Source organism: Synchiropus splendidus, chromosome 15 (genome assembly GCF_027744825.2).
Source record: "Synchiropus splendidus isolate RoL2022-P1 chromosome 15, RoL_Sspl_1.0, whole genome shotgun sequence".
Classification (NCBI taxonomy): Eukaryota; Metazoa; Chordata; class Actinopteri; order Syngnathiformes; family Callionymidae; genus Synchiropus; species Synchiropus splendidus.
Window position 1 is genome coordinate 12,697,173 of NC_071348.1, and position 58,028 is coordinate 12,755,200.

At 41.7% G+C, this 58,028-nt stretch overlaps 1 protein-coding gene across 1 annotated transcript; it reads left to right on the top strand.

Annotated features, from left to right (window-relative positions):
* The first annotated feature begins 13,658 nt into the window (after positions 1–13,658).
* On the top strand, positions 13,659–30,822 carry nr2f5 (nuclear receptor subfamily 2, group F, member 5). Its single transcript, XM_053887574.1, has 4 exons — positions 13,659–14,564; positions 23,705–23,985; positions 25,669–25,915; positions 29,058–30,822. The coding sequence occupies exons 1-4, from the start codon at positions 14,198–14,200 to the stop codon at positions 29,375–29,377; spliced, it is 1,215 nt and encodes a 404-aa protein (XP_053743549.1). The 5' UTR covers positions 13,659–14,197; the 3' UTR covers positions 29,378–30,822.
* The last annotated feature ends 27,206 nt before the right edge of the window (positions 30,823–58,028 follow it).

The following is a 58,028-nucleotide window of genomic DNA, read 5'->3' on the forward strand; positions in this document are numbered from 1 at the left end:
TTTGCGCTGCCCTAAGCCAAACTACTTTCTCCCTCTCCACCTCCCCCAGGGCTTGTGCCGGTGGATGGCAGGATTTGAGAAGATCCAGCTTCCACTTTTCTTACACAGAGACATACTCATCCACTTTGTTGGGTGAGTTTGGTCCTTGAACCAGTGAAGGCCTGGGCAGCCTACAGTTTACCACTCTATATTCAGGTGTAAACATGTCATTTTTTGGAGCATATCTCAACCTGTATTTCCATAGGCCCTCTCAAAGTACAGTTTTTCTACTGCAGCTTTGTGTGTGGTAATGCAAAATGAGAAGCTGGCAGATACATGCCTTCCCCAGCCTCTCAACCTGAACCTAACCATCCAAAACACATGGCTGACCTTAACCAGGACTCAGTTATTTTGACATTGTCACCCTCAAAACTCTATGTGGACTAACCAAAATGTCGGCACATAGCAATATGATGATGAAAGATTGGTCCACACAAGAATATGAATACATGTACACACATACACATGCACACAGAGACTATGTTTTTATGTTTGGTGAAGAGATTTTATTGACCTTCATGCTATCCCCAGTCTCTCACCTTAAACCTTAAGCACCCAAAGCACGTGGCTAACCTTAACCAGGACTCTGAGCCAAACTTAAACCCCATTATGATGACAATTATTTTGACATTTTCACCTTCAAAACTCTATGTGGACTGACCAAAATGACGGCACATAGATGATGAAAGATTGGTCCGAACAAGAATATTAATACATGTATGCACACACACATGCACACAGAGACTATGATTTTATGTTTGGTGAAGAGATTTTATTGACCTTCATGCTCTCCCCAGTCTCTCACCCTAAACCTAACCAAAACAAATGCCTTACCTTAGGACCTAAACCAAACTTAAATTCATTTATAAGGATGCTGTTTTTTTAGTTTTAATCCTCAAATTAAGGCTTGTGGGGACCAGCAAATGGTCCCTACATTTGCATGTGGTCCTCACAAGCAAGTGTCTTTCCGCACACACTACCTGAGGCTTGTTTATACTTGGACATGCTTGGTCACTCTTCCCAACAAGGCCGCTCGCCACTGCAGCGTCCCAGCAGGATTCGGTGGTGTGAAATGAGGGGCCCCAAAGTTTTAGCAGAGAAGGGGGGAAATGCTCCTCTCTGGTCAACACCTGGTATCACTTTATTAAACCTCAGCAGTATTGACCCCTGAGAGCCAGGGAACAGCAGGCCCAAAGGGGGTGGCGAGGGAGTGAGTGGTGGGGGTGGAGGAAAGCTGCAACAGGAGTATGGACATCATTGCCTTTGAAGATGCAAGCGATGCCCCACATCCGAGCCCCTGCGATGACTTTACCAGTACTGTGACCCCCCTTGACCCTGACACCCCCTTTACCCTTCCAAAAAAACTCCACTCCGCTTTCGTCGCAGCTGCTTGCTCTCATTGGACCGCCGTGAGCCGCCACAGCTCAGAGCTGGACCAGGCGAAGGAGATGGAACGGAGGGAGTATAGAGAGGAGACTGGGGGCCACGCAAAAGGTCAACTGTTGGTCAGAGGTTTTTATTGGGAGCGCAGAAGGGAGGGAGCACGATGGGGAGAATGCGTTAAAGACCACCGTCTGAGATTTTAACAAGAGGGAGGGGAATTTAGCCGTTTTCCACCGCTGCGCACATTAAGAAGATAAACTTTGATGAAGACGATGAGGCAGGCGATGGATCGGTTGAAACAGTGGGTTCTGTTGAACAGCTCCTGATGGAATCTTGAGGATTGTTTCCCCCACAAAGCTTCCTTGGCATGTGTAAATCACATTTGTCTTATTCAAAGTGAGATCAAATTTTGGAGGCTTTTTGACCATCAGTATTTGGGTTATAAAGTTATGTTTGGATGGTGAATACACCTATCTCTTATTAGATTTTTATTATAGTATTGACATTTTTGGTACTTTAATGTTATTGTTGAATTAAACATTGTATAATAACGTATAAAAAAGAATACGTAAATAATTGAAAAACCTTTTTTAAATAACATAATATAAAATAATAAATAAAGTCGGTTTTTTGAAGTGTAATTCTGCGTTGATGGTAAATTTGATTTGTATGTGCATCACACCTTCATATGGTCCAGCTGCCAAATTACTTATTCCATGAAAAATAGCTTACACAAGCAAAATGAGCTTGAAAAACTGCCAATGACCTTGGACCTGTAGCGCTTGAAACCGGTCTAGGTGTCATCCAGGCAGGACCGATCAAGACAAGAGCAGCTGTTCTATTTTTATGATTAATTTTTACATTTTTTTTCTTCATCAAAGTGATGTTCTTCAATCTGTCTCTGGTTTGACAACAGCAAGGGAAGGTGTTGAACACAAAGGACAATTGAAAACATGGATTGACGTCTGTTGAAACAAGACTGTAGTCATTGGAATTTAACTGGCAGGGCTTGTGCCGATGCTATCACTTGTTATTGCTTTTGCCATTGATCAGGTGGTTTTAATAGACAGCTGTGAACAGGAGCAAACATGCCTGAGGTCGACCTGTTAACACTATCTCAACTGGAATCTCAGTATCAAAGCTTCAGCCAAACATGTGGAGTCCCACCAGGCCTTCGTCCATAGACTTTCTTTGTTTGATGCCACTGAGTGATGCGGATTTCATCAACACTGATAACACACAACAGTGTTGACAATTAATATGATGCTCACATCTCAATTCCATGTGAAAACTCTGCATGAAATTATGATTTAAATGCAGCTGAACTCAGAATATTTATATTTCAAGACAACACTGTCCACCTCTAGAAGCTGCTACAGAGTTGCATCAAATGTAGACATTCATTTCTACATCTTCATAAATTATTTTTGTATTTTAAGCAATAAGCAAACAGAAAACATACCTTTTCACCAATTGCTTTTGCTCTCTTTACGCAATGAGAACTGACGTTATGAAACTCAAAGGATCATGGGATTGGCTGCTACTGAATGTGTGTGGACTGCCACCTACGTTCTCCCTTTCATGAGTGAATTAAACTTCAAATGTAAAGGGCACTTTCTACCACCCACGAAACATTAATATCAACAACAGACTAGGTTTTTCGATGGTCATTTTCTCAGGCTTCTGTTTGTTCTACTGTCTGCAGAGATTTTTTACAAGCAATTTTTTGCTGTGGTGACTCTTGCTTTAATAATAATCATAGGCGAGTAGATACATCCCTCTCTCGTCTTTGTGCATGTGCTCAATGTTTCCGTTGTGCTGCATTTCGCATGGCTAGTGATCTCACTAGGAAAGTTAGGAGCGACCAAGCACTTACCCTATTCAAATAAGGCTACATGTGTTGGTATATGTCGAAGTATGGTGCGACAAAATAAAACCTAGCAATTTTCTAAGAGGAACCAGCAACCTATAATGCAACATGCTAAGAAAATAATGCCGCGTGCCAGAGCGATTGAGCACATTCACAAAGATGAGAGTGGGATGTATCAGTTCATCTACGTTCAGGGAACAGCATGTTTCATTCTGGAATAGAGGTGATGTGTTCCTTTGAGGAAGACTCTAAGCTTGAGTCGGGACAATGTTTTCCTTTTTCAACTTTAGCAGTTCCTCAATATTTCCCCTACTTCTTACACATACTTCTTATCTTCGCACATCCCCATCAAGTCAAGTGGATGTAACATGAAGGCTGCTGCGGTTACACCTGATGTGGAAAATGAGGAATGTAAATATTGCAAATTTCACCTAATTTGGTCTTATAATCGTTCTCCTGTCCTCAGTCAGTAGCAATGTTCCCTCTAATTTTTCATGTGTCTGAGCAAACACAAACTCTCTGAGCAGTCACCTGGACCACTGTGAGCGACGTTTTGCTGTCGGCTGTGGTAAGCGCTAAATACATAACACACATTGAGGAATGGAACATGTGTGAAATGTAAAAATAAAAAGGTAGAAATAAAAGTCTTTCAATTGTCTTTAAATTGTATAGATGCTTTACATATTTATTCTACAGAATCATAATGTAATATATTCACAATACATATATCAAAATCGTCCAATACAATAAGTAAACTAACTCTAGTCATTGAAGTCACATTATACCATTGAGGGCGCTGGATATCAAAGAACTTCCAAGAACTTTTACAAATATTTATCCTTTCACAAACGGATTGCTTAGGCTCATGACTCTATCTGTTGTGAGACTGAATTTTGTCCACTTGAGGCCACCATATTCTGTGACTACCTGTCATGGAACCGCAAGCCTGTGTAGATCAGGCTAAAATGAAGAAGGAACAGGTTTCTTTCACTGACTACACAGTTAATTTCCTCACCTGACTAGTGTGTAGTTTCTGTATATTGTAGTCTGAAACCTGTGCTGCAACGATTCTCGCTCCTGTGTGGAACTCCCGCTCCAATTGGTTCAGTGCATACGCACATTTTGAACAAACACAAGCAACTTTAAGAGACATCAGCCCTTAAACATCATCCAACTCCAATAGTTCACTTCAGATAACGGGGTCTTCCAGTTGCTGTCCGTTCCATTGTGTGTATGTGGCGGTGTCACTTGGCGGACGGTGTTCTAAAGCACCGCTGCACCAGAAGAAAGGTGGAAACTTACAGTTAAGGATTCACACGGTTGAACAGCGCAGTGAGCGCTTTATTTTATTGGTTTAATGTTACAAGGTTTTATACAGCAAGAAAGAAGCCCCTTAGTCCGGAAATTGCGGTCACTTCTATTCGATTCTGAATGAATTTTTGTTGCGGCACGTAGATGGTTCTGTGCGCTGAGATCGTATTAGCAGTGCGCAATTGCGCACGCACACAGCTTAGACGGAACATTGGTCAGTAGTCTCAAACTGACCCACAATGGGTGCAGGTTTTTGTTAAGACCAATCATGAGGGCACCCTTTCACCAGCCAGGTGTCATAAGAGTGTAAGTACACTCTTACACCACGCTGGATTGGAACAAAAACTTGCATCCGCTGTGGCCCTTTGAGCACGGGTTTGAGACCCCTGCTCTTCATCAGACCAGGAAGCAGAACGGACTGACACATTGAAAATGACCAGCCAGTGAAGACTGTCTTTTATTGATGTAAGCGCTTTGGATGTGGTGTGAAGTGCCCACAAATCTTTCTATGGAAGTTTTATTCACTCATAGAAAACTCTCATCGTAATTGCAGGATGTGATGTCATCATTCAGCGGCAGCCCAGCTGGAAACTTGAGAGCAATGATGCAACTTTTTGACTGTGGATAACTGTTGTCTTGTCAGATAAAGAAGTGGTAAAGAAGTATATGCCTTTCCTTGAGACCCTGCTATGAAGGTTCTGGGGATGGCACCACTGCAGGAGTCTCACCATGCAATGCTAATGCTAATGCTAAGCTACTCCAAAAGAAAAAGCACAATAGGGACCCTTTAACTAAACTAATGACTTCTTAAAACTGCCTGAAATTATATTACGATAGTAAGTTGTATGCAAATGGACACAAAAACAATGGCGGCCATTGTGATCACATTTTATGAGGTAATCCATTGCTGCGTCATTGACTTAAGTACCGATAAATCATTCGTCTTATCCATTTTTTCTGTGATCCTGTGACATTGTAGATGACTGATTTTAAGACCTTGAAGCTGGAACATTGTCTTCTTCTTCATCGAAATGTGACAAGAGAAAAAAACAAACTCAGTTTTTAATTCCAGAGTACAGCGCATGCATGCATGAGATAAGGATGAGGTCTCCGGACACAAGCCCCAGTAGCCGCAGTAGCGTCCATGACACTGTGTTGCTGGGAGGTGGAAAGGATCACACGGTCGTCTGAGTTGAAGGAGACTTGGCTCCAGATTCTGGTTCTCGACAAGCGACATACTTGGAAAACAAGGTTATCCTCTGACTCATCCCCTGCAGTGCAGCGTCAACATGCTGCCGCTGCTGCGTCCAGTCACAAGGGCTCAGCTTCAGCCCAGGTCCTGGAGTTAACTTATTGTCCGATCTCATGACCACTGAGTGTGGAAAAGGTTAGCTCGGGAAATGAAGGGAAAAAGGCAATAATAATAATAACAATAATAATAATAATAATAATAATAATAACAACAACAACAACAACAACAATAATAATAATAATAATAATAATAACAATAATAATAATAATAATAATAATGTTATTCATCTATTTTTTAATAGTTTTTAATTCATTCATTTTATTGATACATTTAAGTTAGGTTAAGTGCGAGTTCTGTGTGTGTGCATGTGATCTGAGGCAGGTCTGTGTACCTCTGGAGTGTTCTGAGCCCCTTGTCTTATGCAGCAGGGACAACACCCTCTTCAACCAGCAAGGGTAAATAGCTGCACAAAGTAAGTGGATACTTTTTAGTACTTTAAATGCACTTATTTACAAAAATTAATCAAAATATGTGTTTAAAAAGTGCAAGAATCTACAGAAGCACATTGATCAGATGATGCCCACATTGATCAGTCAGGTAGGTAGGTCTTAACCTCCTGTCTTTCTCTCTGCTAGCATCTTTTTATGGAACTGACATTCCTGGAGTGGTAGAAACAGAAGCCCTTGTTTAGAGGCCAAACCCTCCCACCCGCTCCCCTTTTTCATCTTCCTAGTTTTGGAGCCCTGGGTCAAAGGTCAAGACCCCCTCCAGCTTCAGAGACATGTCAGGTCATGCAAGCCACATAGCATTCCCTGTATAGCCCCCCCTCACCCAAGCAAAAGGCCCTGTGTGCCTCTTAAACAGTGACAAACCCCCTTTACACAGGAGGTGTGAGAGTCTGTACGGCTGACTAAGCGTGTGTGTGACATTTGGAGAGTTACTGAGCTCTCACAATCACTTGAGGATTTTTCTGTTCTTCTGGATTCTACTGCGCCATTTTATAGCAGGGAGCTGTTTGAACGACATGATGGATAATCTATAAAGAGCATAAACATGTTTGCAAAATTAATGGTGCTGATGTTTGAAAATGATATTTCATCTCTGAGGCTTAAAAATATCACCCTCCTTAGTCAAAACACTTTCAGCGTCAAACACAAAAATAGGAAATAAACACCCATCAATTCAAGCAGCGCTGAATTCAAACTGTCAGGAAATAATTAAGAAAACACCATCGTTCATCCTAATGGGGGCCAAAGTTGAGCTGATAGCAAAATACGTGTTAAATGAATCTAACTAAATTTGGGAGTATATCGTTGCCAGATGTCAAAGGTCACGAGACTTGCCGGGGCCTTCGCTTGTGTCCATGTCGCTTAGTCAGCAGATGGGCCACCACTGCAGTCCCACTAGAAGCAAGATGAAAAATAGTCTGGAGATGTAAAAACAGGGCTGCAGTTGTACCACTGAAAAATAAGTGACCTTTCAGGGAGCAGATAAACAAATAACTAAATAAATCCTGGGACGCTTGGCGGGGGCAGGGGGGTTGAGGGAAGCTTCCCTGGAGGGGTCAGAGCAGGAACAGATAAATCTCCCTTAAAGACGCAGAGTCTCACCACAGTTAACCTCTTAATCAACCCCAATCGGCCTGAAGGAAACGCCGCTGACTTTCAAAAAATGATGCTTCTGGAAGAAACTCACCAACACGTGCATCTGAAGTGTCAACTTAACTTAAAGAAAACCATGACTGCAAACCTTTCATCTAGTTTCCAAGCTGAGTCATGAACTGCATCTATTCATTCAAAACCATTCTATGACTGAAAAATTGCTGACGCTACAGTTAGACTTCATCTCCATCTTCACACCAGAAAAGTTATTTTAGAAGAAAGCAGTCTTTGTCAGTTGAGACACAGTAGACACAGTAGATAGCAAACTATGGCATGGTGTGTAAATAGTGATAAATTGACATATATTCAGCACTATAAAAACAGGAACTATTTCTCACGACATATGAGTGTTCAATATTTATGTGTGGTGGAGATGTATATTCCCCCATGGTTGAGTGGTCTCTGTGTTGAGTGGATCTCTGGTTTCCTCCCAAACACTGGAAAATACACTTTTTAATAGGTGACTCTATACTGTGCATAGACACGAGTGGCTACCTGTGACAGGCTAGTGACCTGCCCCCCTTCTCTCACCTTGGGTAGCTGTGATAGATTTGACCTTTGATCCCATGATGTCAAATGTGGATAAAAATCACCGTTTTGTCTTGTTCCATGAAACATTTTTTTTCTTTTCCCCCTATAATTATCATCCTTTTTTACATTATTATTTTTAATGTTTTTATTTCTGTTCATTTTCCACCTTGCCCTATCTTGTGTATCCTTCCTTGTCTGTGCTATCCATTTGAAGTCTGGCTTTAATGTGGACGTAATATGGCTTTCACAATTCTATCATTTTGATTTCATATACTTCATTTTAGCATTTCGTCTGCCATGAATGTGCTTTCTGTTTTCTAAATCTGTAAGTCATTGAAAAGTTGTAGCCAAGGCCATCAGTGATTCCTCATGCATATTTTAGAGGGGCTCAGTGATGCTATTCCATGTGTTAGGAGTCGTCTGTTAGCATGAAATAAACATGAACTTAACATGTAATGGGATGAGAAACAACTAAATTCATCCATTTCCAGGTAATTTCATTTTGAAAAGATGCCTGTCCAATACTCTTCTTTCACATACTTTGTTGTCCTACAGATTTTCATTATATAAACTGGACTGAGGGCGTTCTCGGAACCCACTAAAAACTGATGACCCGTGACACTGCGTAAAGCACGTCGGCCATTTCTGTAGTCCTCGTCGCTCATGAACCAGGGATTTCTGATGGTTGGTCCGGCTATTATACTTTTACTACTTTTAAATTTTGATTTTGATGCAAAGATGAGAGACTGACATCGCTGAAGTGCTCATGGACCTCAGTTGTCATAGTAGCTGGTGCTAAACTCAACTGTAATAAAGTAATTATTATTGTAGGGCATTCAATAAAAGTCTGAATTCTGATTTCAAAATGGCAGATAAGTGCTCTGTCCTACCTACTGAATTACCACTAGTCACCTCTAATGCCACTAACTTTTTACTTGTTTGAGAATAATATCTAAAGTAGTGTTAACCAGGGCATGGTATTGACGTGATATCAAATAAGAAATTATAATATATGCTAATATCATGTTTTAAATGTCATGTGTAAACAACTGAATCCAACATCTTTTCATTGTGGATGCAGCACTTGTTTACGCTGTCAAGTCGTCTTTTGGAACCGGCCTCCTAAGTGGGAAAGTTTGGCCTGACTGAATGTGCTTGAAAATGAGTGAGAGCCAATGCACCCCTTAGGTGATTAACCACGTCTTTTAGTCAGGCCATATCACAACATCAGTCAGTTAAGCCATCAATGGACACCGGCAGTCTTCTGCAATAAGTCTCAGTACCACAGATCGGCATTGTGCCTCGCACCAAAGCCAGCGCCGGTCCAGAGTACTGTGCCACTTTGAAACAACAATTGCCTCACTGAGACCTGCAGCAATAGATAGAGATATGTGTCGTAGATTAAGTTTACAGTATCACCAAGAGAGACACTATCGACCTGCATAGCGTTCCACTAGTGAGCGGGAAAGATTGAAGACACGCTGGTTTGCGATCAATGCTGAGCTAAAGTATCTGCTAAAGGAGGTAATACCAGGAACCTGTCCTCCTACCTTTGATGGGGAGATGGGGAAATAGATTTTTAAAGTTCAGTGATGATAGCACCGTAGTTTGTGGTGTTTCCCCTCCCTTGGAAACTTGAGAGAAAACAAAAGTCATGAAGTTAACGATGAATTTGAATGATTGCACCATTGTTATCAATATTGTTGGCGCTATTATCATATGACCCCACAATAATCGTAAAGAGAAATTGTTGACCATCCATAGTTTTAACCATTTTTTTCCTATTATTGTTGTGTCGTGTCATGTTTCAAAGCCTTCAGGCGTAAACAAGAATGACCAGAGTGATGTTATCAGTCAAAAGGTCACACTAAAATTACATAAACCAGCTCAACTGAGAAGTATTTTTCACTCTAAATATCTCTTTACGTTCCATGCTTAAGTTACATGTATTTTTTTTCCAAGTTTACTCCTCTGTTAGGATCATGTTTGGCCTGACAAGTGTCGTGCTCCTGTGTCCTGGGTGCTGGTGTTGTCAGCCTCTACATAAATTAACAAGTAAAGCGGTGGCCTCTGCATTTCCTAGGCCAACCAGTGCGGTCATGTTTACCACCCCTTGCCCTGATCCTGACACCCTCGTGTGTCACGGCCTCCCGCACCAGTTGCTCCACTCATCCATCAAACGCAAGTCAACTCTCCATTTGTCAGAGGTTTTTAACAATTTTTGGAGATAATATTCATTATTTTTCAACACTGGGGAGGTGCCAGTTTGACCCAGAAAGGTTTAGTGATCTAGCAAGAATGATCCTGAAGTGTTGTTTGGCTTAACAAAACTGCAGGAGTGAGTTATATTTGTAAGTGGATGTGGATGCTATGAAAAACAACTCAAGGTGACATTAGTTACCTTGATAAAACACCCACTCGATTCGACATATTTGGGCGTCCGCGACTGCACTAACAAGGACTCCTGAGTTGCACTACTTCACTTACAATGGAATCACATTAAGACCCACATGCGTGTCCTTGGTCAGCATGGAATGAATTCTTCAAGCCTTTGCTGTGCTCCTTTTGTTCCCTGCCTGGGAGTGTGGATTACACTTTATGTTGCTGTCGGATTTTTCTCTCCGCCTTCGGCTTCATCTATGTGACACACGATTATATCATCAGGGAACTAAAACTGTCCCATAATTGAAAGGGTTAATGACATGGTTAAATGCTCTGTGGCTCTTTGAAGTACTTTAATTATTCAGAATTTATTTGCTTAAAATGTTAAAATACATTCAAATTATTACTTACCCTGCCAAAATATATCATTTTTTATTACTTAGACTAAAAAGAAAAATTGCACCAGATAATTTTGGAAAACTCTCTACTATTATTGTGTTCTTTTTTCCGTATGAGAATTTATTTTTTGTTATTGTAACATGCATTTGGGAATCCTATTTATCAAATTCAAGGTACAAAATTAATTCACAATTTGACAAATGTGACAAATTTTAGCTAGTGTAGCAACTATTTGATCCAATATTATTATTAACAATACTAATTCTACATTGAATAAAAATGAAATATAATTGCATAATGGTGAAAATATGAAAGCTCAAAAGTGGCTAAATCAAGTAAGACTCAACTGCCATGACTGCATTACTCCATACGACAAGTATTTGTGTTCACTTGTGTATAAATACTGTATAAAGCTGCTCCAGTACCACCACTAAAAACAACATATGTTTAACTAGTGTTCGTCCACCACGTGTTAGTGGAGACTTTGCCTTTCTTACTGGGATTAATAAGTGGAACTCACCAACACTAAACCTCAGCTTGATCCTTGTCTAATAAGCTGCTTTTCCTGGTCAAATTCATCACGGGCTGCCTCCAGGATAGAATTTCACTTTAATTATTTTGAGTCTTAGAGCCTGAGGTGCTTTTGGTCAGCGGCCTACAGCTTGTGGAATCTCCTAATAGCAAGTCACGGGGCTAATTGGAAGACAGGTAAGGTTACATGTGATAGCAATTTAACCGAGTGCAGGGGCAACTTTGTGGCCTCTGGCTAGTCCAGAGCAGGACCAGGACCCCTAAATGAAGTTTTAGGCTCCTTTTCCCTCTGAGAGGAGGATGGAGGATTACAGTGCGCTTGGTTTTCTATGGCAAAAATAACAACTACTCATTCCGTCATGTGCGCTCAAGTTACAGTATTCAGACAATGTTTTGTATTTAACTTCTTATTTTATTATTATTATATTCACCACTAAGAAAGAGCATAAATACAAGACATGTATGAAGGTTACTACAAACTCAGAGTTCAAGGCTATTAGTTTTCATTCTCAACAAGATTTTGTAGTATACTACAGTGTACTATACTATACTATACTATACTATACTATATCAACTGATACTTCTTTAGCAGGTGTCCCCTAGTGTCTGAAGCATAAATAAAAAGCGATGGCTGGCTTTAGTTAAAATCAATTAACATCTTTCTCTTAACTCATAAAAAAATGTCCATTTCTTTCATTTTTGAAAGTGGCCGGCTCATGTTGCACATCTACAATCTCTGGCTCATGAACGTTGAATTTCAACTCTCCAACTATCCTTCAATCCACAAAAGAATGCCACATCTGTCCCCCTGGCATCGAGATTGATGCTTGAAACTGAGTGTAACTTTTTTTTTTTTTTTTGGTATGTACAAATTATGCCTTTTCCATTGAGAGTGGAATCTTAATGGCGCTAGTAAGCATAGCTCAGAACTGTAATCCATATAGTGCACCATGTCATAGGTTTTAAATAATTGTGCCTCAAATGTGGTACTGTTTGGAACAGATTTGGATTTTTATCAAAAGCAAAGACTCCTATTTATCAATTGCTATCAAAGTACTATAAATGAGTTTTAATTAATTTTATCAATCACACCTCATAAATAAGTATTTATTTGCCAAAATTGTGAGAAATTTGTATCAAGGTTAAGGTTAGGGTTATGTGGAAGTACCACAAAAAAAAAAAAAAAAAAAAACAATATGATAGCAATCCTGCATTTAAATTATATAAAACGTCCGTTATTCCTGTTGTTTTGCCATAACAGTCAGTGATTTCACGTATTAGCCAGATAAATCGGTTTCTATTCGAAGTATCTTCCGAATGAACCAGTCAGACACAGTCTTAAGCTACTGTTTTTGTTGAGACGTCTGCTGTCACTCAGTCAGAATATACTGACTCAGCTTATAAAGAGATCACTGGCTTGTAACCCAAATCTGAACAGGTTTTCACTTGTCAGATGTGGACCAGCGCGCGGAGAGAGGGCGCAGAGGAGCGAGGAGGGGGAGACAAGGATGCCTCTGAAGCAGCAACGATGTTGTCACAGTCACCTTCACATGACGTACCGGGGGTCTATATCTGCTAGAAGAATCAGGACTCACTGGAGAACAGCGCTGTCACTGTCAATTAGCTCAACCGCCTTTTGTGGCGCAACTGACACTTTATTACTCAGCAAAGCGGCAAAACCAACACTTTCTCAAATGGTAAACCAACTAGGGGGTCGTGGTGAGAGATCTGGCGCCTTTCTTAACGTTTTCACCATTAACTTTGAACACATGTCCCAAATTATTGATATGAAATGACACGAGGTAGATGGGGGAAATAGCGGTCGAAACCATATGGGCTTACTAAAAAAAATCTATCTATCTATCTATCTATCTATCTATCTATCTATCTATATATATATATATATATATATATATATATATATATATATATATATATATATATATATATATATATATAGATATAGATAGATAGATAGATATATATATATTTTTTTTATAATAATGAATAATAACGATTATTGGTCAACTGTATTTTCTGTTATTACATCCAGGTAATATTTATTTATTTATTTTGTGTCTCGCAGCCTGGCAAGCGCTCCTGCCTGTCAAATCCGTCTTAATAGGGATTTGTCCAATCAGAGAGCGTTTTGCATTTTAATAGCCCTCACGAACCAATCATACGCATGCGCCTCGCTGCCCGAGGGGCGGAACCGCAGCCAAATTTGGCTTTAATGCCCGTATATGGAGCGACGTCATGGGGGACGTGTGTGAGGGAGGCAGTCTGCCAGTGACACTTTCTTTCCTCTGAACTGAAGCTTTGATTCGAAGATGAGACTCAGTCGAGTGGTGAGTCATCTGCGGAGCGCTGTCTGACTGAAACTGTGATTCAAGTGTCGGACGGGAAGCCGAGGATACGCGCGTGTTTCTGACCGAAGCGCCCACGACTGTAGGAGGAACTACTGGCTCTTCGCCGCGTCCGACCGCTGGATGGGACTTCAGAACGCCGATCGTTGATCGTTGTTACTTCAAGATCGCAGCCTTATATTTGGATGACTTTTAAATTCACCCATTAAGAACCTTTTCAGAGCGGTTCGGACCCCGTGTTTATGGATTTGTGCGCGGCCGGAACCGGGATCTGCAGGCGGAGTGCTGCTTCTTCGCCCATGATGATTCCCTGTTGCAAACTTTAACGCACTGAACTTTCCCTGAAAGAAAGGCGCTTATATAAACTCGATATTTGGACAGAGCAGTCGGAGCGCTCGTTTGTTTTGTCCGCACTTCTGTCCCCAAGTGTGACCTTCTTTCTGTCATCCACGCCAAGTGTTTTGGAGGTAGCATGGCAATGGTAGTAAACCAGTGGCCAGAGAGCATTTCGGCAGATCCGGGGTCGCAGCTCCAGATTTGCGGACAAGATCCTGGTGGCGCACCGGGGACCCCTAACGGCTCAACCCCGGGGAATGACGCGCTTTCCGGGGACAAGATCCCCAACGTGGACTGCATGGTGTGCGGGGACAAGTCCAGTGGGAAGCACTACGGCCAGTTCACCTGCGAGGGATGCAAAAGTTTCTTTAAGCGCTCGGTGAGACGGAACCTGACTTACACCTGCCGGGGGAACCGAGACTGCCCCATCGACCAGCACCACCGGAACCAGTGTCAGTACTGCCGCTTGAAGAAGTGCCTCAAAGTGGGCATGAGGAGAGAAGGTACGGTCGCTACTTGGTCGTCTGTCTTGACTGACATTCGTGGTTAGAGTTTGAGCGCTACTTGTTTATCACCACTCATCTCTTGTGTCGCTTCGGAATTCGGTGCGTTAAACATGCGCGTCATGTGCGCTCTAATGCTTTTTGACCGGAACAACTGCTGCTGCGCGTAAATGTTCACTCACCACCTGCGGCACCACAATGCGTTTTCCACATTCATGTGCCAAATCTAAAGCTTTCACTCGGCTGCTCCCGGCAACAAAAAAAAAATCTCCCTTTTGTCTTTCTGTTTTAATTATGCTGTTTGCTCAGCGACACCCACAGCCGCCAGAAGAGGATGCCGCTACATTTGTTGTATTGTGTTGGATTAACAACGGGTCACTTAATGCCAAAGGAGAGCAGCGAGAACGTGTTGGTGGAGAAGAGCGCTTCCCATATTAATTATCATTCAGCTGCGACACCCCCGTCCACCAGAGAAGGCGCGCATAAAACGCTTTCTCCAAACACAAACCTCACTTTAAGTAAGGCATTTATATTTTAAAGTCTGCTTCATATTTAAACACTCTTTAGCATAGAACTTTTCCACCCTGACTGAATCGGGTCATCAGCCGTCTTAGCTGTCTTGCCCAAGGGCACTTGGGCAGAGGACAGTTAAGGACGCAGAGCCGGTCTTTGATAGCGTCACCAGCGGAACATGTAATGCAAAGATGGTGCAGATAGACCCCCTCCCTCCCCTCCTGCCGCTCATGATGGGTTGATCCCCCGGGGTCGCTGTGCATTACTCAGTCTGCATGTGTGCGTACTACGCTCTGTGCACACACACTTTTGGCTTCTGACAAACAGCCGCAAGATTCACCGACTTGCTCATGCTGTTGCTGATGGTGTAAAAAGAGTTTCCTCTGGTGACCTCTGGACGGGTCATCTTAGTTATTTTCTCCACAATATGCACTGCATTGGAGAGGATTGAGAGAGTTAAAAACGAATATTCCTAATTTCAGGTTAAACTTGAGTCGTAAAAATGTGGTCTAAAAAAGTTGTGTAAGCTCAGCGCTAACCTGCTTAACTGCCGTGACCATTGTCTCTCATTGTCGTTGATCAATTATTCAAAGAACCACCCTCCAGAGAGGACAAACTTGTCACAACATTGAGAAAGAACTCCTGCCGCCGGCCGAGTGATGAGCTGTCCCGGTGTTTGTGAAGCAGATAACTTCCGTTGGCTGAGCTCATCTGTTGTGCATTTGAGGTCAGCCGGATTAAAATGTGTCCTCGAATCCCCTTTTATGTTTGTCCACTTAATTTAGTGAGAACAGACATGCTATTTCCATACAGGACTGTTTTACAGATAACCGCCAGCAGGTTGCGCCTCTTGGTGAAGTGATGCTCCTTATCATAGCCAGCTGTCTGGGCAGCACCAGTGGTCACTCTCACAGGTGCTCTTGAACATCAGACGGCTCTTGTTGAAGTCATGTTGATCAGACTGTGATTTTTTTCCTGCTCCTTCAGTTGCCCACATTAAATGAATGAATGACAGTCATATTTTGCCTTCGTGTGCCAGCTTTTGTGAGATGTTCTGGGCCTGGTCTCTTGCTTAGGTCTTTCGTGGTCATAATGTTCTGTTATATTGATGAGGACACTGTAGCTGTCTGCTTTGGTGTAGAAAGAGCTGAGCCAGAAGGCAGTGTGCTCGCCATTCTTCATGCCGAGTTCATTCGTTCTCCTCAGAAACTCCTCGGCTGCAGAGAAGCCCATTGGGGTGGCCCCGACATCTACCCCCTACTGAGCACATGTCCAACTGGGATTATGGACTCACTAAGGACTAGTGCCCCAGATGACCAGTTTTGGTGGTTTTTGAAACCCAAACTTGCCGGCTAAAACAAAAAGCTAGATTTGTCCGTGACTATTAGGCGTACTTCTTTTTTGATGTTCTGCATCTCCACTTGAAAGGTTTTAGTCTCACTCGACACTAAGCAGCACATCTGGATCTAAAAGAATTTGCCGTCTTATGAATAATGCAGGAGGCCCTTTTACTGTGAAACGTACTCTGTCCTCCATATAGGTCACAACATCCTGCGGCAGTGAGAGAGCTGCGAGACAAAACAACATATGTGACGAAGCTTGTTTGAAAGTGTTTGTTTACGCCCAGCGTCCGGCCTCACATGCCCTCATCTGTTCATGCCCCGGTGAATGGAGCCAGCAAGTTTTAAAAATGACAGCTTTAATATTGCGGATACTGTTGCGTGACTTTTGGTTAACTCAACATTTAGCTCCCTGGGAAGACGAGATTAAAGCTAATTAGGGGATGATTCAGATTTGTGGGATTTTCTCCTTCAACACAGCTCTTCTTTTCGCTTCCTAAAGGGGACGTTTGACCTCTTTGTGCGTTGAACATTTTCTTATTTGCGGAAGAGTTCTTCTCCCCCACCCCGCGACATGACAGTCAACATTCCGGGACTCAGCTGGAACCAAACCCTGGCAGCATTAGTGTCATTGTCGCCGCTACACGGACCTCCACTTGTATCTCTGTCAGTGTTTTTGCAGGCGGGGACAGACTCAGGGAGGCAGAGGAATTGGACTGACACTTGCTTCACTCTGGAGTGAATTTAGATGTGAACCAGGATTGTAAAAATGGTTTGAGGGACCTTAACCTACTTGAGATACATGCACTTGATCAGAGAGAGTTACAAAAATACCCTTTTAAATATTTTTTTTCTCTTATTTTTATGTTTCACATTGTGTCAGTGCAGTAACTCATGACAATTTATGAATGCATGCTGCCTGTGTGGTTGTAAATATATGAATATGAAATGTAAAAATATGTAATATTTAAAGCAGTTTTATGCAATAATACTAGCTAAGTCTATATTTTAAATGTTAATTTAATTTAAATAATAAATAATTTAAACATATTCATTAATATGACAACATCAAATTTCAAAAAGACAATTTCTCACATGCTGCAAAAGAATGTTAAAATGTGAAATATTTATGATATAAACTGTCATTGATATTATTGATGAAATATATCTATTAAAAATAATAGTCATAATAGGTGTGCCGTTTTTGAGATAGTGAGCTGAAAAATGAGCGTATTTTTCATGTGTCGCATGCATCATTTGTACCATCATGCTAAGGCATGTTGTCACTGAAAGCATTTTGTGGCATATTAAAATGACATCTGTAGATTGAGCCGGTCTTATTGAGCCATCTGATCAGCTGTCAGGGCTCTTGTTTCCAAGCGAATCCAAAAATAAGGTTGTGATAATCGTTGTTTAGACTTTTAGCTCTCTTCTTCCTTCTAACTGTCGTATTGATTTCTGCCTTAACACCTGGTAGCATCGTAAGGTCCATCTGCGACTCAAAGTCACAGCACTGGGTTCAGACGTCACGACTGCTGTATTGTGGGAATTTCTGCCCTGCCGGAAACAGTTGATATTCATGAATGGAAACATCTCCATGAGAACAATTCAGTCACTTTGAAACCAAAACGCTGAAATCACTTAGAAGACTTCACCTTGAATCAATATAAGAGGAAGACACATTTAGCTCAAAGGCAGTAACAAAGACAGTCTGCACTGCTCACAGCACCAAGGTTACCGAGTATTGCTTCGAGGCGCGGGGGTGGATGAATATAAAAAATACTGTTATTGAAACACACAAACACTTTTGAGGCCATGATTGAAGATTGAACTTTTTATCTGTGCAGAAGTCTCCACATTTTCCAGAAGAAAATGACCTGCAGGGCATTTACAACTTCCACGCTGACCTGACCGTTCGCTTTTGGGCCAGTGGTCCGTGTCTTATTGCAACATTAGTCACAAATAATTACTCAGAAAACTGTATTTATGTCTTCATCTATTTGATTATTCATAGGTTTGACAGGTTTCTTAAACTGATGTTTTATTTTGACCCTGTTAAAAGAGTTTGAACTGTTGCTGTACATTATGGGAGTCATTTTCCTTCTGAAGTGCCTCACGCTGGCAGCAGCAAATCACCTTAAATGGCTCGGACCAGTTGTCCTCTCGCTGAGCTCATGTTTTGCTGGGATTTATTACAACGTGTTTCATCTTCTCAGCACTCTCATTCAGGTCAGAAAAGAGAACTCATCCAGAGTAGGTTCAAAACACTACAGAGGTGCTCAAGTGCCATGCACCCACACAAACAGAAGGAATGAACAAGTGAGCGACATGTTTTAAAAATTCAGAATTCTTTCCTTTCTATGGAAAAATATGAATAATCTCCATTGTAATGCTATTTCAAATCGATCTAAAACTTTCTCTATTTAAAAAAGTATTACTTATCTTATCTCTGAATGTCTGTTTTAATAATTCATTCTTGAACTTCTTCATGCTTTTCCCAGAAGGGCTGTTAAAAAAGTAAAAGAAGTATGAAGTCATTTGTTTTGAAATGACTAAATACAAGCAGTATCTGAAATACCTGAACTCCCTGCCATGCATTTTAGTGGTGAAATGTATCATTGGAAAAGCAAAAGGTGAAGTCGAAAGTGGAATGGTCCTATTTTTTATGTCCCCGCATACTACATTAAAGTGAATGATACATTGTGGAATCCTTTCCAGCACAGTAAAAGTCAGGACAGACGACTGAACGAGTAAATCAAGAAAACAAGAAGCACAGTCGTGCTCCTTAATACATTCAGGAATGACTTCATTACACAGAAGTTCAGAGAAAGTCCTCCTCCTTTTCCCCTCTGTCCGTTTCGCTTTTCAATATTCACTCTCTGATCCCTGAATTCTCTCTCAAACCGATGGAATTGACACTTCTCTGACGGTTTGTGAATATTATTTTGCTCTACTGTCACTCGGGGTTTACACATTATCTTCCTCCGCATTGACTCACAGGTTAAAGTTCAGGGGCAAAGTAGAACTTAGAGATCCAGAATGTGGTTACCATGGAAACACATCACTCAGCGAGCTGGAACAAAGCCAGGTGGAAGTACAATAGCAGAGCTAATCGATGCATGTTAACCTTCATCTCAGCTGCTGTTGTCCAAAGAGGACAAAAGGATGCCGACTTTTATCATTTTGAAAATCTCCTGGGCTTTTTATTTGATGTGTGCAAACACCAGACTGCGGTTCAAATGAGGTCAACCGTACTTTTGGAAAGGAAAAGCTACTTATTAAATGGAACTATTAGGGTGAGCCTAATCTATAATTTGTCTACGGAGGCCGGGGACCTCGACCTTTCAATCCAAATGTTGATAGGTCTTAATTGTATTTAGCCGCTGTAATTCCACTAACAGTCTGACCCAGAGGCTAATCCAGGCCAGCAAGGCAGCGAACCGTGCTCTGTGCCAGCTGCTGTTTGCTGAAGTGGCATTTTAAAAGTAACAGCTGAAAGGTCCCATGGTGATTTTGCTCGCTCACACTCTTTTCACTTTTTTTTTTTAACCTTGTTTATCCAAGTATGACTCAAAATTGTTGTTGCAAAAGGGTGTTTTGGTACTCCTGGGACCACATCATGCCATCGGTCTGAGCCATGCTTAATGCTCCTGCCAGTGGGTGCTTGGTTCATCCCCAGTTATTCACAACACCCTGACAAAACTCCCCTGCTTTCATCAAAAGCCAACTCATCTATCAAATTCAGATTCATATTTTTCAACTGTCAATTTATAACCACAAATCTGGCCGCGTCAGTTCGGTCATTGATCAGGTCCCTTTATTCTGTTTTAATCTGCTCCAGTTTCAGCTATAGCAGCTGTCTTTATCAATAACAGCCGGGGTGGAGGAATCAAACTCCACCATGAGTCAGGCGTCTCAGCATTAATAAGAAGTTCTTATGTGTCGCGTGTTATTAGGGTTCAGAACACAACTCCCAAATGCCATATGTTTTTAACAAACCCAAGTGCAAAACTCACCATTACATTTTTCTCAGCTGTGTGAGGAATCAGGATTATTATCATTCAATTATTTATACACATATATTATAGATGATATATTTATTAAAGCTGGCCTTTGTATTGTGAATCTGTGTGAATATGTTCTGAAGTCAAGCAAGAACTTCTACATACATAAGCACATGCTTTGTCTCAAGGCCTTTTACGTGAACTTTGACTTTTAAGTCAGGACGAACTACATTTCTGAAATAGAAACCTATGTTGAGCCATGTCAGACAGCCATTAATTCATCGCTTCTTTAAAAGCTTTTTTTTATTGTCTAAACATTGAAAAATGACATCACAAGCATATCTGTTTTGTTTGTCATAAATTAATAATCAATAAAGTAAATATAAACAAAACCTAAAGAAAACATTATTAAATATTATTTGGCTTAAAATAATATTCAGAGAAAGTAGTAATAATTACTATTAAGAAATATATATTTTCACAAAGAAAATATATTTTAATCAGAACATCATTAAAAAAACTTTTTAAAAAGGATATTGAGATAAATAATGTATTCACCCCACCCTAAATATAAAAAGCTAAATATTTGAATTATTGAAGTCATATTTAGCGTCCATGCTAAGTCAAAACAGCACTTAAAACTAAGCAATTTGACACTTTAAATGTTTTAATATTACAACTAGCATATTCAAGATATAACAAATAAAAAGTCTTTTATTATTTTGATATTGAAGTTCACATCATTTGCACAATTCTTTCCAGTTTACTGAGGAATGATAAGCCGTGCAGAGATAAGCTGACCAACAAAGACCTAATTGAAAAGCGGGAAATAGATTATAACCCAACCCCAAATTCTTACCGCCACCCGCTCCGAATCTTAACCCTTTATCTCTGACCTTCATTTATTTCTTATCCCCTGGCATCTGTCTGGTCTGTAGCTCAAGTCTCAGCTGTGTTCAATCGCTGCGTCCACTCTTTCCTCAATCCTTGCATCATATGCCTGCTGAAGTCATGGAAAACAAAGAGTTACGACTCTCTCCAAAAACCTGTCGACAAGATAGGCCTGTGCCATTGATGCTGACTCAGCACAGTTCAATAAATCTGAACAGCTTCACACAATTTTGAGGAGTATATGAGGTGAGGAACCGCCAAAGGATTTCAGGCATATCAAACTTAAGGCTGGTGGGTGCCTTACTTTCAGTTCAGCAACAGTTGACAGGTCAATCACAAACTTTGAAATGTGCTCCAATTGTTGTGCTTCTCTGTACAGCACTATAGCTCCAAGCATGTGCCATGCAACCCTCTTCCTTGCTAACCTCTGACCCCCCTCTGCCACCAAGTATTATCTTCATGTTGTAGGGATGAAAACATGACTTTTTCTTTGTGAAATGAATGGAAACATTTTGGGATTACTGAAGGAATTTGCCTGCTAGAGAGCTCCTGTTACCTCGACCTGTGTCTGAGTCTGTCGGCACCTTTAACACTTAAAACCAAAGCAGTGTTTTACGTCTCTTTTGTGTCCCAAATCCTGCAAAGACAGACGCGTGTAGGTAATCCGACAGTGTCTCTTTAACCACCCAGAGCGAGGAATGTCTCATTGTGTGACGTTTTCCTTGCAACAGGTCTCAGATCCGCATTCTCTGATGCAACAAGTATTTTCGAAGGATGAGATCGAGAGGGGTTTTTATGATACTCTTGAGTGATTTGACCTCTTGCTTTTCAAACGCGTTCAGTTGACACAGTTGCCAGGGCTGAGGTGACAGGTGACCCCCACTAAACCCTCCCCCCCGCTGCCTTAACACTCACTCCACCTGTCTCTTTTTGTAGACCACAGCGGCTAACTGAACTCCTCTATGTTCAAATACACAGAACTCGAGACTGTGATAGCATATCAAAGTATTTGTATTTGCATCCCCATTTTTCATTTCAGTCAGAATACACTTGTTTCCTTGTGTGTGTTGAGCCAAAAAGTCAACAAAACTTTACCTGTCAATTTTGGCTCCAACATTTAACCATGGTCACAAGATTTGGGTGGTGAGTGACCCTTAGATGGACGCCCCATTAGAGCCAGGTCGTGACCTCAGTCATCCAGCAGCAGCACAGACTGGAAGCCTTGAGAAGTCAGTCGCAGCACTTCAGGCCTCACAGACTCCGGGGCTTCTTTTTTTTTGCTACAATCCAACTCCACTTAGTTGATTGAGAAATTACTCTGATGTAAATTATTGATATTAAATTATCCAGATTGGTGTGCGTCATCAGATATGACAACTACAGTTGCCAGTACTGACCTCATCTCGTATATTGTATTGTATATCTCCCATGATGCAAGTGCCCAACTTCCCCTGAGTAAACTGAGGTGGTTTCTTCATGAACGATGGTTTTCTCAAGTGAATAGGTTCCGTCTCACTAGTTTATGGAACAAATTCTTACACGCGGTGGCCCCCAGTGTCGCCCCTCTCTCGCTCCCCGGACTCTGTGTGTGTGTAACTGTAGATGCAGTCATTAGTCAGACAGTGGGGATGACTGAACAGGTGTTTTCCAAATGGACCTTTGAACAGCTCGTCGCATCATCATCGCCCCGGCGCTGGGGCTTTATGTGTGCGTCCGTGTGTGTGTGTGGGAGCATGGCCTCTGTTTGCCCTCTTCGCCCGGGGCTGAGCCATTTGCCAGTGCCGGGAGGAGGGGCCTTGCTAGCATATATATTCATGCATGGTATGTGTGTATGAATATGCCTATGCATAACATATGTAGGTGTGAAGAGGTGCTATATCTTTACCAGCTGCTGCTTGTCATTACTCATTGATGCACAGCGGCAGAGCGGGATGACCTCGCTCGAGTTGTTTCCACCGCTGACGGATTTAGCACTAAGAGGCATTTTTTTAACACCCAACTCGCCGGACACTTGGGGGTCGAGGTCAAGACGGAGAATAAACAAGAGCAGACTTGATGAAGCCTTGTGACATTTATATTTGGTAAAAGTGGTTCCTAGTCTAAAGAGCAGAACCAAAATAAGCAACGCACTGCATTGATGTGTGAACAGAGGCAGAGCAGCGCTAGACCAGGCTCTAATAAGATGTATCCTTGGAATGTGGCCGCTGATGCTGAATTGAACAGTGGCCTCCTAAATCACATAATAACAGACGTTCACTGTCAGTTAGAAGTCAGCAGCTGGAGCGATATAAAGATCCTCCCAGCCGACAGGAATGTTGTTAAAGTGTCGCAAATTCTGGAAAAAAAGTTGAGATTTATGTCCTAACCTTCACTTGTCCCTGTGTTCAAACAGCTGTACAGCGAGGACGTACATCAAACTCCCAAAGCAGCCCGGGACAGTACCTGACCAATGGCAACGACCCGTACAACAGCCAACCGTACCTCTCCAGCTTCATCTCTCTGTTGCTGCGGGCCGAGCCGTACCCCACCTCTCGCTACGGGGCACAGTGCATGCAGGGAAACAACTTGATGGGAATCGAGAACATCTGCGAGCTTGCGGCTCGGCTGCTGTTCAGCGCTGTGGAGTGGGCCAAGAACATCCCTTTCTTTCCTGACCTGCAGCTCATGGACCAGGTGAGGTTGACATTTTTGACATTTTTATTTTAGTGAATTATTTAAATTTCAAAAGTAATAACGACCCAACGACAGAGTTTTTCAAGTTCATAATGTAATGAATAAATGTAAAGTCAATGAAAATACATTTCTTAAATAGCTGTATTGTTAACCCTCATTTAAAATACAATAAACACCTCCAAATGTGTTGTTTTATTTTACACTCACACATTCACAAAGCAGGTGTGGCCACCACGCTCATATCTGTCTAATATTTATGTTAATATTGCAGTACTACTAATATTCTCTGAAACCCCTGTTGGAAAAATCTGAAAGCTATGCCAAAAGCCAAATAAAAAAGAAATTTGACCTTTTAAAAATCTGGGAAAACAAAAGTTAAAATTACTTGTTAATAATTTGATCACTGCTTCAGAATAAAAAAATACTTTGCGTGTTATTAGAGACAAAAATAATTAGATTTATGTGTGCTAACATTCACTGATGTAAAAAAAAAAAAATGCAAATTAATAATAGCTGCAAATGTGTAAATACGAAGACATGAACTTTGGTTTCTCTAGTCAATATCTGAGCTAATAGAAATGAACATAAAATTACTAAATATAGTAAATAGATAAGGATGAATTAATGTTTTATTTAGTTTTTTAAAATCAAATTATTACATTCAAGGTGGGTTAGATTTTTATTTATAAAAATGTATATATCAGTATCTCTCAAAATCTGTAATTTCAGAGCCCGAAAAACATACTTTCCACAACTTAAATACAGTTTAATATATAGTTAAAGTTTAGTTTTAAACAACTCATTACATATGTGTCAGTTACAGATGTGTCCATACGTTAGTTGCAAGAGGCTTCACATCCTCAGAGATGGTTAACAGTGAACTGGAAGGAGTGTTGAAAACGTTCGGTCCTGGAGGTGATGAGTCAGTGACTGAAGGTGCTCTCAGTCTACCTCAGTTGTCAGGTGTGAGCAGGTGATAGTGATGCGCCCAACTTTCATCTCCTCCTCCACACTGTTTGATTTCTTATAGTCACAGGATGAAACACCTTAGTGGTTTCCATACAAAAGTGGAACCATCTTCTACGAATGTAGACCTGACTCTCAGTCTGAGTCAGCCACAACATCAACAGCACAGTGTTCTTGGTGGTGGTGAAATAAAGATCTGAAGCTCTGATCACATTAATAATGAACAGATGGGCCTTCACTCGTGCTTATGTAGATTTACACCAGTCGTAAAGTCTTTACGCCGCGTAATTGGCTGAACTATAAATAATACGCCGTGTCGCGATCATAAATAGTTATCACTTATGCGCCGCTCATGTGTCATAAATATCTGCTCGGAAATGTACTTGGAGAAAGTACGTTCATAGCGCGAATGTGTGAACGTTCATGCCGATCAAACTTCTGTTGTTATACGGCTTTTTTTAGCTTCTTGAGTCAACATATTCAATTCATGAGCCAACAGCTTATCTTTCTGACATCAGAGTCTCCTGAGCTCTGCCCTTTTTGGTCGAAATAAACACATCAATTGAGTCACCTGAGACAGACAGACTCCTCCTGCTGCACTGATATGAATCTATTATCATACATGAGTCTGTTATCTCACTAGTCTACACAATCCTAGCCTGAGCTCTTCTGAAATATTTGTTTAATAGGCCTCTGTTTTTCGCTTCTGTCTTCAAGGTGGCGCTGCTGCGCATGTCGTGGAGTGAGCTCTTTGTCCTCAACGCAGCCCAGTGTTCGATGCCCCTCCATGTCGCCCCCTTGCTGGCAGCTGCAGGTTTGCACGCGTCGCCCATGTCGGCGGAACGTGTGGTGGCCTTCATGGACCACATCCGGGTCTTCCAGGAGCAGGTGGAGAAGCTGAAGGCCCTGCAGGTGGACACTGCCGAGTACTCCTGCCTCAAGTCCATCGTCCTCTTCACGTCCGGTAAGTCATTCATGTGGCTGTTTTTAAAGGCTCCAGTCAAACTTCCTTCTTCTAATGAAATTAAAGGTCACTGAGTCATGAAGCGACTGCAGCAGACAGCTAAGTGTTGGCTGGGTTTTACAGCGATGATTCTCACGGATTAGCATCCCAATGTGTCATTGTTTTGGATTTCTGTCCAAAATAATAAATAAAATAATTCCTAGTATCTAATCAATGGTTGAATGAGAAAAAAAAAATTCTATGAATATAAAAATAGGCTTGAAACTATTTTGGCTTTAGATTTTCGCTTTTAAATAAACTATGATAAATATAAATCAGTGATGTGATAAAAAATTATCTTTTTTTTGTGAAGGTTTTCAGGGTTGGATGTGAATCAGAAAAATGACGATGAACAATCTGAAAAGATAAAGTGTTGTCAAGGCAGCTGCCTGTTCCCAAGTCTCACGATTTCATGGCATTTGAGCCTCAAACCTCACACTGTTAAACACACTGCAGACAAGGCTAAACCCAAAATATAATGGCTTTGCGTCGCTGGAAATCCCTGGAGATGGACTTTGTTTTGATACTGCTTACACATGCTCAGTTGAGGTTTATCTCAGCAGTCACAGGGCTTTGGTTGAAGCCAAAATACTGTCACATCTGTGATACTTCACCAAGGGATCATGCCTCATGGCCCGGGGGGAAACGGATGGTGAAGAATCTTACGCTCAAATGTCCTTGTTTTTATAAGCGTCTTCCTGTCTCACGTCCTCGTCCATACGCGTCCTGCTTTTCCGTGATTTCATCAGCCGTTGCTCCTTTATGATAGCATCTATTATTAAAACCAGTCAGCCACCCCCATTCCTCCTCAAGCCCCACAAAACCAAGCCCAGCCCAAGAACCCCTGCCCCCACCGCCGGAATTAAATTATGTATGAAAGGTTTCAGTGAGACAGGGATTGGCCACAGCTTCGACCATGACCTACATAACCCCAGCAGCCCAGATGACTCCTGTGCGAGGGGAGGGGCTGCCAAATTAAAGAGGGCAGCGCAAAATAAATTCAGCTTTCAGATGTGATGCTAAACATATGGCAATTAAAACAGGGAGCTGTCAGTAGGGAGCTCGCTATTTGTTTGTAATAATTTTGTCTTTCAGAGCATGAGTACACTAAGACAACAAAATATGACGTCAGTTTAAGTCCAAACTTTTGACCAAATGTTTGCCCTTAAAACCATTTCTAGCATGCAAGGTTTGAAAATGCAAGCAGAAAATAACATGTTTTATTCTCCTAATGTCGAAAACAAGCTGTTGATTTTATATATTTCCCGATTTTTATTCGTAAATTAATGAATTATCTAATGTATTTCCATTTATTTTCTCATGTTTGATATTTATTTCCTAGTACACTTATTTATTTAAGTCCAAATCACTCACCTGGAACAGTAACATATTGTTACTGAAACTCATATTTAAAAAAAAAAGGAGGCTGATTCAGCGACTGACTTGACTATGAGTATGAACATATCTCACCTCCCAGTCCCTCCCCTCCTCCCATCGTGTGAGGCTCAGGCCCATCAAGGAGCGTCAGGGATTGGGCATCTCAGACCTGCCACCCTGATCCTTCACCCGACCAACCAGTGGTGTGCCCGAGGATCAGACAAAAGACCAGGGCGACTGGCGTGGAAAGGCACACAGAGAGCTGTCGCCTTGGCACGCGAAGTGCTTTTACTCACACAGACAGCCTTGCTAATCCCAAGCAGGCACCCACTGTTTGTCACGCAAAAAAACCTGGACCATGGGGAAGACGGAAGTTCAGATAGACATTGATAATATTAGTGCCTATGTGTAGCTTGTAACAAACCCCTCTATAGTCTCCTTTTACACCAGGAAATCTGGAGCAAAATGGCATTCAAATGACATTTTTCACTGAGCAGAGCTGCGTACCAGCAGGGCAAGGTGTACTCAGGGGACAGATCAAAGTGTGAGGTGACAAAGGGAACCTGCTATTCAAGGTGACAGATTAAAACCTCCAGGCCGGCGGGTTCAGACAAAAGAAAAAGCTTGAGAAGAAATTGAAAACCTGCCTCTCAAACAAGGGTTCATCCAGGAGGCACACTGATCGTACAGTACTTGACCGTGTACAGTCGAAAATGTGGCTTTGTTTTGAGTTCACACATCTCTGACCTCCTTCGCTAAATCCCCTGTGTTTCCCCTTCACATGGAGGGTGCGAAAAGTATCGTGCACGGTGTCACACACTGCCAGACTCTTGCCAAGTCAGGGGCCAGTGGAAGGGGAGGTGTAAGGAGGTGCAAGGCAGAACATGACCTCCAGCGGAGGGGAAGGCGGCGCTGCACGGTGCTGTGAACACAGACCACAGGGGAGGGGGAGACACAGAGATCCGCATTGACAAGCTCAATTTGTTCAAGTTTCGTATGACTTCAGCCTACGTCTTCTGGAGGTCTGGAGGTCTGGAGGGAGGGATATGCAGCGCACTGCCAAAGGCCATTTCTGGGGGTGATTTCTGAGTCACTATAAATGAATAGTGGTTCATTATAAGTCAAATCTATATATTAATAAGCGGCTAATGAACCTCTTTGTTGTGTTTGGCATGTGTCTTTCATTACAGCAAAGGTCCATGATCAAATGTGGGACTTATTTTAATATCTTGCCCCCTCTAGGTCAAATGTAGTATTACAGTTAGATGGGGATTTTTTTTTTTTTTCTTCCTTTTTCAAGATGCGCAGGACAGAAAACGAGGGAGTCATAGAATAAGTGATGAATGAGATACAAAACACAGGATATATGTATATGTAATTTGGTATATTACTGAATCAAATGATGGAGCCACACACATTTAAACAACAAAATATTGTTTATTTTGCATCAGTGGCATAGCACAATAAATCACAATGGTGGCTATATTCAAGGTTTTATATCATTTAAACTAAAGTTTATTTAACTACAGTGCCAACTTCACTTTGGAAGCCATTTTGTCATAAGATGTCATGTGCTGTGTCACAATTCTCTCCCAGAACTGACTTGTCTTATATGCAGACTTTTCTTCGAACGAAAATTTTCCAACTGTGTTGTGAGAGAAGTGCAATGGAAACTAGCAAGCTTTTTGTTGGGTATTGCTAATGATTTTCTCATTCCCCCTTAAAGATGCCATGGGTCTGTCGGATGTCGCCCACGTTGAGAGCATCCAGGAGAAGTCGCAGTGTGCCCTGGAGGAGTACGTCAGGAACCAGTACCCGAGCCAGCCAAACCGCTTCGGCCGCCTTCTACTGCGCCTGCCCTCGCTCCGCATCGTCTCCTCTCCGGTCATCGAGCAGCTGTTCTTCGTCCGCCTTGTGGGGAAGACGCCCATCGAGACCCTGCTCCGCGACATGCTGCTCTCCGGCTCCAGCTATAACTGGCCGTACATGCCGGCCGTACAACGCGACCGGCCCATCTCCCTCCACTACAACGAGAACGGACCTTGATCAAGACTCTCCAGCCAGAAACCATTCTCTTTATTCTGCTCAGTTTCTTTCCAGAGGAAGCGTTTCCCTCACCATTCCTTTCAATATCCTGTCTGATGATGGATCCTGTCACCGGCCAAACAAGCCCGCTGAACATTCTCGTGGCCAGCTGGGCTACTTAAGAGACACGACATGAGGTAGACAGGTTGGTCGAACGGGTTATTGTGCAGTTCACCAGCAGGTCTGTTGGACTCAGTTCAGATGTCAGTCTCAAACACGGAGTCGCTGCTTCTTTTAGCTAGCACGGCAGTATGAGAATGCTGAACAAGGGCTTTGCCAAAGAGACTCTACCAACACGAGAGCACAAGGCCGCCGCATATTTACTAACAAGAAACCAGAAGCCATTAAAGAGGACACATGCCAAAATGTTTTAATGTGTGTGTTTTTGCATTAGCACTGTTTATACAGAGGAGAAACCATGTCCATATGTACAGTATATCATGGATCTGTGGGCACCAAGAGCATCATGGGAACAAGCTCAGGATTGAAAACACGGGGAAACATGGGACGCCAATATCCAACAAAAGATCAGCTAAATTGACAGCCTGTGCCAAAGCAAAAAAAAAAAAAAAGTTTGGATTATTTTAGTGTGATTGAAATCAAAGTTTGGTTTGTATCTAATGTGCTACATGTTTTTTTTTCTCTCAGGGGGAGAAAGGCAATTAAAAAGTAGGAAGCTTAGGCACTTGTAGTCAGAGTGTAGACAGATTCACTCCTGTAAAAACAACAGCACTTCTAGATTTCTGCTCTCTAGAAGCCATCCAAGTATTCAGAATTCTCCTCAACATCAAAACACTTCCACCTTCGTTTTATATTCAAATCTTTTGGTATTTTTGAAGGGGGTGGGGACATTTTTCATTCTAGCTGTACTTGCCTTAGAACAAAGATTTTGTCACTGAGCATTTATCTTATGACTGTGCCATAATCTCTCGTTACCTGTTATAACAGGTATTATGTCAGAGCTCCACAAATGTTTCAAAAATGGTTCTCAAAACTATTGAGAAACATTTTTTTAAATTTGATCGAGTTCTTCTTCATTTTTTTGATAATATCGTCATGTGGGGAAAGGACCCTCGATCATGTCATCGGATCTAATTGTACCGAAACCAGAAAGAATTGTATGACTAACCTGGAAAACCTCTTCCATCCAAGTTTATCCCAGTTGGACTGTGACTTAGTGTAGGACAATTTTAAGTTGTTTTCTTTCCTCCCTTCAGTTTGGTGGAAGTATGTTTGGTTTGACAAATTGTCAGCTATTTCAAACACGGCACTGCGGTATCACACTCTTTATAAAAGCCATCGGAAAACTGCCTGATGATAAGTTAATTCACAGAAAAGTTTTATGAGTTTGTGTTTATCCCCTCTACTTTTGTTTGAGAAAAAATGTCCATTTATTAAAATAAATTTTGTTGTTCACAGTGAGTGTTTGGTTCATTCGTCTTCATATAGAATTTTTTATTTATTTTTAGATTATATCACTTGGTGCAGCAACACAAAAAAGTATTTCGCGAACATGTGTTCTTGTGCTTGTGCATGTGTGTGCATGTGTGCAGTAGATATATATATATATATATATATATATATATATATATATATATATATATATATATATATATATATATATATATATATATATATATATATATATATAAATTGTATTCATAAAAAACTTAAAATGACCCAACAACGTCTTCATCCTCAAATCGAGACTTGGATTAGTGGGGTTCAGTCAAATGGTCCCCACAAAGGCATAAGGTCCTTACAAGTCAAGATTTGGTCCCCACAAGGGAGGATCAACCAGGTACACACAGGCACACAAACAAACAACATGTCACAAAACGTCTATGTTGTGACGTTTTGTGGGGACATTTCATTGACTTTCATGCATTCCCCAGCCTCTCACCCGAAACCCAACCCTCCAAAAGAAATGGCTAACCTTAACCAGGACCTGAACCACGCTTAAATTTAATTAGCATTACAATGACCCAGTTATTTTGAAGTTACAATCCTCAAATTGTGGCTTAATCGTGTGGGGACCAGCAAAATGTCTTCATATGGTCCCCACAAGTAGGTGTGTTTCCAAGAATTGATCCCCACAAGTATAGCTATACAAGGACCACACACACAAGTTCACCATCTAACTCCCAACCCTCACCTCCAACCTTTCACTTGTCCAAAGTGTTTTCTCTTGCTCTCTGTGAGAGTGTGTGTGTGTGTTGCGCACTTGCGTGTGTGAGTGAAGAGTTGCAGATTGACTTATGCCTTCATTTCGGAGCTGTCACTCCTGGCCAAACACCATGACCCCTCAACCTCCATTTTGGAGGCGTGCATTTTTTTTTCTCTTCCCTTCATGGTATGAATATAAAAAACACGTGTGACTCGAAGGATTGTGTGTGTGCATGCAGAGAAATGCACGTGTGTGTTTATGTGTACAGGTAAATCAATCTGCCGCTGCTCCTTTGAATGGCAGCAGCCGAATTACTTTTGCACTTCAATTTTGCACACCTGCCATTTATGGCAAACAGCCGGCTCAGCAGAAACCATAAAAGTAAATACGCCGTTTCACGATTCAAATCAGAGCCAGTAAATATCTCCAACTACACAGCGGCTGTGCCTCTTACTGCTCATTTATTCACCTGTATATTAATGTTCAAAGTACACACATGGGTTATACTTCATATCTGACTAGCAAGCGGCAGTTTCTCTGGTCAGTTTAGATGTTGAAGTTGATCACTTTCTGTCAGTGGTCAACATTGCTAATACAGCAACATAGTACAATCCCTGAAGCTGGGGTCTCGGGTCATGGAGTCGATATGTAGCCAACATGGATAACTACCTTGATGCTGGTCCACATATACATATCTAGGGCTGCAATGACACGTCAACATAGTTGACGATAATCGACTATTAAATTAGTCGCGGTTGCATTAGTCATCTAGTTGTGATGTCATCGCTATCCGAGCACAATCCACCCTAAGAGGAGAAATGTCTGAAGCCCTGGAACCCAAAATAATAATGGGACCATTTCACAAAGGACACATCAAAGGACACATACTTCTCACGCAATGGTTACAGCAATCAAAATTTAAATACTTGTATATATATTTGTTTAAAACAGCATTTAACCTTAAAGTTTTTGCAAAAATTTTATATGCATTTTTTAAATTTATATTTATTAAAATTATACTGTATTTACAACACCACAAACGTGTTGGCAGCGCCGGAAGAGCCCTCACAGCATCTCAGACTTCCTGTCAGCATCAGTGAACATGGAGAAGACAAACCTTTTAGAACGCAGGGTCAAGAGCGAAGAGGCGGTGAATGGGTGCTGTGGGTACCTAGTCATTTTCATGTCACTTTCTTCCCCTCATACCGACTTCCTTTTCATTTGTATCTAAGTGGGAGGAAACTACTAACACATGTGTCTAATGCTATATGGACATGAAGGCCAGGGAAAGGAAGGTCTGTGGTTCTGGCTTAAAAAATGTGGATCAATGAATATCAAAAGTGACTTAAGAGATGAGTGACTTTATTTTCAATAGTACGAAGCAAGAGTTTACAAATTTGTAGTGTTGTACTGGACATCGGTCTGGGTTTTAAGACTGGACATTTTTAAAAACGGACAAAAATACTTGGCCTTGGATTTTTTCAGTGCGAGTTGGTTGTCTTCTTGATCTTCTCTGGCAGAGAGCTTCCCAGTGAATCCAGTGAAAATGTGAGCACTCTGAGTTATAAAACCTAAAATTAAGGCCAGTGAAAAGAATGCAAGAAGTGAAATATTGAAATCTTTAATCAGATATTTAGACTCGATTAAGTCTGGTCTTGAACATGGTGTGTTGGACAGAAAACTGAAACAGAAAAAGAAGAGCAAATATATCAGTGATGTCATAACTAGAAAAGCACACAGAGAGTGCAGACCTTCACCAAGATGGTAATTTTCACCGACCGTGTGATTTCTTTTTCATTCATTTCTGCCCAATATTTATTTAAATATAATACAATTTCACACTTTTTTGCCATTTGTATATGGTTCGTAGGAATGGGTCAAGAGGACAGCAGGTGAGTAGAGTACACACAAAGGGAGCTCACACTTTGATGAATCATTCAAAAGATCTGTAAAATCCAAATGGTCATTCGGACCCACAGCAAAATTTAGTGAGCAGTCACATCACCCCTGATAATTTCACTGAAATCTGTCAATACATCTTGAAGATATTTTGCAAACAGATGAGGCTGATGCCAAAAGCTCTTTGGCTGAGGTAATAATGAAACTCCAGATTGGCTGAATACTAAAGTAGCATGTTACTTATACAATGTCTCACCAGACTCTGACTTCTGTTAAAATATTGCATCTCTGTTGCCGCTAGATGAAAACCCATATAATATTTCACCTGGTGACACAGTAGCGAGCAGACAAAGTCAATCAGGTCGCAGTGTTATGATGCAGACGTTTACAGGACAGAAACAATACATTCATCTGATGCGTCTGAGGGTTGGCGACCGCGGCAATCAGGTCTGAGCCAGAGGTCGACATGCCAAACGCAATAAAGGAGCAGATTCATCACGCCGCGAGCTCTGACAGTAATTGTCCCAGGTTCATGTCGCAGTCGCCGTGTTAAAAATACAAGGCCCCGCTCCTCTGTCGGAGATGACTTAGGTGGCGGTCACATGCATTTATGCCAGACACCTCCTCTACTTGTTATGACTCATTTTCAATTTGGCAAAGGAGCCCCGCTGAAGATGAACAGCGACCCATCAGGGAGGACGTCCTGGAAGCAGCTCGCTCCGGGTGTAATTTAGATGCAGCGAAGGAGGCGAGACGTGTGGAGGGCTTTTGTTGTAGGAAAAAAAAGGGGGTGTTTTGTCTTGTTTCTAAATGTGAGCGCTACAAGGGCGAGCTAGATGTCTATCTCTGGGGGAAAGCGGCAGTGGAGATCGATAGGTGGGATGTCAGATTGAATTGAGGTCACTCTTTGTCTCTCCCAAAGAGGTCCCACTTACGGGTGGGCCATCAAAATGTGGCGGATTATGAACAGGGGAGAGTAGGAGGGTGGACAGATGCATGGGTGACCTGCGTCTTGTCAAAGCAGGGCCTCCCTCTGTCCCGCGACATGTTTATTTTGAAACAGAAGGTGACAGGCTGTTCTTTGAAGGATCAATACCCTGATGTGATGTGATGCTTTTGTTCCATCTCAAATGTTAAAGCAGCTGGACCTGCTTTTTGAGCGTGGGGAAACATGCAGCTCACTGAAATTTGAGTCGAAAAATTAACTACAGAGGGGAAACAGCTGCTTCCAACCATCCACAAATTTGTAATGTTCACTTTCATAACAGCCTGTTGAAGGCAAGGCTTAAACGCTGATATCAACACTATAGTGCTGTGTTCAAGTGTACTGTTTTCTGCCCACATAAAATGACCTGGACCCACACGTGCTGTCTTCCAAGCTACTGTGGACGGAAAGAAGAAGCCACAGACCACTCAACTTTCAGCAGTTCAGCTCCACACACACTATAAAACTATAAACCAATGGGAAATAATAAGAATACAAAAAATGTAATCTCAATGACAAATGGCCCAATATTCAACATTCTTCATCCATCAAAACTGAACAAAAAAATACTTTAGCACAGCAAGAACAAACTTCTGAAAAGAAAACAACCACAACTTTTAAAAATTAAAGACAAACCAAGAATAAAACAGTGTAACTTCCCACCTAGAATCTCTTAGACATAAATACATAATAACAAAGGTAACAGTGCAGTCAATTTCCCCAAACCCTGCGTGTATCATAATGGCTCCAACAGATAAAGATGAAAAAACACATGGCATAATAAATCATGTCTGTATTGCTCTACAGCCTCAGAAATGATGGAGACCCTAGCAACCCAAGACATAGTCCAAAATAACAAACAGCAAAGCACTTCCACACAATGAAGTCAAAAGTTTAGCTTTAGCTTCATTCATTTCTCTCACTGAGCACATAACAATAGAAGCTGACATTCTCCACCAACCCGGAGGCACTTGATATATCCCTCCAAAACTAATATCATAATGAAGCGGCTCGCTCCTCTTGGTGTGTGGCCCAGCAGGGGGATGTTTGTGTAGATGTCCCAAAAGCAATACCCCCACTTCCAGAATCAACACACCCCCTTTTAGCATTCTCAGATCCCCTGAAATGGAACGCTCATTTTCCATAACTATCATCTCCGCCAAAGCATTGCAGGGGAATTGGATCTGTCTCTTCACCACCGTGTTCCACAGAGATCTCATCAAGCGTGGTTGGAGTCACCTCTCTCCTACGGAAATTGCTCTCCAGAAAAATGGACATTATTTAGGCGCCAACCAAAAGCGCTATTGGTCCCTTTAGTATAGACCCCCCCACCACCACTGTCCCTGTTATAAATCCTTAAACAGGGGCCCCGACTCCAATGTATGGCAACACCATCAATATTGATGTGGGAGAAACTTCTTCCAAAGCCGCCTTAGTCGCAGAACATTAATATTGATAGTGTTGTGCAGCAGCCCAGACCTTCACTGCGACTCTAAAATGGTAATGGCATCTGGTCTGGGGGTTAGAGGCCAATATCTCTGCTGAATATGGACATGGCTGTTTAGCTGGGAGTGAGACAGGGGGCCATGCCAATCACCAATGTCCTCTTTAACCTAACCACCTTCAGAAGGGTGGAGTTCAGAGACCGGGACTTGGTCACGCTGTAGGTTTGACTAGCAATAATAACTCCAAAATTATCTTAAATAATCACGGTGGTCTGCTGAACATAAACATTTGGATGATGCCACAAGTGTTTTGCTGCCACTCTCTCCACTTGCTGTTTCTTCACAGAGAGCCACCCATACTTTGAGACTTAAGAGTCACACCGGCTCTCCATATAAATATTTCCAATATGCGATTTTGCATACTAAATAATCTGTGTTGAACATGTCGCAAAGCTGAAAGGATTTATTTTAGGGATGCTCCGATCGATCACGATCCAGCACCTGACGGAGCACAGAGAGTTTTCGGGCTCATGAAAGTGAGAGCGCTGGTTCCTCAGCAGCAGGCTGTTAGCGCAGCTAACGCTTAGCAACGCCCGTCAGTCTAGGCATGACATTCAGAATGACAAGAAATAATTATTAATTTCACCAAGCCTTTCTCAGGTGTCATTTACCTGGAGATCGAAACGGAAACGACCGGATCTGTTGCTGTTTTGGAGTCAGGTGCAGCTTTCGTTAGCCACCTGAATCTGAAACTTTTGAAAACATCTGGAGTGGAAACTTTCATAAATGCAGTGCTCTCTGTCTTGGAGTCCTGCTACAGTATGAAATTATTTCACAGACACAGCACAGTCAGATTCACCACACTGCGACATCTCACATCAAATTAACTGTTTTCAGTATATAAAAACGTGTCTGAATTAAAATAATAAGTAAATAATATTTTTTTTTTTTCACATTATGTACACTGTAGGTCTCTCAATCCATGTGATCGGTATCAGTGATCGGCAGCAAAAATCCTGATCCTTATTTGCACATTTCAAAATTGTGTGAGAAATATAGTGGTGAATTATGATTCCAATTAATGTTTTACCAGTGGAGTTTATGCCTTTCCCCCAATGTTTCGGTGGGTTTGCTTCAGGCACTCCATTTTCCTCCAAAACACACTGTGGTTAATTTAAGAGACCAGTGATGCCCATTGTGGCTCAGATAGTCTGCAGTCGGCAGTCTGCAGACACTGGAATATTGCATTGGAGGCATTGGAGACTGAATGTGTAGATAACTACTGCTTTGACAATGTCCCAACATCATAAAAAGTAGGTCAGAAGGACAGCTCGTGGAGATGTTTGGAGACAAAGTTAGGTTTGGACATGTGGGGAGGGGAGACTGTGTAGGACGAAGAATGTTGGAGATGGAGAAGAGGAAGACAAGCTATGAGGTGTGGTGAAGCAGGACTTGAAAAGGACTGGCATATTGCTTGCATCTCTGATGGGGGTGACTTTAAGAATTTACAACAACTTTTACGCTCAGTCTGAGTTAGTTTGGAAGGGTTTGTTTCGTCTTTGATCTCCATGATCGCAGCGTGTCTTTGCTTTGACTAAATCTGAGGAGAGATATTATGTCGTCACCACTCCTTAGGCTGGGGACAATAAGAAGCCGGTGCGGAAACGCGCATTTGTCTTGGCAAGGTGCCACAGATGCCCGCAGCTGTGAGGCAGCGTGGCAACGGCATGCTGGATACTGGGATTTTGCTGGGCATGTAGGTGCACACTATTTGGCAGTTTCCTTGAGCCTACCAGCCACACGGCAATGTGCTACCATCAGGGCTCAAGACCGTCATATCCAGATTCTGATGAAGCTGTTGGTTTGCAGAACAAGCGACTTTCCACAAGTCAGGAACCGACCAGATACGGATTTGTGTGGACACAAATCAACACATTACTTTTAGAATTTTGCTCATTGTAGCTGAGGCGGGGCTTCAAACTGATCCACAAAGGGGCCCTTTGAGGACCGGTTTGAGACCCCTGGGCTAAACTGTGTTTGCTTGATAGGTTGGAACAAAATCCCTCACCCACCGCAGTCCTTTCTGGAACAGTTTGGTCAACCCTGCTAGAGATAGACTTAGTCCAAGGTTCTAAGAAGTTTCAACCGTTTACATATGGACAAATTACATACGGAGATTCAAATCCAAACTTTGAAGGCCAAATGGCACTTGAATACATGACCTTCTCTCGTTTCTTCCAGAATCATGATGCTTGAGCTCACAGGGTGATCCACTTTTATTTTGTTCCCTTGACTCCCGTTTCTGTTTCTCCCTCCCTCCGTCCTGTTTGGTGGCACACGGCTGGAGCCAATAGTCCTCTAACCACCTGTGTATATGAACACCTGAACTCCAGCAACGTGTGCCAGATCGACTCCTCTTGTTCCTGTGATTTAAGTTCATGTTGATTCTCCTGATTTAAGTTCATGTTGATGCTTTGTTGGACCCTTATTCTCGTATATGGACTTTTCCCGGATCGGTGATGCTTTCTGTTCTGGTTTTATTGCTGTGAATTATTAAATATTGTACCTTGCTCCGCACCTTGCCTCTTGTAAGTTACTCATCGCTGCACTTGGGTCCCGCTCACCGTCTTCAACCATAACACAGGAGCTGAAACAAAATGTTATACGAGTGTAAATGGAAGGTGGATTCAAAGCGAAGACAGGACTGTCGCAGTACACACCAATTTATGCCTTATCCACATTGAAACAGGTATCTGGTATAAACATATGCTTGGAAAGTGGTTCGGAGCTCCATCTACATAGCTCAGTAAGTGAACAAAGATTTTCAGCGAGACCTGACCTGATGACCTAACAGTAGACTTCAGTTCAAGTAAAGTGGAACACTCACCGACGTAAGGACGGACAGTGAACTTTCTCAGTTGAAATTTGCAACCATTTGTAGGTGATCGCACTACGCCATACTTCCGTCATCGCTGTTGACAAACTAGGAACGAGTCCATGCACCCCTGTTTATGGCAGGCAGTGGATGGCATGGATCCTCAGGGATGGGTCCTGCTTTACTTCTTAAGCTCATACAGACACTTTTTCTTTAGTTCAACAACTGAGTTTGGTCCACATCCTTGTTGGTCCACATGAACGAACCACCCATCGCCATGTTTCCTAGCAAGCTAGCGGCGATTAGCTTGAAAACAAATGACCTTTACTGTGACTGTATTTTTACAAGCCACACATTAGAGGTTTTTAAGCGTCTCATTCGTCACACGCCGGTGCGCACAACAGTGCATTGAGGAGAGAAGGGTCAAATGGTGTTTATTTATTTCAATTCTGTGCTAGCTCCGGTGCATACTGACTGATCTGCTTCCTGTGACTATCACCACAAATGATCGTTTAAGTACCTGAGGTCAGACAAAGAAGCAGTAATTAAATCCCTGTCTGATTTTAATCAGCCTTGACCCACACACATTTGACTTTGATTTTTTTTCTCCAAAGGTTGAGAACCCCCCCACACACACACAGACACACACGCACATATGCTGCGTTCTCCTAGCATAATGATATCATGGTTCTGTCGCCGCTGTGTCCTCGGCTTGTACCAACACATGATTACGCTGAGGTTGTTTTCTGGGTCACTAAGCTAAATATTTCAGATGGTTTATTTTTAGCGCCGTCTGTTTCCACTTTGTGTGAGCTCTGCGTAACACACATACACACACATATCTGCAGGCAGCATTTGACCCACTAAGTCATCTTCACGCTGCCTCCGGGCTTCTATCAATCCTGTCTTCGGAACTGGTTGACTATACAGTTCTTCTGACATTGAAAATACCACTCATGCCTCCCTCTTGAAATGGACTCCGCACATTTCTGTTGGAGCACAAAGTGAGGTTTGTGTAGTAAGGTTTGTATGGAGTTTGAAGTGACGTCTCCAAATCCCACAGTCATTGTAGCTCCCTTGTGTGCAAAAGTGGCGTGAAATCCAAAACACATTAGATCACTTGAACATAACATCGAGCTGAGCGGCCTCAGTGATTTTCACTTTAATTCCTACGGAGACTAACGCCCATTGAACTGTAAAAGGCCAAAGTTTTCCACAGATTATGGGAAGCCGAATGATTGGAAAATGCCCAGAGCCAAAGGTCCCATGATAGTTTTTGACCTTACCACATATGTGGAATCAATGCAGGGCTCTGTTGTTGACCTTAGCCGCTCTGTGAAACACAAACCGCAGAGGACAGCAGAAGATCTGCTCGTCCCCTCACCGCTGCTGATCTTTCACCTTTCCTTAGATTCGCTGGCGAACACGAGCATCCTGGCTTTACATTGAGACCAGTAAAATAACAGATCAGAGGGTTTGCCATCGACATGTCAAACTCAATCATGCTGGGGGCTAAAATTTTCCTTTTAACTACATGAGTGATGATAGCATCTCTGCTGTGGTTCCACACTGACTCTACCTTGTAGCAAAAGACAATGATTTTCTCCTTGAAGCCTAGATATTCATCTGCTTTCCTTACCTACCCTAACGTATTGAAAGTTTCCAGATTAATTATCGCTGTTTATGCTGTCTGCTGTGAGAAAAGAGCTCTTCATTGGTGGGACATTCACTCGCAGTGGGAGTTTTTGGCGCACCTAAATTTAAACCAGCTATACATATTTAAACCTTAGGCCATATACAATGACTTGATGGGTCAGATTCGGCACCCGGGCCATGATTTTGACCCAAATCATTTTAGGATTTAAGAATGAGGCGAGGTCTTGAGTCCGCATCGATGCTTTTTTCAGTTCATTTGCCTTCATCCATCCGAGCCCTTAATCTGAGATTAAGGTGTCAGTTTGTCCAAATCTGTGACTGTGGAACCTCGACCTAAGCGCAATTGTCCTTTGTCAAAATTGTATAAAAAAAAAAGAAAATGCTGCTATGCTGGTATGCTGCTTCCAGAAAACAATTGTGGAAAATATTTTCATTAAAAATGCCTTCAGGTCGGGGTCGATATGGCAAAAAATATCATATTTTTTTATTTTTAAAATCAGTTTTGAAGTTATCATGATATATTTTTAATTTGCAAGAGTCTGGTGTGTAAAGCAGCCTGAGGAATTTTCATTTTAAAAAATAGAAAAAGAAAAAAGAGCAGATTTCTGGCAACATAAGCAAAGGACATAAACATGCCAAACCATAAAGAACAAATAGTGTTGCTTTCAAAAGGTTGCTCTCACTAAACAGGTGAATTAATAAAATATCACTGAAGTCGTGACTGCTTTCTCAACACAGCCATTTGAACAGGATTTAGGTCAGCAAAACATTCAATAGTTTTGTTTTATAAAGAGATCAAACTGCAATGTCTGGCTATTGAGCCTGATTATTAAAGGTCAAATAGCTCTAGAACATTGCAGTGAGGATAGGAACATCATAGAATATCAAAATTGAATCCTCAAGAACTGAATTCAAGGCCTGTGATAATACATTTTCTTGTGTTCTGGATCTGACAGGTGACACACTACTGCCCACAAACAGTCGTCCACGCCACCTGCCATGACGTCCTCAGGGGGACCACGCTGTTATGCTTCATTTCAAACCCTCTATTGAACGACGACCCACATTCAGCTTGGAGCGTTTCATTTTGGCTCTCTCGTGTCTAAAATCCTTCATTGAGCGAGAGAATCATGATTTCCCAGACGAAGGATAATCCTCTTTACATTACGGGACGCGCATTCAACAGGGATACTGACTCGCTGTGACTCACGTCGAGGCCAATTTAGTCTGTAAAGTTCATGCAGCGGTCACAGCCTTAGCCGCACAATATGGCAGAGTCTTACTATACATTATATATATATATATATATATATATATATATATATATATATATATATATATATATATATATATATATATATATATATATATATATTAGACTTGGTGGGTAATAACCATTTTCAGACTTCACATTCTTCTCATTTATTGTTGATTCAGTCTGCAAATTCTTTTATTCTAGCTTTTAAAGGGTTTAATGTTTGGCATTTAAATATAAAACTGTACTGATGCAGCCTCGTCAGTAACGTTGTTATTGTGTTTATGTCATCACACATGGTGGATCTGGGCCACACTGTCAGGTTTTAAGAAAGACATGGTCTAAGGGTCCGCTCCTCCAGGGGATGATGGCTGACCTTTCACAGTGTGTCGGGTAAGCAGGAGTAACACAACTTGTTCTGGCAGAACTCTGAGATGCCTTCAGGGCCCGGAGACCAGCATGTGGTCAAAGTGTGACACACACACACACACATGCACAAGCACACACACACTTTCACGCTGGTCCTGTGATCTCTGGCTGACCCTGTGTGACCTCAGAAGAGAGCCGCGTTAATACAGAGTTATGAAACAACAAGGTATCGTTGGGAAATCCGCTTTTCATCCCACAAGCTTGAATGAATCTCCAGCTGCAAGTGTCGGAAGTAAAAATATTCCAGCGCTTTTTATTTGTTCACTCTCACCTCCAAGTCCATGTACAAACGTTACAAACATAAAAAATAAGTAAATAAATAAAAAGCTCATTCTAAACAACCTTTTTTTAAACCATGTTGAGCTGCAGAAGATGCACCTGCTATAATCCAATAACGTCTGAACAAACTCAGTCTCACTGTGGGACGTGTTTAGAGAAGAATCCTCCTCATTTATTTGGCGGAACACTTAAAACAGCAAAGGTTTTGCACCAGAAGCAGAAGAATTATGTGGTTAAAATAAAAAGACTATACATTTTTTTCAGCCAGACACACTGTGAGAAATATTTTCTTGACCCAAAATCTGCCGACACTGTGTCCTTGACCGCTAGCTGCCGGGCTGTAGTTCTTCACCACGCTTGTTTCTGAGCAGCTCCCTGGGATACATTGACAGTGATGGAAGCATCGTGGAGCAGAAAATGAAAATGTGCACTGAGAAAAATCTTGAACTGGGGGTTAACACTTCCTTTTACAGTCCATTTGTGGACTGCAGACTTCAAGCACTGGCTTTTCCGTCCATATTTGCTACCTATGGAATATGAATTAGTCATGAAGGCAAAGCCAGTTGAATGGTAAATCAACGCTCCTTTGTTCAACACGATGCAGAAGTCAGATGGTGTTTTAGTTCCACACTTAATACAATACTTTTTATTTAATCAATAAACTCCTACAGGAACTTTTAAAATTTCTCATAATTCAGGGAATTTAAGTTATATATTTCAGTCTGATTATAAGATTCCACTTTTTACTGTAAGGTCAACTAGCTGAAGGAATTCCGAGAAATTCCACAGACAACGTGATGAGAAGAGGGTTGTTCACCCACAAAACCTCCAGGAAACCCGTGATGTTTCCAGTTTACAGATGAAACCTTTTCAAGTGATTTCTCAGCATGAAGAAAGATCAGCTCTGCCTTAGAACTCAACCACCAAAAGCAGATGCCCTTGTTATAAAATCCATTCCCCTTTCACGATGTAACCTTGTGGAACAAAGAGGAACTGTTAGAAGCATTGCTTTTATTACTTGGCATTGTGTTCTTCACCCTCTTCTTTACCACGCCTCATCTTAGTCCATCACCCTAGCTAAATGATTCCTCATGTTAACTTCCTCTTTCCAACTGTCGTTCCTCATATGTCCAGTTCCTTACTCTCTCTTCAAATCACTATATCATCATCAAACATCAACAGACACACATACTTACAAAGATAATGTCGAGCTAAAGGAAGGTAGCGAAAGACAAGCTTTTAGCTCGGAGGGCGTCTGGGCGTCTGCAGAACATGTAAAAATGGACGCCCAATTCTCGACCGTAGCTTGGCTGCCAGATGCCACTATATACCAGTGTAATCTGGCGGCCAAGCTACGGTCGAGAATTGGGTGTCCATTTTTACATGTTCTGCAGACACCCAGACTCCCTCCTAGCTAAAAGCCTGGCGAAACAGATCGAGGGAGGCAGCAACACTGGTGGCTCACTGTCTCACAGTCCTGACCACGCCACCAGACTGGAGCAGAACTGATTCCATAGCAACCTTCCATGACTCCACACCAGTCTTGGATTGGGCAGGAGACCACGAAAATCTAAATAAGGTCAGTAAAAAAATAAAAATAAAACTATGGCAAAATTGGTTTATGTTGACTTATGTGGCATATTCTAAAGCAAATGTGTTAACTCCTGTCATTCATGACACAGAGTCATTCATTTGTGAATTACTGAACTGCTGTAACTTGAAGATTAGTGTGGCAGTTTAACTTGAAAAAGATTTGAAAATACACTTTCACTTTGAAAGGAATGAAAATATATGAAGATGTATATGGAAAGAAGACAATGAGTTATATCGGAATAGGTAGAAATAATAATAAGAATGCATAAAAGAATATACATTGGAATAAATAGGGAAATATATGAAAAAAAATACATGCTAAAAAAAATCTCCATAAATCTTGTATAAATGGTTCAGTTATGTTGATATCATTTCTGTTTCCTGTCATCCTAACACTCTTGTGAAAGAGCCCATATAAGCACTGATTAAATTGTTATTGTACGGCTCAAACTGAATGTTGATTTTCAAGATGACTTTTGTTAGTTCTTATCCTGACCACCATCCGTCCTCTCAGCTTAACGCAAGAGCCAACCAGTGTTATTGAATATAGTGGTGACCTACGCATGACCCCAAAGTGCATTTCACAGTGCCCTTCTGGGTGTGCAACAGTGAGTGGGCGGTGCTTAACCGACCCACGCATCTCTTGACATGTCTGCTGTGATGTTGTATGTTAAAAAAAAAGGTGTGATTTTAGTTGTGTATGTCAGGGTGTGAGTGTTTTGGCTGTGGTATGTTACTTTTTCTACATGATTGAAGATCCTGGTGGATTAGCTTGTCTGCCAAAAACACCTGGGGGTCGGAGGGCAATGTGAACATGCATGTGGTGGCAATCGATAAGTGCGTGCGTCAAAACAGCAGAATTGTTTTATGTGGCTTTTATGATAAGAATGGAATTATTATGCGTGTGTACGTGCGTGTGTGTGTGTGTGTGTCAGAGGCAGAGCATCAGTGTGCATTTTAGCGGCTGTGGTTCATCGCTCCCAGGGAGATCCATGACCGAAGATCCTCAACTTTAGGGTTCATCTTCAGTTCAGCGAGAGGTTCAACGGCCGGTCAGCAGGCCATAGTTAGAGCAGCCTCATTCCCTCTCCTGATAATACTCCCCCTCACACATATACACACATTCCCAACCACACATGTGCCGCGCACACACACACTCAGTCTCACACACTGTTCATCCACGACTGAAGTTCTACTCTGTTTTACACTCTGATAATCATTTGCCTTGTGCATGACTCGCACCATGCAAACAATCAGGTGGCAAATGGTTTCACGTATCAACAAAAAAGTACTGTTCAATTTGTACTCTAAAAATGATTCACTTCGTCTCAGATGGTTCAATTAAAGGAGAGGACTATTTTATTCACAAAGAAAACACTAGACAGTCATTTTCACAAGTTGTTCCAAGGGTCATTCTGTGATTCTGACCTGTGCCCTGTCCATTTTCTTTCTCAAAAATTAGTATTTAAAACTGCTGACTGAAGTGACGGATATATGATTTACCAAGGACATGTCCAATTACCCCATACAAAAAATAAGCACCAGTCATCTTCATTTGAAAGACTCCTTTTTTAAATCACAGTGCGATGAGATCAGTTTGGCAGCAGATGGCAGCTCTCATGGCACACAGGGGAGACATGAAGAAGAAGTCACACAGCAGAGAAATGAATGAGAAAACCTTCCAAACTTTAGTCATATTGAAGTGGATTTGTGACAGTGACTGGATTGTATGCAGTGTTTTATTCAATGAAAATGTCCTGTTTCTCACCAGGTGATGTGACAATCCCATTGGAAGAGCATGACCAGGCCGCTAAAAATTACAGAGGGAAATTCTTGAATTCCAAAATCACCAACCGAACACCATGAATAACCAAACACTTAACACAGGGGTCTCGTGCTGTAATGCTGGCACAAATGGCAGCCCGCCCCTCGTGGTCACTCCCTCTTTGTCCAATACAAGATGGTTAGTGAACAACGTATTAGCAAAGTCCGATGGAAGTGTGAGTTTTATTCCTGTACTAAAGGTGCAGATACCCCAATGACATATATCATATGTGAAGCCAAATGTGTGTCATATCTAGGCTCTCCTTCAAATAAGCCTCCTATTGTTCTTCAAGTGCATTTAACACTTCAGTTGATATAAGAACAGCTGCATTTGTAACTCAAATAAATAAGTAAGTCACTGCTAATCTAAATGGCTCATTAACATGCTAAAGGTGGAGCAGAATGACATATGATGGGCAGCAAAAACCACAAGACCCGTCCCTCTGGTCTGCAGTCGAGGCTCACCAAGACTTAGTTGAGTTTTTCAACCAGCCGTGACACTTTCATTGAAATATGTTTGTCTGTTGCTGCATTATTCAATTTGCACTTTTTCAAGCCAGGTTCCAGAGTGGATATATTTGAAACCCTCTGTCTCTGTATGCATGAGCGATGCACATATTTTTGAAAACAACCCAAACAAACAACTCCCCATGAGACGTCACTTCACAACGACACTACAGTAGTGCAACAACTGTTCAGCTTATTGTAAATATTAACACAAAATATTGAGTTACTCTGTAATTATAGTGAGCAGCATAGAGGTTCGTACATAGACATGCATCAGTCATGTGAGAAGCACAGGCTCTCACATGACTGACTCCCATGATGTCATATATTGACGTTAGGAAAGTGGACTTTAATGTCCTATACTGGCACCAAAGGCAGACTTCCATGTTGCTTGTTCGGTTTTCAGTTAAAGCTAATGTTCCACGCTGTGGGCAGCACATCACATGACGCAAAAGAAGCGTGGTGTTAGAGTTAGCCACAGGATGGTGCTCCTTTCGATCTACAGATGACAATGTGTCGGTTGCTATTTAAAGCACCTCTGTTTTTTGTGTTTTTGTTTTGCTACTCTGCCTCTGCACAAGCTACGTGTGTTTCTTGCTGTCAGTGGATTAATGTGGACGCCTGAAACAGCTGTGTTTTTACAAAGCACTATTATGAAATCGGCACAGAAAATGAAGCCATCCTGCAGTTTTAAAAACCGAAACACTGTAATGTTCAGGCTATTAGAAAGACACTGTTTCTTCAAGCACACACAGCTGATGGCATCATGCAAACCCTTGCAAGAGCTAAGTTCCCAGACAATGTGCTCTTTTTGGTGGTTAAATAGGAAGCTTAACCTCAGCACCCGGGCGCACATAACAGATAATCGCTAAAAGTCAACATTAGTTTTTTACAACTGAAATGTTGAGATAAAAATGTGTGACTTTTGATGTCAGATTAAGAGCATTTTTATGACAAGAACACGTTTATTTAATTAGTTATTTTAAATAACTTGAGGCATTTTATGCCAGATGGAGTGCATCTTCATCCATTGCAGGATGGTAAAAAAAAGTCACTAGATGTGGGAAAATACCTTCTACACCATATGAGTGTCTTTAAAATGGCTTTTGCAAGACTTGAGTTTAAATACAAAGTCACTCGAGTTTTGCCAAATGACCCACCCAATATTTTAAAGAAAAATCTGTTACTAGAGTATTTGAAAACGTAATTTTTTTTCTTTTTTTTTTTTTAACCATTTACTATTTAGTACTTTACTTTTCTGGACACACATTATTCCATCACCCTATTCATCAAACCTGAAGGGTTGCCTGGATAAGTCTTGAACAATTATTGGTTTCATATTTTTTCGCCCATGAATTTCTCCTGCGTTGTTTTATTTGACTCCGAAGAGAGTGCTTCAATGTAAGACCCTGAAGTGAACCCAGTCACTATAATTCAGCCCATTCTTTCATGTTTTCTGCTATGTACTTTGCTTTTATGTGAGCAAAAGTCAATGAAGTTGATTCTTTGGCTCGATTTGACTCTGAATTAATCCTTTTTATTTCAGGTCATTTATTCACATCATATAAATGAACCTGAAAGCTTTTGTTTGGGTTTTATGATTGGAATTTTGATGAGGACATGGAGTGCTTTTTCTGCTCCACTAGTGTGAGCCTGACGGCCGTTACATCTGCTAAATTTAATCAACTCTCGCTCTTGTAACACTTGAACGGTGTTAGCTCAAACAATCTTCCGTGAAGACAGGCCTGTAGTGGCGGGGAGCCACTGAAAAATAGGAGAAAACTATCTCATATAGAGAACTTAAAATCACATCTTGTGTACCAAAACAATAATTTGATTTTGGTCTCTGTGAAATTGCAACAGAATGGCTTTTTTTTTTCAAAGCTTTTATTTTTATTGAGTTATTATGTTGAAATATAATAATCTTGGAGTATCTCCATGCCATGCCTGGTGCATCTGTTCCTGTAACTTTATTTAAAGTGGGCGGCTTCTTTGTGAGTCTAAAACTGCGGAAAATTCACAGAATCTTTTGGCAGTCGACACAGTTTTATGGAGTTAATCTCAAAATAAAAGGGGCAGTAGGGAGCTTTGGCAGCTCTGTCGACTCCAAACAGGTCTCATCCACATGAGCTCTTGGGTGTTCCCTGCTGGTGCACACAGAAACCTGCGTACAACAAATAATACCATTTTAATGATGCCAACGCTGCGTTCAAGAAGCAAGAACTTCCAAAAAGCAAACTGCAGCCGTGAGCGCTAACCATTTGGTTAAAATCTTTTGTTGATATACAGAACTTGATAAGAGAGCACAATAGATGGGTATTTTTTGACAGATCACTCAAAGTACGATATAATTTAAGATTATAATAGAGTAATCATTGACAAAAATATTCAAAATATTCTTACTGCACCTTGAATTGTTCAACCAGACTGGAATTTTAGCAGTCTCATTGTATCGCCAGATTATTCCACAATGTTTCAAATGTCAGTGGATACTGTCAGTATTTGGCAGTAAGGAACATATACCTGTCTCTTCTTTACTGTAGTTTCCTTAAAGCAACACTGTTTAAAACAGCTGCTTTTTGTTATAGACACCCCGTATACATTTGAGGTAAAATGTAAGTGTGACTGTTTATCCAAGGACAGTAATACTTTTGTCTCTCTCCTAATGTATTGAAATATTAAAAACTAGTATAAACCCTTCATCATCTCTCAGCATTTCCCATCAAAGGCTGTCACAGCAACTCAGCCTACTGCGCCCAACTGACCTGGATCATGCACCCAAGTCACACCTATCCTCCTCATGGCTTCATTTTCCACACCCATAAAATTTAGTTCCTGTCTTTGTCTTCTTTTTTTTGGTATCTTTGTGAATTGGTTGTTTTGCCTCATCCAGTTCACAGCCAATTCCCCCCTCATCCCCGCCGCTTGTCCGCTCTGATGTTGGCCCAGCTTGTTAAGCCAGCTCATTGGCTGTGATCCAACCAGGATAATGCCAGATTGTAGGGGTGAGAGGCAGGCTAAGAGTTTACCGCATGATCCAACCAGAACGTGGCAAAACATAGACAAAACAAACCAGACGCACATTAGTGGCTTAGTAATGTGAAGACGTTGTGAACGTAAACATGGATGGAAAGCAGGCCAGACCTCCACCAAGTTCTTGAATGTGAAGCTCCAAGTCAGGTTTTTGTTTGTTTCTGTCATCAAAAAGTTTGTTTGTTTTGTCATTTGTATACCAAGCTTGACCTTGAATGTCAACAAGATTCACTTTGATATACATAATTCAACTGAGCAGTCAGTTTTAAAAGTATACATTCCATCATATGTCCCATGTTTTCTGACAGATAACATACACTGCTTGGCCAAAAAACAAGTCGCCACCAAAAAAAAAAAAAGGGTCATACACTTGGTTGGACCGCCTTTAGCTTTGATTACAGCACGCATTCACTGTGGCATTGTGTCTATAAGCTTCTGCAATGTCCCAAGATTCATTTCCATCCAGTATTGCATGAATTTCTCACCAAGCTCTTGCATGGATGATGGTAGAGTCTGACCGCAGCGCAAGGCCTTCTCCAGCACATCCCAAAGATTCTCAATGGGGTTCAGGTCTGGACTCTGTGGTGGCCAGTCCATGTCTCATGCTCCCTGAACCAGTCTTTCACAATTTGAGCCCGATGAATCCTGGCTTTGTCATCTTGGAATATGCCTGTGCCATCAGGGAAGAAAAAAGTCCATTGATGGAATAACCTGGTCATTCAGTATATTCAGGTAGTCAGCTGACCTCATTCTTTGAGCAGCATTATGTTGCCTAACCTAGACCTGACCAACTGCAGCAACCTATTTGCTTAGTTAAATCCAGGTGGCGACTTTTTTTTGGCCAGGCAGTGTAGATGTTCTGTTGATCATTCTAGCTTGTACAGTGCAGTATAGCCTCACTCTCCGCTCCACTGACGGCGGTGGTGGACCTTCCTTATCAGAACATGCTTTGCTGTCTTGGCTCTTTGGCATCGCTGCGATATCGTATTGCTGAGTCTCACTTTGCATGAGAAATCGAAGTGCCGTCCCGTTCTTTATGGCCGCTGCCCGCGACCTTTTCCAGCCCAACGAATTAACCTAGAGGCGTATCAGCTGCGCTGGCCCTTTTCTCCTGGAGCCGTCCTATTAAATGACTGAGTAGCATCAAGTAGGTCACACTTAAATAACCTTATCTTGTAATTGGGTTCAAGGTCAAGTGACCCAGGAGCAGGGAGGTCCCGGGTTTAGGTCACAGTGTCAGGGGGAGGGTGGTGGCGGGGGGATTTAATCACTGATGGGGCTGGAAATCAAGGCCCATTTCTACTATCTGGCCAGGACGAACCCAACCACCCCCATCACCTCCACCCTCACCCCTATACATCCACACCCCACATGTATACACGGGGTGGGAGTCATGGGGCTGAATGGAGCAGTTGCCATGCAACCTGTATTAAAGCCAAGGTCTCTCAAGCTTTTAACCTCAGCACAAATCGATCGAGACAGCAATTGAGCTAATATTCATCGTGCAGATGGGAAAATGAGGCGCAAGTCTGCCAGCAAGAGATGAAGGACAGACATGGCGTCTGCCTGATGGTCATAGCATCACTCCACTAATTGAATGATGGAACAGTCAAGACACACTGCAGAAAAGAAGGCAGTCACCTTTGGTGGTTTGCCGTTATTTTGTTTTGTGCCGACATTTGTTTATGAGTTATTTTTAGATTAGATTTTTTTTTTCGGGGGGGCGGGGGGGAAACCAGCCAAATGTCAGCCAAATTCCATTCACTTGCTTACCAGTCACTCAAGTTTTTATCAAGAGGAGACTGTCATGGTTCGTGCTTTTACTTTGTCACTTTCTGTGTTCCAGTTCCTTGTTTTCCTCACCCCCTCCAGCTTCATGGCAGCGCAGCTGGTTCTCATTCCACTGATTGCCTCTGCAGAGATTTATACACCTGTTGAACCAGCATGTGCTGCCAGATGATTGTCTTTTGTTCTCATGGTACGTTCTCTCTCTCTCTCGCTCGCTCGCTCGCTCCGTTCACTTGTGACCCTGTTTATCTCCCTGTTTTGCTCTGTGTTCATCTCCTCGTTCTGTCACCTTTGTCTCTCCTCTCACTCTATCCAGCTCTCCTATCGCTTGCTCCCTGTCTTTAGCTCGGTGTTTGTGTTATGTTGTGTGTGTCTTTAGTTCAGCCTGTGTGCTAGTTATTTCCTCGGTTAGAGTGTTTGTTTTCACCTCTACCGAGCATCTTTAGTTTTGTATTCGCCTCGTGACGGTTATATCAGAGTGTTTCTCAGAGTGTCCCCGTTTTCAGGCTTGTATTTCTTACACCTGCTTTCTGTTTCAGGTGTTCGTGTTTGTTCTCCGCGCTCCGCTTCTGGTGTCGTCGCCTTCAGTTTAGATTTCTGTCTATATTTTGTCTTTATTGTAATAAATCCTGTGATTAACTGTTGCCCTCACTTGTCTGAGTCCTGAGTTCAACGTCATCTGCTCTTGGGTCACCTTAGCTTAGCAGCCATGACGGAGACTTTCATTCTCATTCCTCCCAATTCCGAACCAAAGTAGTAAACTGTCCATCTACCATGGCCTGCCTGTGGGCTGGGAGTTATCCTACTACACCATTGGATTCATAGTATAAGGCCCACGACGCCTCTCTCAGGATACAGCAATTCTGTTATGCTAGAAGACTATCAAATTGTATTCAGCTAACTATGAGCAACACAAAAATGGTTGTAAAAAATACCGTGCAGATTATACATGTTCAAAAGATGAATTTGTTTGGGGTGGGTGACAAACATCAGTCACTCCCTTCAGCCCCAATGAAATAAAAGGGAAACATTAAAATACTTAATAATCCTACCTTTAATTTGCATGAATTTTTCGAAAACTCCAAACTTTACTACAGGGGTTGAAAACGCATGTACGCACGCTTCTCTGAGGTGTTTGGAAGTAGGTCTATCTTTGTTATATGGGCAGCTCTAGGAGAAGCTTTGCCTTATTTAGGCACTTGACTCATACTGCCTGGTGTTTGCAGGTATCCACAGAGTACTGTTGGTGTCCTTGACTTTTAACCTGCAATTTTTAATCTTCATTTGACGTTAAAAAAAAATCCAATGTAATGCCAGTGTATTTTATTCTGCAGCATGAAATACATATAATTTATTTTCTTCTCTCCAAGAAGCAACAGGTCGACAGCCTCTAAGTCCATAAGCACTCGTGAATCACTCAGCATTCTTCAGATTGTTGGTTCAGTCACGATAGCTTAAGGTCATAGATGAGGGCAGTGCAGTTGAATGACTATTTACGACTCATCAATATGAATTCTCATTCTGACACCATGGAAGTAAGCGATCAGTGACATCACACTTCCTTCACCAGGTACAGTGAACTTCATTCTAGAGAATAACGCCATCTTTATGTGACATTGTCTGATACTGGACTTCATGAGGAACAATGACCATGGAATCCAAGGCCCAGATCATCACCAAAGTCTCCATTAAGGCTTCAACTTTAATAAGCTCTATTTGTTGGAGAGAGGTCTTCACAGTAGTGTTATAGGCAGAATGAAAACTGGATCTTATTAATCTAAATGCTAGTTATTTATCATGGGCAAAATCTGTGGCAAAAATAAAACAACTGTAACCATATCATGCATTCAATTTTAAGAAAAAAGAAAGACGCAATGTTTCCAGGATAGAAAATATATAACAGCATATCATGTCATGTAAAAATGTGTCATCATCAACATCCATGATGCAGGAGACCACATCAGACGTGCAGATAGGTGGGAAAGTTGTGTTTGGCGGGAAAAGTTTAAGTGCACATTGATGCTTAGGATCAAGTATATACCCCTAATAATTGCAGAAGACAGAAAACAATTTTTTCAGGAGGCGCAGAATATATTCATAAAACCAGACTAGAGAATAATAGGGGAAATTGTGGTTTACAATAAACATAAAATCCAAAAAGCAATATATATTAGCAGGTTAAAGGTGTGTTTTAAATGACCAATTTGAAAATACGGCAGGGGATCAAATCTTATAAGATCCAAGAAATGTATTGTCATTGACATGTCTTTGGCTCACGTGGCTCAATGTCCTCGCAGGGAACTGAAAGGACTATCGCTTTTAACACTCACACATTTATATTCCTGAGTTTTGACTGTCGAAGCGTAAAAGGCGGCCCCCAACTAATCATCTGTGGAAAAGGTATACTTTTAAGTAAATAAGGTCTTCAGTGTGAAGCAGAGCTCAAACTACTTAAACATGAGTTTCATTAGCCATCGTGGCTGAAGATAATAAAAGCATCCATCAACGCTCCAGCGAAACACAGTGACCCTTAAATATTCACCACTGCCCCCTCGGACCCTTTCCCTCCAAATTGTTTTATTCCTGCCTGTCTCTGAGAGAAGGAGATGGATGACCACTGGTGCAGGGGTTCGTGCAGAATGACCCACAGACCTATCCATTGCCAAGGGCGAGGAAATAGCCCAGATTAAAGAGCTTGTAAATAATGGCCCATAAACATCTGCCTGTTAGTTGGACCAATCCATCTCAGTCTCCATCTGGTGCGCTCGGCCTCTTTTTTTTTTTTTTTTTTTTTTCCTCCCAAACGCTTCCCCCTTTAGATTTTCTTATTAAGAACGGTCCACGGGGCAAATGCATCATCAGACCAGAGTCGGTCATAATCCAATACAAACAAACACTGAGATTGACCCCCAGGTCGTGTACAGTTCAATTCCCCGGCAGTCATAGCACCCATGACTCAACCCAAAGACAACACTTGAGAGCATTCGCTTTATTTTCCTTGCTCGAGTTTCCTTCCAGTTTGAGGAACTTCGGTGTGTCTGGCTAACAGAAAGCCTTCCATGTCTCCTTTTTGGCATCAAAGAATCGCAAAAAGCTTCAGACTATTTGTCTTAAATCTGCATACTCCTACTGCCAAAAGTGGCTTTGCTTACCTTGACAACACTGCACCTTGGTCTAGGAAGGCAGCTGTGGACGCTACTGTTTTATGCAACGCCTGCAGAAGCGAAACAGGTAAAATGCAAGGTAGGACAATCACCAAACAATGTATTGATTATATCCAACTTCTTAACATTGAAAGTAGCTTTCAGGTCGGTTATCGGAGCCAAATGCGATGCAGGGAAGACAATAAGAATTTGCTTGTTTTGACTCGGAGAGGACAAAGGGCTTCTTCCACTGTATGCTTATTAAACCCTAGCTTGAGGGTTTCTGTGTCGCTGTGTTTAGATAAAGCAGGATGCAAAACAAAGAGAATCAAACACCTCTTCTAAATAGCAATCTTGACCATTTTGCAGATATTTATCTCCACTTGTTGGAGAGCTGCCTGCAGAAACACTACCATCAAGTGTTGAAAGAACATGAAAATACTTTAAAGAATCAGAATTTATTGGTCTGTGGCTTTGCAGTCGTCATTCCAAAGAACAAAATTCTTCTTTCTTCTTTCACACCTATCCATTCTGAGTAGCACTTAGTTTGTCAGCAAGAGTCGTGCATTCAGTCAGACCACGATCGGAGTTAAACCTTTTTCCTCCACCGACCAAAGCAGAGTAGTTACACTCAACAGGAGCTAGATGCCGATTACTATAGAGTAGGGGTGGGCAGAACTGGTCCTCAAAGGGCCAAAGTGGGCACAGGCTTTGGTGCTGCTTGTTTCAGCTGACACCTCATTGGTTAAACTGTGTGAGCTTGATTCGTTGGGACAAAAACCTGCACCACAGCGGCCATTTTGAGGACTGGTTTGCCCACCCCTTAGCTCATAGCTCCCTGTGCATAGATGTATAGGTGAAGGTTCATTCGAGGGAACAGCTGTAGATGTGTCTGGTTGCTGCGTAAACAGTATTCTAACCTTGGACTCATTAAAGTTCATTTAACTTTTCACTAAAGTAAAGTGGAAGACTAACTGATGCACGGCTCTGGGGTCATTTTTTCATCCATCAGACTGAATTTTGTCGATGGCCCTCTCATGAATAACGGAACTGCGCCATAGTTCAGTTGCCAAAATGCATGACCCCATTCAAAAGCTGTACTGTGGAAGTTTGGAAAATAAATTATGAGTAATTTAATGTCATCTGTTGGAGCTGGAACAAAGTTTTTGGTCCATTGATGAGATGACATGCAAGTGCGTTTTATAAATCAGGATGGTTGGCCAAAGCTGGTTAACTAAAGACAATTCAAACTTTCATTTATTGAGTTCCACGCCATCCTGATGCCGTGCAGAAGCAGCTGCAGAGTGCCAGTATCTCACACACAATGCATGAAAACTAATATTCCATATTAAGTATTGAAGATTTAAAACATGTTTTTAAATGAAATAAGGCTTTGTTTGTGGGTTGAGGCTTTAAATTCTCCTTACAGACACTTGTAAAGGAAGCGGGAGCTCAGGAAATGCAAACTTCTTTCAATGTCATTTATAAAGACCCTCTTTAGAATAGAAGTCTTCAGTCTACATTCTCACAGTCAATGTCAAAATAAGCAGCTCTACAACAACGCAGCGGCGTAGGCGAGTCTTCCCTCGGAAGGTAAGCTCTCAAGCATCATGATCTAACCTCACTAAGAGGGACTCTGGCCTTCACTTCTTCAATGAGCCCTGTAACCTTACACTGTCAAAATGAGTGATATACAGCCTCTCAGCCTGGATCTGACTCAAGGTAAGGTGTCCGATGATGGCGTCTTGCTTTTATGCGTCCTAAAATGGCATCATACCGCACTTCTGGTTGTTTTATTTTGCAAACTCGTTCCAGCCTTCATGCCGAACCACTTTCCTGTCAAATTCCCTTCTTTGGGCTTCTAGTTTTACGCCGACTTCAATTTACGAGCTGCCATTTTGACCTAGTGAGTGACCCCACAGCTTAAACACATTCCAATGCAGCCAACAAATTTATTTGGCAGATAAATCATCACTTATAAAACGGTGGTGGGAGAGCAAGGTCAATGCTGGGGAAGGGAATTAAAATGAAATCAAAGAGATGGAGGGTCACGGCGTGTGCCAACATATCTCCTCAGTCGATGCTCACACAACTAACACCCCTGCTGTTTGCATGAACGCGCCCAGAATAGGTGGAAGACACTGCTGATGTCCAGTGTTGGTTCCTTCTGGGTGTAACTGGCAGGAAGATTCCTGTCCCATCTGACTGTGGAGGTGTCCCATTGGTATTAGTAACTGAGAAGTAAGTATATATAGCCGCCTCTCATGATCTCATTGCTGCATAAAGTGCAACTTCTTTTGGGCTCCGATCCTATTTTTTTAAGCCTAAACTTCCCATCTATCAGCACAACCCCATTTAGTCTCCTTATTCATGGATGTTTTGGTGATGACTTTACATTGTACATGCTAAATGTGCTGGACCTGGAATTGTTGCACTGAAAAATTCGCCCTGGAAAGGAAATTTCAGAAACAATCAACTTGGATCCACGAATAATTTGTCTGTAATGAATTCAACTCATACAGTACCAGAACTAATAAAAAAAAATCTGATGCACAAACAATGTGTTTTGAGGGTCAGCTAACAATTTTTTTTCCTGTTATTTTTAGTAATGTAGGAATTTCCGACGCTGATGAACGCACCGTCCGCACAGAGAGAGAGAGAGTAGCGAATGCAAACCGGAGCTATGACGTGCACGCTCCAGCGGACCGTCATCACTTTTTGGCAGAGGTAACTTTTGGGCAAAAAACCTGTCTCCGTCTTTTTCCGATCTTTTTTCGGCTTGATCTACGGTAGCCTGAAGTGGAAAAAAGTCAGCCTCATGAAAGAGGATAAATATTTAGCAAAGTAAAAAAATGTGACATTTCACTGAAAACATGAAATAAGCCAGTGTTGCAGGTGATCCATTGTATGTAAAGTAAAACCCATTACAATCATCGTGCACACGACTTCTCAAAAGTCACTTTTGCCAGTAGTTGGTATTTCCCGCCCATTTCTCTAAACAAATGGACACACTTGTAATTATTAATGTGCATTAGTGAGGCACTTCTTAAGCATTTATGATGATGTTCTTATCTCTATAATAGCAGACTGTAAAAACGTAAACAGTAAATATGCTGAAAATTCCTTGATGACTTGACGTAATATGCAACTATTAGATTCCCCCGGCGAAGGAAGGATGGCATAAAGGGTGCAGTCACCCAAGCTAATACTTCATGGGTGGCGGGAAGAGGCCATCACCAGGGGATGCTAATTTGAGTTGTCTGACCAATCGGCCAATAGGGCAGCTTATCCATGGCCTTTGAGCTTATAAGTTTTCTAGTTGGCTGATCAGGGCAAGAACCTTCACTTGACCCCTGTGCTAAGGTCATGTTGGGGGAGGGTCTTTGATTATGGATAAAGATGTTGACTGGGGCGACACCACTCGAGGGACAGAGGGAGAGTGATCTACCAATGTTTTTATTCATTATTCATGTCCAGTGTGTTATCATGTGTCCTGACACAACCAAACGGAAAAGCCACGTTCGAAAAGCAGGAGAGCAGACTTCATCACAGGCAGCACTTACCCACATTGTTTCCCCTTAATAGATAGTATTTGAAATATTGATAGCAAATACCTCAATCCAATAGCAGGTGGGAGTACTGTTACGGAACTTATTTACACTGCACAACAGAGGGAGTTCAAAGAAGTGTTGTTGAGTGACAAACCCTTCAAACGATTTGTGGATCTACAACTC

Excerpts from the sequence above, each read along its gene's own strand:
- nr2f5 (XM_053887574.1), top strand. The coding sequence starts at position 14,198 with ATGGCAATGGTAGTAAACCAGTGGCCAGAGAGCATTTCGGCAGATCCG. Across the intron at positions 14,565-23,704 it reads AGTGGGCATGAGGAGAGAAG|CTGTACAGCGAGGACGTACA; the intron begins GTACGGTCGCTA and ends GTGTTCAAACAG. Across the intron at positions 23,986-25,668 it reads ACCTGCAGCTCATGGACCAG|GTGGCGCTGCTGCGCATGTC; the intron begins GTGAGGTTGACA and ends TCTGTCTTCAAG.